The sequence below is a fragment of the Macaca thibetana genome, chromosome 5 (genome assembly GCF_024542745.1).
Source record: "Macaca thibetana thibetana isolate TM-01 chromosome 5, ASM2454274v1, whole genome shotgun sequence".
NCBI lineage: Eukaryota > Metazoa > Chordata > Mammalia > Primates > Cercopithecidae > Macaca > Macaca thibetana.
Window position 1 is genome coordinate 152,905,116 of NC_065582.1, and position 72,089 is coordinate 152,977,204.

The window sequence follows — 72,089 nt, forward strand, 5'->3', positions numbered from 1 at the left end:
TATACCATCTATGACATGCTTGGACTTTCTGACTTGTCTTAGCAATACATTTATTTCAATTTTTATTTTTTTTCTTTTCTCTATTACAGATTGTTATCCCCTTTTTGAAATTACCAATAATTTAACAGTAGGACAAACATTTGTAATACAACATCCTTTTTTAAAATACAGTTATTCTTTATACTTTTTCTTGAAAAAAAAAACATCTTCTATCCATAACTTACTTTACATGTCTCTTTTCTGCTAACTTATTCCTTTATATTTTGAATCTCGCTTTAATAATTTCTGAATTAGATAAAAAATATTCTTATTTCCAACAGAGAATACTTATTTTTGGTACATTTTTATAAACTTTGGAGGCAAGAAATTCTGAACTGCCTATCAGATATTGGCATTTTATAGATGAGAATAATTCTACAGTTTCAAGATTTTAAACCACACAAAAGCACACCGTTTAAAGCCATTTTAATTATTCTGAAGCCTACAAACCTCATTGTTTTACCTAGGTTAAAATTAAAGTAAAATTTTAGAAGACACCACATTCCTTTTCAACTAACAAGTTTAGACTAGTCTTATTTGTTTAATTTATGACCACACCTTTATTCATATGCCAATTTGATAGCATTCTAGACACAATACATATAACATAAATGAAGTAACCTATATAAGACCACTGTATCCAAGTTATTTACAAAATTGAGACCTGTCTGCCAGGCAAAATTTTGTTTTCCCTGATGAGTATGAAAGTCAGGAAGAGGCAGGAAAGGAGATCTCGTACCACCAAACAAATCAGGCCGCTGAAATTCATTCTGGGTGATAAAGTGAGACCCCATCCTTAAAAAATAAATGAATTAAAAATGGTAACAAAAAAATCAGCACAGGCTGAAAGAAAATGAATCAGCATAACAAAATGATTTTTATTTACTTAGAATGTCACAGAGATTATCTCTATGTTTCCTTAGCTTGACTAAACATTAGACAGGCTTCTTCCTGACCCTAGGACCTGACTCCATTTGCTTAGAGCATTTAATTTGGAAAGCTTGTCACTATAAATTCTTTCCTCATCCTTTTTGAGATGTATGTAATGTCTTAATCTTAAAGAGCTAAGAACCATCCTTTTGAAATATAATTATCAAGAGAGAACTCCTATCTCCTGGTCTCTGTAAGAGAGTAGAAGCCTAACTTTGATGGGTTCTGATTAGTAAACATAGATGACCTAATCACCGTGGACAACATTTACAAGCTCTGAATTAACAGGACATGTTGTACACATTCCATTAATGAACCTCCAGTTGACATAATGTCCTCTGTAACATACTTTTTCATCAGTTTACCCTGGCAATTTATAAACCAACTAAGTTTTGTTCTCATGAAGTTGAGTTCAGTCCAAGTTCTGGCCTCTCTCTCCTATTGCAATAATTTCAATTAAAGTCTTCCTTGCTTGTTTAAATTTATCTGGTACAATTTTTGCCTTGAATGTCTGTATATGTAATTAAGGGATACGATTTTCACTAAGATAAATGCCTTTGAGTTTGCAACTGGTTTCATAATAAATTAGAGAAAATGTTTAAACCATCTTAAATGGTGTTTATTGATTTTAGTAAAAACATTTTGGAATGTTGATCCATTTCCAACAACTAAGGGTTTTTTCTCTTTTTGTTTTTTGTTTAGTTTGTTTTCCTTAAGAACAATTGCTCACCCAAACATTACCCCTCCAGAAATGTATGTATTAGAAGACTTCACCATATGGAAGTCATGGTTGCTTGGACTTGGAAGGACACTTAATTGAAATAGACCAAATAGATTCTGTTTTCCAAAATGATTTTTTAAAATAAAAAATATATATATATGTCTATTGGCACTAGAGTAATATTCATAACTTGTAAAACAACTTTTTGAAATATTAGCTGATTATAATATACCACAGAACAAAGAGAAAAAAATAGAAGAAGTCATAGGGAGTTGGCGTAAAATTTATTTGATGCACTGAACTCTTCAGCGATGGTTTCAGTTAGAGGAGTTAATCATTAAAGACCACACTAATAACCCAATCTAGGGACAAGAGTTAGAGGTCAAAATATATTCCAGAAAGAACTGATACTGCCCCACTTAGCTCAGTCATGGTGACCAGATTGGAGTTGAAGTAATGTAGTAATGCAGTTATACTTTCTTTAACTTGACTCAAGTTTGTGACTAAGAAGGGAAAATTTCTTAAGCAAGACAACAACTATGTAATTGGACTTCCAAGTCTAATTACATGAATTACCTAAAGCTTGGCTATAAACAGTGATCTAGGGTTACCATAACTCTTCGACAACACTGAACTCTGATACAATATTTTAAATAGATTCAGAGAGGATATGTAATGAAAGAAAGTTTCCAAACAGCTGGCTGCTGAAGCAAGTCCCAAGCCCTTTTCTTCACTTTTGTCAGGGAAAGAAAGACTGACTCATAAAAATAAAGAATGTACACCCAGTCCTCCCACTTAGGTGCCAAGGAGATTTAAATAGTGGCCAAGTAAGCAGAGAAGAGTTTTTGGGACAAATGGTTAGCCCGGAACAAGATAGATGAAAAAACATTATTATTTTTTTAAAACACACAAATATATTTCCAATAGCAGCATATTCTTCCATGTTATAAATTTGTTATAATTTACTAACCCATTCTGCTACATAGAATGTCATTTATATTGTGCTGGCTTTTGTTTGTTTATTCTATTACTAACATTGCTGTATTGAATGTACTTATACATACATCTTTGCACTATTCTGACTTTTTGGGGGGATATTATTCCAAGAGATAAGTTGGCAAATAAAAAGTACTACTGCTTTGAATTATTGACACATATGGACAAATTGCCTTTTAGAAACTGCTTTCCACCAACAATATAGCAAAATAGCCATTTTAAAAATTCGATATTTATAAACACCATGTTTATTTCAAACACGACACTAGGTTCTAGGTTTGGATGCAGAGATGATGAAGAACAAGATAAAAACAGTGTTCCCTGGGACCTTAACCAGCCATAAGTAAGCACAAGATTTATTGTATACAGAAAAATAATGAAAATAAAATGGAGAGTTCTGTTTAGGATAAAATAAAATTATTAAAGAGCCACCATATTTGATATACATCAGGACTACACACATTCTGCCAATTACTCCTCCTCATAATACCTGTCACCTATCACCAGCAGCCTTGTACAGAGATACAGGTCCTTGCTAAGCAATTCCAAGAGATACATTCTCCACATTCTTCTGTGTGGACTTATGGATAATTACTAGTTCCAATTGTGAGAAAATGTCATTTCCACAGAGAAACTGACTAACACAATGCAATCCATGGTGAACCAACAGGGAACTTGATGAAAATTACACTTTTCTTACTCTGGCAGAAGAAAAGGGCTATCATTTATTTATGTGGACAGGATTTTTCCTTTGAGGGAATGTAAAAATCAAAAATACTATCCAAGATTATTATCTTATCGTGTCAAAAGAGGGCCCTCTATATATAAAATTCAGAATTAATTCATTCAAGTAACAATTTAACTATCAATAACGCAATAAATTTATAGCTAAATATATGAGTAAAAATAAAGATATATATATATATATATATACTTAAAACTATTAAAGTTAACACAGTCACCTTGTATACTTATGCCAGAATAGGTCTCTTACATGATGCCTTGGTATGGATTCTCATTCCCTACTGCACATTTGCTGCAAGTATATGCATTTCAGCCATTAGACATTAGTAGAAACAGGCTTAAAATTAACGAGGAGCATTGGAAAAACTTGCAGACTGAATTGCTTTCATTGTTCCCCTTAGTAATCTAATAAGAATCAATATTTTAAAAAAACAAATTACTAATAGGCATGCTAAAAATGTGTAAGAATGGCAAAAGATAAGTAAAATTAATAGTGTGATATATTTAGAAACTGGGTAATTGCAATATGGAAGTGATCAATCAACTTAGGAATTTTTTGTCATCTGAATTGATATATAATTTTTTAAAACCTGCATTTATTTAAAGTATATATGTTTTGACATATGTATATGCCTGTGAATTCACAACCACAGTCAAATAAATGAAAATACCTATCACACACAAAATACTCTTTCTGCTCCTAAATATTACCTTCTTCCTAATCCTTCCTGATCCCTTTCACCCATCCCAAAGCAAGTATCGATCTGCTTTCTGACGTTATAGATTAGTTTGTATTTCTTAGAGTTTTATATAAATGCAATCCTTTGGCATATTCTCTTGTATTAAGTGGCCTTTTTCACTCAGTAAAATTATTTTCAGATTTATCTATATAGTTTAATTTACCAAAAGCTCATTATTTTTCATTTCTGAGTAGAATTTTATTGCATATATATTTCATAATTTATCCAATCAGCTGTTAAACGTTGTCTGGGTTATTTTGAGTTTTTGGCTATTACATATGTACTAAGTATGAACAATTGTGTATAATTCTTTTTATGGACACAGACTATTATTTCTCTTTGGGAAACAGGTAGATGTAAATTGCCTGGGTCATGTGGTAAGCATATATGTTTATATACTGGTTTCCTGAAATGGTAAAACTGTTTTCCAGACTAGTTGCAGCACTATATATTCCCACCAACAACTCCAATTCCTCTATATCTCAGAGAAAACTTTTTTATGGTCATTCTGTTTGAGTTATACCAATAGATTTATAAAATATCATCTCATTGTAGTTTAATATGCTTATACATAAATAATGGTGTTTTAAAATTATTTTTCTTTTTGCTTAACCTGTATTTTAAGTTTGGGGTAGATGTGCTTTGTTATATAGGTAAAAATGTGTCATAAGGGATTGTTGTACATACTATTTCATCACATGGGTTAAAATTATTTTTTATATACTTACTTGACATCAGTATATACCATCTTTAGTGGTACGTCTGCTTCCATCCTTTGTCCATTTCTATGTTTTTTAACTCCTTATTCATTTTAAGCGATTCTCATATATCTTAGATTCAAGTCCTTTATGGTATAAATGATTTGAAAATATTTTCTTCTAGTCAGTGGCTGGGCTTTTCATTCTCTTAGCAATGTCTTTCATGGACTACTCTTTTTAATTTTATTTTTACAAAGTCTATTTTATCAATTTGTTTTTTAAAGATTGCATCTTGGTGTTTAATATAAGAATTCTTTGCTTAACCCATTGATATGGTTTGGCTGTGTCCCCACCCAAATCTCATCCTGAATTGTATTATAGTTCTCATAATCCCCATGTGATGTGGTAGGGACTAGGTGGAGATAATTGAATCATGGGGGTGGTTTCCCCTAACCTGTTCTCATGATAGTAAGTTAGTTCTTACAAGATCTGATGGTTTTACTGGGGCATTCCCCCTGTGTTGGGCACTCATGTCTCTCTCCTGCTGCCATGTGAAGAAGGATGTGTTTGCTTTCCCTTCCACCATGATTGTAAGTTTCCTGAGGCCTCCCCATCCATGCAAAACTGAGAGTAAATTTTTTTTATAAATTACCCAGTCTCAGGTATATGTTTATTAGCAATATGAGAAATGACTAATATACCCATGATTACAAATGATTTTCTATTTTGTTGTCTTAGAGTTATTTAAAGTTTTAAGGTGTTTATTTAGGTATATGATCAATTTGGGGGTTAATATTTGAATATGGTTCAAGGTATAAGTCAAAATTTGTTTTGTTATTTTTGTTTTTGTTTTATTGAATATGAATTTCCAGTAATTTCACAACACCATTCATTTTTATCCATTCATCACCAAATTGCCTTTTCATCTTTGTTGAAAATCAGTTATCTTATATATGTGTATGGATTTATTTCTGACACTAAATGACCCTGTTTCATTTACCTGTTTGCCTTTATGCCAATATTGTACTGTATTCCTTACTGAAGACTGACTAGTTCTTAAATTCAGATAATTAAATAACTCTATCTTTAAAAATATTTTGATAATTTTAGGTTATTTGCCTATACTATGGTTAGGCTTTGTGGCCCCACCCAAATCTCATCTTGAATTGTAATCCCCATAATTCCCATAATCCTCATGTGTCAAGAGGAAGACCAGGATAAGGTAACTGAATCATGGGGGTAATTTCTACAATGCTGTTCTTCTAATAGTGAGTGAGTTCTCATGAGATCTGATGGTTTTATAAGGGCTCTTCCCCCTTTGCTCAGTTCTTCTCCTTCCTGCCACCTTGAGAAAAAGGTGCCTTGCCTCCCTTTCACCTTTCACCATGATTGTAAGTTTCCTGAGGCTTCCCCAGTCATGCTAAACTATGAGTCAATTAAACCTCTTTGTTTTAGAAGTTACCCAATTTTGGACAGTTCATTACAGCAGAATGCAAAAGGACTAATACAGTGTGTTTATATAAATTTTAGAATGAACTTTTCAATTTCTACCATAATAATGCTGCATTTTTTTACTATTATGGCATTGTATCAATAAGTCAATTTGGAGAGATTTGATACCCATGTCTTCTGTCCCAAGAACATGATAAGCCTCTTCATTAATCAAAATCTCTAATCTATCTCACCAATATGCTTTCAATTTTTTAGTGCACATGTCTTGTAAAACTTTTGTCAGCTTTACTTTCAAATTGTTTCATATTTTTTATATTTTCTAAGTGATATTTAAACTTCAAGGTTTGAATTCACGTTGCCAGTATATAGGAATACAACTGATTTTCAAACTCATGTATTAGTGTAGTAGTTTTTTTTTGTATACTTCACTCATTTTTCTATAGAGGCAATTATGTGATCTGTGTTAAGACAATTGAATTTTTTTCTTGCTAATTTGAATGTCTTTTTTTTTTTTTCTTTTCCTTATCTAATTGAACTGATTAGACCCTCCAATACCATGTTGAATAGATTTGCTAAGAGCAGACATCCTTGTCTTTTTTGTGGTCTTAGGGGAAAACATCAATACTTTCATTACTAAACATGATGTTAGCTGTAGGTTTTTCTTTTTTAATAGATGTCTTCAACCAATTTGTAAGGAGTTCCCCTCCTTTCTTAATTTGTTCAGAATTTTTATCAGGTTTGATATTTGATTTTTTCCAAATAACTTTGTTGTTTCTATTGAGATGATTATGTGATTTTTGTTATTTGGTTTGTTATTGCAGTCAAATACATTGATTACATTTCAAATACTTAACAAACCTTGCATACCTACGATAGATTCCACTTGGACATTATATATTCTTTTAATGCCTTGCTGAATTTAATTTGCTAAAGTTATATTTACAATGTCAAATTGATTACATTAGGAATATTGATATGTGAATTGGTTTGGTATTAAGGTAATGCTGGCATGATAAACTAAATTGGGAATGAATCTGCAAATGTCTGGAAGAGTTTTGTACTATTAGTTTTGTTTCTCCCCTAAATGTTTACATGTTGTCTGTACTTGATATTTCTTATTAGCAAAAAAAGCTATTTTTTTATGTTTAAAAAATTTCTGCTCTTGGCCCCTCTTTCTCTTCAACTACTGCTTTGTCTTGCAGCTTTCGCAGATTTTTTGAATATGGATGTTCATTTGTTTAGTAAAAAGGCTATTTTGCTCTACTGTATTGCTTTTTCTTATTTCTCAAAAGTCAGTTGACAATATATTTACCTCATCCAAATTCTTTTACTAAACTGTCTTTAATGTGGTCCTTATTAAATTGTTATTGCTCCTTTTCAAAGAAAGTCGTGGCTGTAAATGTAAACAAATATTTCCATTTTGCTAAAATTAATGATTATTAATTAGTCTTTTTATCAGTTGACTTTTTAAAATACTTTATTTTCTTTTTAAAGAAGTTTTAGGTTCACAGAAATATTGAGGAGTTGACAGAGATTTTCCATATCTCTCTTGCTTCCACACATGCATAAGCTCCCTCATTATCAACATCCTCCACCAGAGTGGTACATTTGTTACAACTGATGAACTTACATTGACACATCATAATAACCCAAAGCCCATAGTTTACATTAGGGTTCACTTTTTTTTTTTTTTTTCCTGAGATAGGGTCTCACTGTGTCACCTAAGCTGGAGTGCATTGGTGCAATCACAGCACACTGAATGCTTGACTTCTGAGGCATAAGCTATTGCACCTGGCCCCAACATTACAGTTCACTCTTACGTTGTACATTCTATGGTTTTGGACAGATAAATAATGGCATGTGATAATTGTAGTATCATACATAATCGTTCAGCATATAGTCTTTTGATATTGTCTTCTTTTGCTTAGTCATATGCATTTAAAGTTCCCCTGTGTCTTTTCGTGACTTAAAGGCTTATTTCTTTTTAGCACTGAATAATATTCCATTGCCTCAATATCCCACAGTTTTTTCTTTTTTTTTTTTCATTCGCCCACTGAAGGACATTTTAGTTGCTTCCAAGTTTTGGCAATTATAAATAAAGCTGCTACAAAACTCTATATAGAGGTTTTTGTGAAGACAAAGTTTTCAATTCCTTTGGATAAATACCAAAGAGTGCAATTGCTATGTCATATAATGAGTATGTTTAGTTTTGTAAGAAACTACCCAACTGTCTTTCAAAGTAGCTGTAACATTTTGCATTTCAGCAATGATGAATAAGAGCCCTTTTTCCTCCACAACTTCATGAGCATTTGATGTTGTCAGTTTTCCAGATTTGGGCCATTTTAACAGATGCACTGTAGTATTTCATGGTTTTAATTTACATTTTTCTGATGACATATGATGCGGACCATCTTGTCATTGTTTATTCCTCATCTGTATAATCTTCTTTAAATAAAGTGTCTCTTAAGGTCTTCAGCCCATTTGTCAGTCAGATTGTTTGCTTATTGTTGAATTTTAAGGGTGCATTATATATTTTGGATAACTGTCCTCTATCAGATGTGTCTTTTCCAAATATTCCCTCCCAGTCTGTGCGTTGTTTTCTTGTTATCTAGACATTGTCTTATGCAGAACCAAAGTTTTAATTTCATTGAAGTCCAGCTTATCTATTTTTTTCATTAATTATACCTATGATACTATATCTAAAAAGTCATCTTCATCTGCACAGTTATCTAGATTTTCTTCCATGTTATCTCTAGGAGTTTTATTGTTTTCTGTTTTACATTTAGGTTTACTATTCATTTTGAGTTAATTTTTGTGAAAGGTGTAAGGTCTCCATCTAGATTCATTTTTTTTGAATGTGGATGTTCATTTGTTTAGTAAAAAGGCTATTTTTGCTCCACTGTATTGCTTTTTCTTATTTGTCAAAAGTCAGATGACAGTATATTCATGTGGATCTATTTCTGGGTTCTCTATTCTGTTCCATTGATCTATTTTTCTATTAGTTTGTCCTTGCCGCACTGTCTTTATTATTGAAGATTTATCATAAGCCTTGAAGTCAGGTAGTGTCAATCTTACAACTTTGTTCTTCTCTTTCAATATGTGCTGGCTCTTTTGCATTTTTTGGCTGTCCATATAAACTTTAGGGTTCGTTTTTCAATATTCACATAATAACTTGTTGAGATTTTCATTGGAATTTCATTGAATCTACAACCAAGTTGGAAAGAAGTGACATTGTGTCAATACTGAGTCTTTCTACATATGAATATAAAATGTTTCTATATTTATTTAGTTTTTTTTTTAATTTCATGAGAGTTTTTTACTTTCCTTCATGTTGATCTTGTATATATTTTTCTAGATTCATATATAAATATTTAGTTATTGGGAATGCTAGTGTAAATGTTTTTGTGTTTTTTGTTTCAAATTTCACTTGCTCATTGCTAATATATAGAAAAGTGATTGACTTTTCTATAATATATTAAACTTGTATCCTGCAACAATGCTATAATTGCTTATTGGTTCCCAAAGTTTTTCTTAAATTAATTGTTTGAATTTTCTGCATATGTGATCATGTCTGTTGTGAAAAAAAAGACAGTTTTATTTTGTCCTTTGCAATCTGCATACCTATTATTCCCTTTCCTTGTCTTACTGCATAAACTAGTACTTCCAATATGATGTTGAAAATAAGTAGTGAGAGGATACAGCCTTGGCTTTATCTTGTTGGGAAAACTTCAAATTCCACACCATTAAGTATGAGGTTAGCTGTAGGTTTTTGTAAATACTATTGTATCAAGTTGAGAAGTTATACTCTATTCCAACTTTACTGAGAGTTTTTATCATAAATGGGTATTGAGTTTTGTAAAGTACTTATTCAGCATTGATTAATATGATGTGATTTTTATTTTTTAGCATATTGATATGAGGGATTGCATTCATTTATTTTCAAATTTTTTTTTTTTTTTTTATCTGAAAACAAGTCCCACTTGGTTGTGGTGTAGTGGCCAGATTTTAAGCTATTATTGAATTTAGCTCCGCTATTTTGTTTAGCACTTCTGTATCTATAGTCATGAGATATGCTGTCTTATAGTTGTTTTTTTTTTTTTTTTTTTCCTGGCAATGTGTTTTTATAATTTTCATACTAGGGTAATGCTAGCCTTATAAAGTGAATTAGAAAGTATTCTCTCTGCTTCCATCCTCTGAAAGGCATTGTGTAGAATTGGTATAATTTCTTCCTTCAACATTGCTAGAATTTACTGGTGAACTCATCTGGGGCTGCTGCTTTCTGTTTTACAAGTTTAAATGTTGAACAAGCTTTTAAAAATAGAAAACAGGCCTATTGGTGAATTGTGTATACTTTTTTAACTATATGTTTTGGTATCTTTTGTCACCTAGGTTACCAGATATGCTGTCTTACAGTTGTTTTAATATCCTTTTTTTCTGGCCATGTGATCTGAAATGATGTCCCCTCTTTAATTTTTCATATTGTAAATCATGTCCTCTCCCTTTTTTTCTTTATTAGCCTGGCTGAAGGCTTATTAAATTTATTGATCATTTTAGAGAACCATTGCTAGAATTTACTGGTGAACTCATCTCTACTGATTTCATGTTTTCAATTTCATTAGATTATTGATCTAATCAACTTTTTTTTTTTTTTTTTTTTTTTTTTGAGATTGTCTCGCTCTGTCCCCAGTGGATGTTTTGTGTATCTCAGTCACTGCAAGCTCCGCCTCCCGGGTTCACGCCTTCATATCCTCTTGCTCAGTCCATAGATCTGGGACTACAGATGCCCGCCACCTCCCCGGCTTAATTTTTTGTATTTGTTAATCATGTCCTCGGGGTTTTTTTCTTTAGCCAGGATGGGCTTATTAAATCTCCTGACCATCGTAGATCCGCCCAGTTTTGGCCTCCCAAAGTGCTGGGATTACAGGCTTGAGCCACCGCGCCCGGCCTTGCTCTAATTCTTATTATGTATTTCCTTCTGCTTATTTTGGATTTAATTTACTGCTCTTTTTTTGTTTCCTAAGTGTAAACTTAGAATATTCATTTTAGATACTTCTTTTTTTCTGATGTGTATGTCCATGGTAAAAATTTCATGTGTTGAATTGTCACTGAACTACCTTCACTCATCCCAATAATTTTAACAAATTGTGTTTTCATTTTCATTTAGTTTATAACTTTTTTTTTATCTCTCTTGTGATTTCTTCTTTGACCAATGTGTTATTTAGAAGTGTGTTTTTTTAATCTTCATTTACTTTTGGATTTTCAAGTTGTCTTTCCGTTATTGACTTATAGGCTAAATCCACTGTTTTCTGAGGGCACACTGTAAGACTTTTGTTGTTTAAATTTGTTACAGTGTGTTTTATGGCCCAGAATTTGGGCAGTCTTGGTGAATATTGGTTGAATTTTCAGGAAAGCTTGACCCCATTTAAAAACTTTCTTATTCTTAGACTTATTCAGAAGCATTCAAAACTAAAATTGCACAAATAGAGACATTTTAATTAAAAATAAATTCTAATTTAGTTTAATCTTGTCAGAAGACATATTCTGTTTTTTACGTGTTTCTATTTATTGTGACTTGTTTGTGTACTCTACTATCAATTGTTAAAATGTTACATGTTTACCTTAGAGGAATATGTATTTTCTAATTGTTGGATATCAATTTTTATATATGCTCAACTTTATACAACTTTACCAACATTAGGTCTTCTTGGTCTTTCATGTTTCCATTGTATTAATTATAATGTATAATATATGTGAACACAATAAAATTATATATCATATAAGATTAATAATTATTTATCAATTTCTCTTTATATATATCTTTGTGTATTTTGAGACTGTGTACTCAAAGTCATGTGAATGTTGACTTTTTAGTGGCATCATTAATGATTTAAATTTTAATTGTTGCATAATTACCCTCTGTATCATAATAATGATTTTTAACTTTGTAGAACATTAATTTAACTACACCAATTTCCTTGGGGCTACTCTTTACGTCATATATTATTTATTGTTATTTTACTATCAAACTATCTGACTATGCATGTGTTAAAACTTTTTTTTTGTAAATAGCATATATTAATAATTTTTTCTTGTTTCTCAATTAAAAAAAATTACCAGCTGATAGAATAAGTTGAGTATATTTCCATATATGGTGATTAAATTTGAAATCACTTTTTCAAAATACTTTATGCCTTCTTTTGAATGTTGTTTTCCTTCCTTTGAATGATTATTTTTAAAAATTGCATTACTCACGTTGTATTTGGAAGGTTATGCCCCCCTTTTTTTTATTTAAAAGGTATAATTTATTTTATGTAAGAAATAAACAAGAAATTGTACCCTCTTCATGTGCAATGAAATTTCTTAGACCACTTTAGATCAGAGCACCTCTATATAGTTTTCCATAACTATTCATAACTTCATGTTTAATGATAGCTTATGTTTATATCCCTATACCTAAAAATTACCACGATATGGGACAGAGGATTAAAGACATGGAGTTGGTTTTTCATCACTTAATATTTAGTTATATTTACATATGTGTTTTATTTCTTTTGTTTGTTGGTCTTTCTTTAACCTTATAAATTCCTTCTGGAATTACGATTTTTTTTTTCTTGATGTACATTCTCTATTAACTCATTTAGTGAAGATTCTAACTACTGTGCCTGTTACATCATAATTACTTAACTAATGTCCATTTCTTTAATAAATTATTAATTTTACTTCTCATCAGAATGATGCAGTAGTTAAAGCAAATAGACAAGAGAAAGGAAGTCTCTCACTGTACGCATGTGTTAGCATTTGTAAAACGTTCAAGGGTAGCATCTTACTCAAACTTTCTATAAAGAAGAGATATAGTAAGAAACCCAGAATATTTAGCAAATGTCATGCTGCTATATGTTTAAACTGTGAGGAATGTCATGCTGTTATATATTTAAACTATAAAGATATATAACACAAGCTGGGAGGGTGCTCTTAGAGAGCCAGATAATATGATTTTATTTGAGATACCAACCTCTGTGCTTCAGCTTCCTTTTCTCAAAAACCGAGGATGGAACAATAGCACCTACCATATAAGGTTGCAGCAACAATTCAATGAGTGCATACATTAAAGGAGCTTGGAGAATGTGTGCATAGCATAAAGTCATGTTAAGATAATTATTTTAAACTTGGAAGTAGATGAAAAAAAACTGCATGCCCTTTCAATGCTCATTGCAGCATTGTCTAACAGTCTTCAACAAAAAGAGTCTCCTTGCCTCTCTGCAAGTCTTACTTTAGAGTCCACAGAATGCACGTTTGTTTGAATTTATACTTACCATTTATTAAGGTTCAAAATCTGTTAAGTTAGATGTTAGTTAATGGTTTTAGTCCAGTAATGATTTAAGTGACTTATACTTAATCAATAGTATAACTTTCAAAGATCATGGTTTATTACCCTTGAAGATGTTAACCAGTATTGTTTCTAATTTAGCAAACTTATTCAGCATGCCTTTTAAGACTGACTATATAATCCTCTTTTCTTTGAATTGTACTTTTAAGAAGTTTTACTTTGCTACCGGTTTTCCCATTAATAAGTTGAATAAATATTTGATCCATGTTCATGCTATATTTGTATGTCATATTTTTAGCTAAAATATTCTTTGACACATTCAGTAAATATTAGCTATTTTATTACCATTAATCTTTCTATATTGATAAATTTAGCAGATCAGAATATGGTAATGAGAAAATCACAAACTCAATTTTACTTCATTTGATTTGTATTAATAAAAAATATAATTTGTTATTTTCATTGACTTCCTTTTAAATATTTGTGTCATTTATCCTAAAGGAAATGACTGTAGAGTGCAGAACTTTGAGCACTACAAGTTCTTGTTTTAGGAGAAATCCAAAATGTTAAGTTTCCTTGATGTTTAGATTATTGTAAGAAAAAAAGAAATTGTTAACATCAAAATAAACTACAAGTTAAACTTAAAAAAAAAAATAAGTTCATGTATATATATATATATATATGAATATGTTGAAATATTTGTTGAAATTAAGCATTAAGTGATCACACAGAATTTGAAATAAGAGCTGGAAAGCACATGAATTAGTTTTGTATGCCCATATTAATGGTAGTATCAGATAGAGGGATGGATTAGAGATACTTTTCAACTGGAAAATAGCCTGTTATTTCTGCAAGTGATACTAAAATACAGAAGTTTTTTGTTGGTTTAAAAATTAATTGAAAATTCTTCACATTGTTTCATGTAACTGGCAAAATTACCTAGTCTCCATTTTGAACTAAATGTGTTTAGTCTTTGATAACTTAAAGTGTTGCTCACACCATGTCACTCTAGCCTGGATGATAGAGTGAGACCCTCTCTCAAAAACAAAAATATAAATAAGAATAGACTTGATAATAAAAAGCAGGCAAACAAATAGAGTAATATTGATCTTTATGAAGGATGTTAGTTGTCCCATAACCCAACACAATATTGTATTTAAACTGAGTATCTAAGGGTTTTTTGTCTGCCTCTCTGCAAGACTTAAGCATTCAATATTGTTGCTACAGTATCAAGTAATAGAAGGTAAACCTGTAATATCTTTTTGCTACACTATAAGAAAATATGCCTCATGACAGTTATGTTGATAATCAAATTTCCTCTGTGTTTGAGAGTTAAATACTACACATTTGGTTGATTAATGTATAAGAATGCATGATTACTAAACTAATTTATATACTTTTAGCGGAATTTTTCATTTAGGGGATTCCAATATCTTCTCATTACTCATCAGATAAAATTCATATTCCCAACATAGCCTGTGAAGTTCTAGGAGACACAGTTTCTATATATTTTTTCCTGACACATCCATTATCTGTTGCTCTCTAATTTTCAGAAATACCAGCAGGTATTTTAATCCTGTTGGTTCTCAGAGCATGTCAGTCTTATTCCTGTCCCCAAATTTGGCTCTTGTGTTTGCTCTACTTACTACAGGCAACTCCTAAATCTGTGTATAGCTAGAGGTCTCTTATTGTTGACACCTCAGCTCATCTATCACTTTCTGAGAAGGTTTCTTGGATTATACCTTTTAAATTCACACTAGTAAGTATCATATCACCCTAGGCACTTCTTTCATGGTCCTCAGCACAAATTATTTTATTGTTTGCTCAACTGAACTATAAGCTCAGTGTGTTAAAAGACCTAGTCTGTATTCTTATTTTATCCTCAGTATCAAGCATATGTGAATTACCCAACTGGTTAATGAATGTTGAATGAATTTAACAACAACTTATAAAAACTACACTTTTATTATATGCATCAATAATTGCAGAATTGTGAAACTTTTGTATACATTTTAAAAATATATGCCTTAATTCTGTTTTTAGTAATGTGAACATTACTTTTGATAAAGTAAGCTGTATGTACAATATCAAAGGACAACCAAAAGTAATTTTAGCTTAATATTGAAACACGTTTAAGTTGTTTTGACTTGTGTGTTCCTTAAAATAGGTCATACATGTTTAATTTTTAGTAACCATGACTAGTGATGTGTTAAGCTTTTACGATTGATAGATTTGCAATTTTGGTATTTTAATCCACTTACGAAACAGCTTGATCTAAGCTAAGTTCAGATTGATAAGCAAATTCTGGCTTCAAGTTTTTTTAGAATTGTTTTCCTGACTAGCTATGAGTGTATAAGATTCTTGCTTCACTTTAGTGATAAACTTTTACATGTTTAATATCCATCTCTCGCTTAACACTCAACTGCCTGAGGGCAACCCTAATTTCATATCTTTATAATACATTTTAATATTTGCTATATGTGACCCAGGTTCTCTGTTTATCATACCCATTCCCTCATTTACTTTTCAGAGGTGTTTCATAAGATAGGTGCTACTTTTACCGTCCAGTTACTTACAGAAGGGGAAACTAAGACCTACACAACTATAAGCAAAGTATTCAAGTTCTCGTGTACATTAACATGTGCACGTACATTATCATGAGAACTTGAATACTTTGCTTATAGTAATCTATATGTAATTGTTCTAGAAAGTATATTAACAACATATGTTTCTGGGATGTAACACTAATTTAATAATTGTGTATTAAGTTGAATTAGAAATATGACTCGGTGTGTGTGTGTGTGTGTGTGTGTGTGTGTCTGCATATCTCCAATTTCTGTGTTTTGTTTCGAGAATGGACAGTTAATTGAAGTTCTCATGCAGGCCTACACAGCTTCTGTCTTATTCTGCCTTATTCTTTTTTGTGCAGTTATAACAGAATACCTGAGCATGCGTAATTTATAAATAATAAAAATGCAAGCCTGTAATCCCAGCACTTTGGGAGGCCGAGGTGGGTGGATCACAAGGTCAGGAGATCGAGACCATCCTGGCTAACACGGTGAAACCTCTTCTCTACTAAAAAATACAAAAAAAATAGCCGGGAGTGGTGGCGGGCCCCTGTAGTCCCAGCTACTCGGAAGGCTGAGGCAGGAGAATGGCGGGAACCTGGGAGGCAGAGCTTGCAGTGAGCCGAGATCACGCCACTGCACTCCAGCCTGGGGGACAGAGCGAGACTCCGTCTCAAAAAAAAAAAAAAAAAAAAAATGTATGTCTCACAGTTTTGGAGGTTGAAAACTCCAAGATCACGGCACTGGCAGGTTTTGCCTGCTGAAGGCCTGATCTTCACTTCCAAGATGGTGGCTGGAGTGCTGCATTCTCCAGAGTACAGGGATACTGTTTCTCACATGGCAGAAGAGAAAGATCAATGAACCTACTCTTGCAAGCCCATTTTTGTTTTGTTTGCTTGTTTGTTTTTGAGACAATGTCTCACTCTCTCACCCTAGAGGATGGAGTGCGGTGGCACAATCTCTTCTCCCTGCAACCTCCACTTCCCCTGTTCAAGTGCTCCTCCCACCTCAGCCTCCCAAGTACCTGGAACCACAGGTGATGACTACCAAAAAGTGTCTAATTTGTTTGTTTGTTTGTTTGTTTTTGCTAGAAACTGGCTTTTGCCATGTCAGCCAGGCTGGTCTTGAACTCCCAGGCTCAGCCAATCCGTCTGCCTGGGCCTCCCAAAATGCTTGGATTATAGGCATGACCCACTGCATCCAGCCACAAGCCCATTTTATAATGGTATTATTCCATTCATGAGGTCAGAGCCCTTGCAACCTAAACTCTTATCCATAGGCCACAAATTCTAACACTGTTGCATTAGGAATGCACTTTCTGACACATACATTTTAAGGAAGACAAAAACATTCAAACTACAGCAGATTTTATTCTACATGTAATTGTTCAAGAAAGTGAGTTACTGCATATGAGAATAAGAAGTTTCTTAACTAAAAACTCTCTAAATAGTAAAAACAGAGGAATGAAAACAGAACAAGGGTAGCTGAGACTAAACTAGCAAGACACCTTCAAAGAAGCCACAGTAGTTCCGAGAACTAAAACATGGATTCAAGATTTCTGGAAACTTAAAAAAAAAAAAAAAGAGCTTGACAATTTTATAAAGATTGAATAGGAATATAATTAATCCAAGAATTTCCTTTATGGCCTGAATGGTGATATAATAATAATATCAACAAACACTTACGTAGCATTTATTATGAACAGTGCTTTTCAAGATCATTTAATTCTGTCAACAGTTCTGTGTAGAAAATAATATTTTTTTTATAGAAGAGAATAGGGGTGACAAGGGAAGCATGACGGCTGGTTATTAACATTATAACATCTTCCACAGAGTAAAATATTGTGTGAAAACAAGCAAAGATATTTGAGTTACAGATTTAACTCAATACTTTAGTGTTACACAATATCTTAATGAAGGAAACCAAAAAATCTATAATTAAGCAAGATAAATTTTAATGCTTCATAGATAGGATTATTATTCAAAAGATTAATACAACAGAATATTGTCCAAATAGAACCCCCAATGCAAAGTAGTGAAAACAAATACATGCAGAAAACTAACACTTTACCTACATACATTGGTTTAGATTTTTTCCAGAAAGTTTAATTTCATATAAATATTTTACCACTTTATATTAGGGTGGTCCAAAAGTAATTCTGGTTTTTGCTAATAAGTGTGAATTTTCAATCAAATATTTGGGAGGAATATTAGATTCTGCAACTAATGCTTTATAGGGAAAATAGTCACTGGCATAGAAGAACAAAAACTCTATTTTAAAGTTAGCCCATATGTCTGACTCTTCAAAAAATTTTTACTACTGCATTGACAGATGAAATTTCTTTCGTGTTGGGGGGATGTAGGGGAAAGAATCATAAAGTTTTTACAGATTTATTTCCTTCCCAGATTCTATTTGCAAAGCAAGGCTCACAAAAGGTTTTTAATATAGATTTAAGTTTTCCATGATAGTGGGAAAGTTTTCAAGATAGCTCTATAAACATAATCTCCTAAATCTGATGAGTCTCTGCTAGACATGAAAAAGAATACATTGTCTTTCACATCCTTCTGTGCTAAGAATTTAGGCTGCAAAGAAAATTTAGAGGCAAAATCCTTATATGAACTTATTTATTCTATATAATTATTAGACTTCATTTTGTCTTATCATTATTGATCATTTAATAAAATCAGTTGGGGATAAAATTATTCTCTATGTCTCATTGGTTTTCTGTGCTATTTTAGTCTACATGCAATAAAAAGAAAAATATATAAATAACATTTATCACATACTCCATTAAGTCTAACATATGCTAGCACAGCACACTGCAGTCAAATTGTGTATCTCTGTGTAAAATTGGTGCTGCTCCTTCACTAAAAAACATCTAGTAAATGAAACTATAGTCCAACAAGTAGACTTATTTTGGCTTTCTATTGAAAGGAAACAAGTGTACAGATTCACAGTCCTTTTTGTGAAAAAGTCCACACTTTATAATTAATGTGTTATTTTGGTTTGTGTTGGTTTCTTCAGTTATTAAAGTCCTATCATCACAGCACACAAAGCAGACATGCAATTTAAAGCTAAGCAATAAGTGTACTAGTGTAGCAGTTTATAAGAAAAAAAAAAAAAAAACAAAGTGTGTATCAAGCTTTGTAAAGTTGTGGCCATCTAAAGTATCAGGATGAAATTTGGTCTTCATATTTGCATCATGCAAAGGTTAGCCATATTTTGTGTTTCTAAATTTCCTCTCACTGGGAATTAGATATACAAATTTTATGCAATCTTTTCACCTGTCATGATATGCATAAAATGTATTAACATATGGATGGGGGAACAACATGATCGTTAAAGCAACAGTTTGTGGTTTCTGTCTTCATAGGAAATCCAATGGGGATTGGGATGTTAAAGACTGAGCCAGGTCTACACAGAGTACATTTCTTTAGCTTCCCGGTTGATACTACCGGGGTCATCTTGCTAGTGTACTGTGTGGGCTAAGTACCTTATTTCAATTCCTTCGAATAAGGTTTCTCAAAATATCTGTGGTAAGGGACACTTAAAAAATTTCTAATCTCTCATAAATTTATACATTTCTGAATTACAATGAAAATAAATTACTAAAAATAAGTGGAAAATACCCACAAAGACATGAAAGAAACAAGTTCTATTTTGTTAGTATTAGATTCAGTCAACATAAAATTACTTTGTCAATGTACAGTGTACTCTGAATATTTAAAAATTTACTCTCAATTCGGACACCTAGATCAATCTGTTTGGTGTATACTGGTATCTCATTGTGGTTTTTATTTGTAGTTTCCTGATGGCTTATATTGCTAAGCAGTTTTTAGTTTGTTTGTTTGTTTTTTCCTTTTTGAGACGGAGTCTCGCTCTCTCACCCAGGCTGGAGTGCAGTGGCGCAGTCTCTGCATTGCAAGCTCCGCCTCCTGGGTTCACGCCATTCTCCTGCCTCAGCCTGCCGAGTAACTGAGAGTAGAGGCGCCCACCACCACGCCCGGCTAATTTTTTTGTGTTTTTAGTAGAGACGGGGTTTCACCCTGTTAGCCAGGGTGGTGTCGAACTCCTGACCTGGTAATCTGCCCGCCTCGGCCTCCCAAAGTGCCGGGATTACAGGCGTGAGCCACCGCACCCTGCCGCTAAGCATTTTTTTCATGTGCTTCTTGGACATTTGAAAATCTTCTATTGTGAAGTATTTATTCAAGTTGTTTACACATTTAAAAATGTTTCATTGTCTTCTTATTATTGAGTTGTAAGTTATTTACATAATCTGAATATAAGTACAATATAAAATACATATGTTGAAAATCATTTCTCCCAGTCTCTGGCTTGTCTTTTTTTTTCTGTGTCCACGGTGTCTTTTACAAAACAGAAGTTTTAACTTTTGTTGATGTCTAACTTGTCGAGGTGTTATTTTAGGTTTTTATTTGTTGTGTTCCAGCTAAGAGATGTTTACCAAACTCAAGGCCAAAAAAAGTTTTCACTTATAATTTCACCTAGAAATTGTACGGTTTTTGCTTTTGTGTTTAGGTCTATAATTCATTTCAATTTAAATATTGTGAGGCGAAGTTTTAGATTAATTTTCCCCACAAATACATCTAATATTCACAGCATTGCTTGTAAAGTTGATGATCATTTCTCTGTTTTTATTCTAGTGTTTTTTGCTAAAAAAGTCACCTACCATATATATGTGGATCTTTTTTTGAATTCTATACATTTAATTTATCTGTATATATCTTCTTATGCCAAGACCTAACTCTCTTGATTACTGTAGTCTTAGGCTAAGTGTCTAAATCAGGCAATGCCAGTCTTCCCATTTGTTTTTCCAGAATTGTTTTGGCTATTTTATATTGTTTCTGTTGCTATACAAATTTCAGAATCAATTGTCAAATGTGAAAAAAGAAAAACAAAAATAAATAAAGTCTGCCTGGATTTTGACTGGGGTTGTGTTGAATCTATAGATCATCTGGCAAAAAAAAAAAAAAAAAAAAAAAAAAAAAAAAAAACCCCAAAAAAAAAAACAAAACAAAAAAAACCCTAGCAATATTATTGAGATTTTCCATCTGTGTATGTGACATATTTGTACATTTAGTAGTTCTTTATTTTTTTCTAGCAAAAATATATAGCTTTCTGTGTAGGTATTTTACACACACTTTTCTAAATAAATACCTAAATATTTTTTAGTTTTAAATAGCGTTTTGTATTATACTTTAAATTTTACTTTCTAAATTGTTCATTGCTAGTATATAACAAAACAATGGATGGCTATATATAAATCATGTATCACTTGACTTAGCTAAGCTCATGTTCAGTAGTTCTAGTAATCTTTTTCTATACATCGTTTTGGATGTTCTGTACTTAATCTGTGGACACTGAGTATTGCTGCCATAGAATTCTTCAATGAAAGACTTCCTACCTAGGTGTTAGGAATGCTCTTGGCAGTCAGTTGGCCAAGTCAGGCAAGTTCTTTCAGCCATTGCCTCAGCTGAAGGCAATCTATTTGCTCAAAGGTAAACTTCTTCCTGGGGCAGTATAAAAGTTTGGCCACCTTGTCTTAACTGATAAAATGGCATTTTAACTCTGCAGATCCCATGGGGTTACTTAAGGCTTTCTTAATTTTTTAATCTCACGATGGTTTCTTCTCCTACCCAGTGCTGTTTCCTGGAACTCCCCTTCATATATATTGATTTGAGAGCTGTTTCCTCAAAAAAGTTTCTGCATACTAAAATCCATCTAAGGATCTGCTTCCTAGGATACCTAACCTGTAGCCATGATCTTGTATGTGTGTGTTTGTGTGTGTGAATTAACAGAGGAATTTTCTCTTTCTTTCTAAGATATTTGTCTTGCTTATACTTTTTTCCCCTTATTGTGTCTGCTGTGGCATCTTCTCTAATGTTGAATTGAGGCTATGACAGGGATTATAGTTGACTTTTTCATAATCATAGGGGGAAAGTGTTATGTCATTCAATTACATATAATGTTAACTGTAGGTTTTTAATAGATTCCCTTAATCACACTAAAAAAGATTATTATATTGCTTATTTGGTGAGACATTTTGTTATGAGTGAGTTATTCAAGATATGTTGCTAAATTTCTAAATATTCGAGGTTTTCTATGTATCTTTTTCTAACTTATTGAGAGCTGGACTTGGTGAATGTTAGCTATTGAATGCCCGGATGGTATAATGTTCCTTTAAAATGTGTTGATTTTTGTTTTGACAGCCAGTTAAGTTACCCGTGGATCAACTTCAGCCTTTCAAAGTCTGTTTTTGATATTTGTTTTGAAGACATAGATTTTCCTTTTTGGTTAGTTTAGCTTTACTCTGAAGATATAAATTTTCTGCAGATTGTATTGAATTGCCTTGATTTTTCAATATGCTTTCTCCAGTCTGTTTAGTTGGAACTAAAATGCCTACCAATCCTTTGTGACCTTCAGGTATTTCTCTGGTTATAGCTCCTCATAGGTTTTCATTTTCTGGCCTTGTAGAAATTATCCTTCCCAATGCTCAGCCTAGTAGTATTCAACAGAAGACTCAAGGTTACTTCATGCAGGTTTCTGAAATGTGTTCCCAGTTTCACTTCAGTTGGTTGATACTGTGATCTTCAAATTCTACCCACCTCAGCTTCTCTCAACTATAATCTGTTTCCTAAACTCTGTAGGATCACAATGCCATTCATCTTCTTTCTTTGTATTTGGATTTCCTGTAAGTGCTACAGAGTAGAAATACCCCAGCTTCTAGAAGGCCAACAACACTGTAGAACTTTATCCTACTCTGTGGAATCACTTGGAGTTTGGAAGAAACACAACATTGTGTCTGATGAGGAAAATAATGTAATTTCTAAGAAGTGGTCTTAGGGTACAACTGTTAATATGCGACATTGCCATATGCATGTTTCTAATAGCATGAGGGAGGGGTCATAAATATGGCATTAACTTTGATAAGGATTTAGGAAATGGAGAGATTCTTAGGATTTTGTTAAATATTAAAAAATCAATTTTTAAATTAGTTCTTAATTCCACTAGTCTTTTTACTCAAAATAGGAATGTGAAATTTTGTAACAGCCATTCTTATTAAAATGTAAATTATATGCAAATTTGATTTCCAGGAGGAAGAGTGAGAACCAATGAAGATGGTGATGAAAGCTTTCATTTTTCTTATTGTTGTTAGTATTACTCTTACCTAAAAGTCTTGCTGCTTAGTCTTTCCTTACTTTCCTTCTGAACTTTCTCATAAACCTTGTAGGACATTCACACTCATTTTATTTTTAACACCTTTGACAAACTCTAATTCTATGAAGAGAGAGATACAAGAGTTATGACCCTTAGTTCTAGAGTCTAAAATATAGTCTACTTGAAAGAACACACAACATACCTCTAGTGTTAGACTTTTTTTTTTTTTTTTTAGGTTGGCTTTGTTTGATTTCCAGCTGAGTTATTTAAGTGGATCAGAGAGCAGTCGAATTAATTGGTGCTTCTCTGAACCAAATAGCAGTGCCTATGGCTAGTTGCCCTTCCCAGATCATTGTGGCATTGAGCCTTATGATGCTATTATGTGAGCGTTCTCTGGCTGTGGCTGTCCTGGGTCATAACCTGATTTTGATAGCAACAATTACAGATCCTTCAAATGTCAAGATTCAGACCTTATGTGTTTTCTGACAATAATGTACTACTGAAGAAAAACTTCAGGGAACAGTCATGAAAGATTCTTCATTTCTAATAGTATTTATAGGCTTGTTATTTTGAAATACAATTGAAACAATAATTGCCAAATGGAGGAGGTGGCTGTTAGAATGCATTTTGCATGTTTTACATTAAAGTAAACAGAAAAGGCCAGGAGCCTGTAATCCCAGCACTTTGGAAGGCTGAGGTCCGTGTTTTGAGACCAGTCTGACCAACATGGTGAAACCCTGTCTCTACTAAGAATGCAAAGATTAGCCAGGAGTGGTGGTGCATACCTGTAATCCCAGCTACTCAAGAGGCTGAGGCAGGAGAATTGCTTCAACCCAGGAGGCAGAGTTTGCAGTGAGCCGAGATCTCACCACTGCACTCCAGCCTGGGCAACAGAGTGAGACTCCATCTCAAAAAAAAAAAAAAAAAAAAAAGTTAAAATCCTTCAAATGTGAAGATTCAGACCTTATGTATTTTCTGACGATAATGTAGTACTGAAGAAAAACTTCAGGGAACCCTAGTCTGAAGGTAAGACTAGGATAATTTGAATATTCACAAGACACTTTTATGGCTCCTTCATAAACAATTCATCAAAAGTCTTAGTCATGTGCTCTACAAACTTCATTTCAGAAAGTGACTCCATTCCTCATGAGAATTGGCCTTTGGTACAACTGCCAATTTTTCCTTAGATAAAAATGTCATAAGCTATCCAATTTTAAAATTGGGCAAAAGACTTGAATATGTTATTCTCCAAAGAAGATCTGCAAATAGTCACCAAGCATATAAAAAATGTGGTTAATATCACGAATCATAAGATAAATGCAAATCAAAAACACAATGAAATGTCATCTCACACACCTTAGGAGGGCTACTATCAAACTAACAGAAAGTAGCAAGTATTGGCAAGGATGCAGAGAAATTGGAACCCATGAGCACTACTGGTGGGAATGTAAAATGATACAGCCATTAAGGGAAACAGAATAGAGGTTCCTCAAAAAAATTAAAAATAGTATTGACATATGACCCAGCAATCCGACATTTGTGTCTATATCAAAAAAAAAAAAAAGAATTAAAAGCAGAATCTTGAAGACATATTTGAAGACCCATGTTCTTACAGCATTATTCACAATAGCCAAGAGGTAAAAGCAACCAAAATGTTCATTGACCAATGACTGGATAAAGAAAATGTGGTATATACATACAACGGAGAATCACACAAACATCAAAAGAAGCACATGCTGCCATATGAATAAACCTCAAGGACATTATGCTAAGTGAACTAAGCCAGTCACAAAAGGACAATACTATATGCTTTTACTTACATGAAGTATCTAAAGTGGTTAAAAATTTTAGAATTGGAAAGTAGAAAGGCGGTTGCCAAGGCTTGAGAGAAGAGGGAAAGGTGAATGGGTATAGTTTCAGTTTTACAAGATACGTAGTTCTACAGCTCTGTTGCACAAAAATGTGAATATAGTTACTACTAAACTATATACTTAAAAATGGTTTTGATGGTAAACTTAAAGCAATGTGATTTTTATCATAATAAAAAATAACGTAGACCTAAATGATACATAATAATTGAAATTAGAAGAAATTTTGAGTGTTCAAAAGGAACGACACTATCAATAATAATATATACTTTTTTTGCCTTTCTTTTTAAATGCTGATACATGCTGAGATCACATTTTGGACAACAAATACACTAAATTTGTGCTCTAAAGTTGATTAAAGAAGTTATTACTCATGGTACCCAGAGAATTTCATCTTCACCCCCCCACTTTTTTTTTTTAATTTGTATAACAAACTGTCCTGACCAAGTCATTCTCTTTTCAACTTCTTTATCTCTGAATTTGTGATCCTTATTTCTTTCCTTCATGAGTATTTTCCTGCCTCACTTCAGCTACCACTGTCCACACTGGTAGACTTGAGAATAGTAAAAATCACCATCCTAGGGATGACAACTTTTTCTTCTCACCCCAATTCTTTCACACTTCTGTTGTTTTTAATAATCATCTTATATATAGATAGATTCTCAATTTAATTAAAATATATGGAATTCTGCAATGTACTGACGGCTGCACACAGTACTTTTAAATTAGAGATAAATAAAGATTAGTCTTTGCTTTTTAAGCAGTGGTAGAATCCCTTAGGCAAACCGATAATTATACTATCATGGGTAAATATTATGATAGATAGAAGCATATACGGCTAAAAAGGTAATTTAACTTAGGTTTACCTTGAAGAAAGAAAGACCAGGGAAAACACCCAACGGGGGATAACACCTGATACACAGGTCTCATGTAGCATTCATTTTGGTTGAAAAAGAAATCCGTTGAAATCCATACTCTAAATAATGTCTAAACTCTTTTTTTTTTTTTTAATGGAACTGCTACACTGCTAAATAAGCAATCATTAAATACTTTAATCAATTTACCCAGCTTTGAATTTCTTGACTAGTATCATTCTGAGAATATATCTCTTTTTTTGTTCATTTCTTTAAGACTCTGCTCTCAATTTTGTTACTACTCTGGTCACTGATTTTCATGATTAAATGATATTCTAACCATACTGTGTTATAAATATATCCTCAAATAGTTTGCTTTATAACGTCAGTCCTCATACAAAAGTGGGACATTTAAGTACGTAATATCTGAAATAAAAGGCTTAAGAAACACATTTATTCTGTGTGTAAATAAAGAGAATGTACAAATTAATATGCCACTTCTCCACCCCATCCTAATTTCATCTTCAGCAGCTGACTCAGTCTACTTGCTGTAGGAACATTTGATTGTGAGCGTCCTTCTTAGTCAGCTTTATATTTCCTCATTCCTTTTTTTAATCTTCTTTTTTATTTTTAATGATTCTGGGAAAAAAATAACTGACTTTCTGCCTCCAAAACACTTGCTTTGTACATGTTCAAAACTGTCTATCTTCAAATTTTCTTCCAGGTTAACAACTTTCTTTTTGAACTTCATATTGGTCAAGACACCTGTATCTTAAGAAGAAAAACTAAACCAGCCAAATGCTTTACAATTACCCCTAATATACAATCTCACATCTCTTTATTAATATCTTAAAGAAACATTAGATTTCCCCATGTTCTTCTTTCCCCTTGTATTTGCTAGTCAATTAATTTCAGTGTCCTTTCCTATCAGCTACACTAATGAACCTTCTCACACCAAAACCACTAATGATTTCTAATTGCCAGACCTTTGGAATCTTGTTCTATTTAAAACTATATTCTATTCTATTTAAAACTATATTGTTTGACATTGTTTACTGTCCATTTCTGAATTTTGTTTTATTTTTAATGGCAAAAGTATCTCCCCTTTTTCTTTTGACTCTTCCATTCATATGTTTTATTTTGTCTCTTACTCTTAACTTTGACAAAGGAAATCTCTAAAAGAATGGGCTCTGGTAATGATAATTTAAATGTAAACAGTGAGATACTTGCCTTTGTTTGATCAGTCTTGACAAGAAGTAGAATTATGAGTGCTTAAAGGCATTTATTGCAGAATAAAGTTGTTAAATATTTTATTTATATTCTCCAGTTGTGTGGCCTTGAGCAAATAGAACTTTATCTTCCTCATTTGTAAAATTTCATCATTGACATCATAATATTTGTCTCACAGGGCTATTGTGAGAATTACAAAATAAAACATGTAATGTGTTCAGAACAACAGTTGAATCAAGGTAAACATGCAATATATTTTGTTATTATTAATTGTTGTCATACCTGCAAAGTGGAATGGAAGATAAGTGAATGTGTGCATACAATAAGAATAATTTCAAATTTAGAGTAGATTATTATTTTAATTCTTTTTATACAGGGAAATTTGCTCAAATTATTTTCTATTTTAGATAAGCAGATGTTTTAGATAATCATCTAGATGAAGCTTTTTATTTTAGAGAAGATGAAACTGAGGTTAAAAAGAGTAAAAATGTCATGTCTAAGTCCTATAAATAGTTCTGGGATTTTTCTATGTGTAAGATTCTGCCACCGAAGCTGTACGGGTCTGCAACAACCTCAATTCTTGCCTCCTCAGAAGAAAAATTTTGACTGAGGGGAATAAAGCAGAAGGCAAGTTTTAGAGCAGGAATGACAGTTTATTAAAAAGCTTTACAACAGGACCAGAAGTAATGAAAGAACAGCTGGAAGAGGGCCAAGTGGGCAATTTGGGAGATCGAGTGTGCAATTTGACCTTCTGACTTGATCTTTTTTAATTTGTTTGGTGGGGAGTCTCTATCTGTCGCCAGGCTGGAGTTCAGTGGCGGGATCTCGGCTCACTGCAATCCTGCAACCTCTGCCTCCTGGGTTCAAACGATTCTCCTGCCTCAGCCTCCCGAACAGCTGGGACTACAGGCGCCCACCACCAAGTGCTGCTAATTTTTGTATTTTTAGTAGAGACAGGGTTTCACCATGTTGGCCAGGATGGCCTCCATCTCTTGACCTCGTGATCTGCCTGCCTCCTTCTCCCTAAGTGCTGGAATTACAGGTGTAAGCCACCATGCCCGGCCCTGACGTAAGTTTTTATATGTTGGCATGATTGCAGTGTCTTGCATGCCTTATCCCCTGATTCTTCCCTTGGAGTAGGCTGTCTGCATGCGCATGGACTCCTAGTGTGTGGGAGCGGTGCATGCACTGTATATTTACTGGAGTTGCAGGTATGCTCACTTGAGGCATTCTTCCCTTACCAGTTAAATGTCTCTAGGATGTCATATACTGTTAAACTCTGCCATTTTGCCTCTCAATGGGCATGCTTGAGCCCACTAGCCCAACTCCTGAGACCTTATCAGGAAACTGCTGATCAGATTCAGAATCTTTCTGTCCATTGGGAGACTGCTTTTCCCTGGTACCAGGTGCTACCAATTATTATTTTAGAAAGACAGTTAACAACCACCTGACCATCACTTGATGGTTGCCTGGCATTCTTGGTACATGGTTAGGGGAAGCCCTCTCATGCCCTGCTCATGCCTGACTGGCTACCTATTGTAACAATTCCATTGAATAGAAAATGTATGCCAACTTGCTCACAATTAGATAGCAATTTCAAAGTGAATTAGTGAATATACTTAGAGTGTTATTATTTTGGGGCAATGTATCCCTCCTTGCTTCTGCTTTAAAGAACTCTCTAACTTATATTTAACTTGCACTACTGCCGGAATTGTCAGGGACAGGGGGAAGAAGATTGGAGAAGCTTTAATTAAAAAAAAAAAAAAAAAAACGACTGAAAGAAAAAGACACAACATAATGAAACCCTAGCTCTACTAAAAATACAAAAAAAAAAAAAAATAGCTGGGCGTGGTGGTGCCCGCTCGTGATCCCAGCTACTTACGACAAGACTGAGGCAGTAGAATCACTTGAATCCAGGAGGCGGAGGTTGCAGTGAGCCAAGATCACGCCACACTGCACTCAAGACTGGGTGACAGAGCATGACTTAGCCTAAAAAATATGAAGCCAAATATTTTCTAAAAATCTATATTACAGTCTTTTATTTCTAGTTTTCACCTGTTTTTACATCAATTTCATAGTCACAGTTGTTACAGGCATTAAAAATTAAAAGCAAATACCTCACTTGAGAGCTACTTGATAAGCAGCCTTCATTCTTAGAAATTCATGAGGATCCATGCATTTTCATTTCCTTAGAAACAATGACAGCATTGCAACATTTGCGTGCTGTTATGGTGGCTCTCCTAATGCCATTGCTAGCCCAGACAGTGACAGTCATGACAAATTCCCTGGACTGAATGATCACCAAATAGGAGGAAAGAAAGTGACTACAGTCTTTCTGTTTTTGTTGTTTCTACTTTCTAATGAAAATTTTTGCCTTAGCTTTTTCTGTTAGGAGGCTGCCATTCTTAGGGCTAGAACCAGCTGCCTGCCTCTATCACAGCTGACAATGATCATTTCCTCCGCTGAGGTGAAATATTATTGAACCTAGGACCTTATACTCTGCTTATTTCCCATGATATCCCCTAAGAATAGTGAAGTACTATTAGTAAAATTATCTTAAAATAAGTAAACTGCAGAGAGGAGAAAATAAAATGTCTTGATCTTCAGTGTTGGCTTTAATGCATAATCTGAATATATTCCCAACAAAATTGTGTTATGTTTTGCTGTAAGTTTGATTTTTTTTTTCTGTCTAGAGTGGTGGATAGATGATGCAGTTATAACTGAGCTCTATTTTCTCTTTAAAATGCTTAATATTATCCCTATAGGAAAAAGAAGGTAAATGACAGTTATTTGGAAATTTACATTATGAAAAAAGATATGGATGTTGCTAACAACTTGACTCAACTCCTGCATTTTATTATTTTCAAATAAAGATGAAATTACAGTCAAATCCTATTGGAAAAAAATGATATACACTAACTGACCTTGAACTGTGAAAGGGTGCTTACCAGCAGCAACCTGGAAATGTTGTCCAAGAGTCTATATAAACTTAGCTAAAGAACAGTAAAGCATTCTTAGCTAGTTAGAAGAAATAATAATGCAACACAAATTAACTGATTAAATCTACTATAGCATTTTAAGAAATGTTGGCCTCATACTAAATTAAAGAGTAAGAAAGTATAAGTTTAAAACCTTACTATGCCCATATTCTAATATAAAACTATAATTGATTGTATAAACTTTTACTGACTAATGTGGAAGTTGTGACACTAGCTGGCAAATACGACAATTCATTTAGCATTAGTGGTGACACATACATTTAAATCTTGGGCGTAAGACTGAAGAAATCATAGTTTATATAGACAATGTCAGCATTAATAACAATTTATTGGATATGTGATGTATTCAATAGTTTTTGTCACAATATTTCCTGGAACTTGAGGTATTTGAGCTCAGAAATGCAATTTCTAATGAAGTAGAATAATACAATGTATTTTGTTTTTTGTAAAACTATATTGCTAAGTTTTTAGAATTAAAATATTATGTTTGTGACTGATGCTGAATAATTTGTTTCTCTGATCTACATTTATAATATCGAGAATAAAAGCATAATATGTATGATAATTATTTCTTAATAATACAAGTTAAATTAAGCACAGTGATTTTTTTCCAAAGATGTCTCTCTTAATCTTTAATGCTTTTGCCTTCTGTCATAATTGCAAAACAGATTTTCCCCATTATATTCGTCTGCCTCTTGCAAACCCATAATTTTATCTTTAACAAATGCATTCATTATCAACATTAAAATTGACTATTAAGGGAGAGATTTTTAAAGTACCATTAATATTACAGAATCCTTTGGATATTTATTGAATCATTATAACTTTAACAGAAGTATTAAAAAGTTGATTTATTTCCATGGAGAGAGCATGAAAGGAAAAGGAAGGAAGGAAGGAAGGAAGGAAGGAAGGAAGGAAGGAAGGAAGGAAGGAAGGAAGGAAGGAAGGAAGGAAGGAAGGAAGGAAGGAAGGAAGGAAAGAAGGAGGGAAGGAAGGAAGTAAAAAAGGAGGGAAGGAAGGAAGGAAAGAAGGAAAGAAGGGAGGTACGGAGGGAGGGAGGGAGGAAGGGAAGGTTGATGTTGTGCACAGAGTTGCCAGGCAAAAATCTAGACATGAAAGCAGATTTGTATTTTGAGTATCATATAAATGTCTGTTTCTACGAGTTTTAAAGATGACAAAAGCAAATGAGTGAAAAACTACACACTAAGTAATAATACTCAAATGGAAAGAAAATAATACTTTCTATTTAATTTAAATAAAGCAAATAGCTTAAAATTCATATGCACTTTTCCATGGAAATCAGATGTGATAATTTTTTGAAAATGTCGTTTATAGACAGTAAAGAAAACTGACTATCTCAGAGTCTGAACTAAAGTTCAGTCTGAGGAGCCTGAACCTTAACAGTTGGTTCCAGTGTTTAGAACTGTGGAGGTTCTGTGATTTTTATCCCACAGACAAGCCAGCAATTTACCCTGCCAACATTTTATATACATTGTCAGAAGACATAAGACGAGTAGGCAGACACAAAGGGCAGTTTATTGCTCAGGGCAATAACAGTAGCCAGTTATCAACATTTTGTGCTTGTTTCCTGAACTCAGTTCCCACAAGGCTACACAGTGAACTCCCCCACGATATATTGTGCTCACAGTGACGTGAATCATAGGAAAAGATCTCAAACTTGGGGTATCCCAAATTTATAATGGATGATTAGCCTGCCTAAGCTTTGCCACAGGAAGACATTACATTTATTACACTGGACAATTAACCACCCATCCTTAGCTCAAGAGGAAGACTAACTATATCTCTACCTCCCAAAGCTGTTTTCTTTAACAGAATTGTGGAATATATAGTCTAAATAAAGGTAGTGAGTGGAGAAATTTTCCCCAGCAACCAAGAATCCCTGAAAGAAGATGGTATAATGGATTTTCACAATGGGATTGTTCTCCAGCTGATGAGCAATTATGACCATAGCCCTCGACATAAGAGAGCAATGCAGTTGTTAAAATATTCATCAAACAAGAATTGAGATATTATACTGGTGAAATAAATTGTATTGGCAAGTACAGTGTAAGATGGATACAAATATGGTGAGAGAGTAATTGTAAAGCAAATGGAATTGGATTTTCTTTTTAGCTCAGAGGACTTGATGCTCTAGATAAATATAATGGAAGGCTAATAAATTAATTTAAAAATTCACTGTGGAAACCAGATGATCTACTTGGCCACATCTAAAGGGACTTACCTCCCACAGTTAGCAGACTGAGAAAACTGAGCCCCAAGATTTAGTCACAAGCATATTAGAGCTCTTGGGCAGCTCTGCTATGTAAAGGTCAGAATCTTACATAGGAAATAATGAGATCCTATGACATGTGATTGGAACACCTGAATTGACACTCTTAAAAATGTTGAACTCTCTCCAGATTATCCTAATGCTGCAGAAGTAGCCTACCCATATCTACTAAGATCTGGATATTTTCCCTTAGCTGAAGATGATGCAGGACAAAAGGTGGCCCTGCCCCCCAAAACTGTTTCTATCTCCCCTCTATCCTTTACACACATATCTAGGGTTAAGTCAGTGAAGGAAGTGATGAAACTAAGAGAAAAAGGAAGGAAATGTACTATACCACGAAATAAAGGACAATATATTGCTTACCTCTATCAGCAGAAGCCAGGAGTGCAAGACATTTGAGGTTATTTTCTGATGATGCTGAATTAAATGGGCAGTGCAAGGGGGATGAAGATGAGTTTAGGAAAGGGAGAGTTTATCATTGTGAGAACTTTTCTTTTTCTTTTCTGGAACTCAAAATTTAATGGCCTGGCAAGAACCTTGGGAAATGAAAAAAACATAGTATTTACATGGTTCCTAGAATCATGGAAAATTTTATAGGCTAAAATAAGTGAATTGAAGATGCCAGAACTACTGTGGCAGAAAGTTAAAAAAAGGAACAAAAGACTCAGAGAAGTGGGATGCCAGATTGCATATGCTATGTAATGTTGGAAAATAGGCCAAAAAAATATTTTCCCTGGAGGAGTTGGAGGACAATTTTAACAAAGCAATAAAGAATATACTGTGAGAATGACATCAGCATCACTGAGAATCTCTCATGTGTGACTCTCTTCTCTAGGCCAGGGCTGAAGGTAAGAAATTGTATTACAGAACTAGCCTTCCTGATAGCAATGTGTATGAGAAGATCCTCCAAAAATAGAGGTTAGGAGGTGGTATGTTACTGTCAAAAGCCAGGGGAGCACCATTAACATAGTGAGAGCAAGGTTGCATGGAAGGCAGCCTTGCTCTCAAAGGAAGTCTCCACATGATTTAATAGCAAGAGACCTATTGAATGTTAAGCTATAGCAGCCATCTGGGCACTTTGGACTCGACCATACCAAGAGACCGGCAGGCAAGAAGAAATTTTCATTTTGACAGGGATAATTAACGCTGATTATTAGGCAGAAGTAAGGCTGCTGTTAAAGAATATCGTTAGAGAGGAATAAAAACTTTAGCATCTCTTGGGATAGCATGGCCCAATTTTGATATAATTTCACAAGTTCATTTGCCACAGCCTGGAACAGCACAGAGATCAGTAGTACAGACATCTTAGAGATGAAGTTCTTGGTTATCACACGAGGTAGTCCACCCAGATCAGCAGAGCTGCTGAGATTGAAAAGGGATACAGAATGGATAGTAGAAGAAGGAAATATTCTTTATCAGTTGCAGCCTCAAGGCTAGGGATTGACAGAGGTGGGTTGAAATGCCATCACTCCCAAGGTTATGCTCCCTTTCAGAGAAGGCTTGAATCCAATTACTGGCTGATGCATGTTATCAAGGACCAGCCCCAACTATGGATATCTCTTTGAGTGCCATGTCAGCTTCAGAGCTGAGGTCTTTTTGCGATAGCACTGCAGCCCAATTTCTCCATCCAAGCAATCCTTGTTTTTCCCCTTCCCTAAGGTATTATTCCTGAGATTATTTCCCAGTGATTTTTTTCTACATATTAATCTGTGTCTCAGAGTCTGCTTTGCAGTAAATCCAACCTATAACAGCCTTCAAGAACAAAGATACCTATGATTACTCCAAAGATTGTGTTCTCATAAAGTTATTTTCAAAGGCAGAAAAAAAATGGAGTGTTGGAAACAGTGAAGTCATCAGAAGACTATTATAGCAATCCATCTAAGGGGAAAAAAATGTCTTGAAGCAAAGTCTATGTAGATAGAAACTGTAAAGATGGAGATTTAAGGCTAATCTGGAGGGCTCTCCAACAGGTATCACTAATAAATTGGAAATAATGTATAAAAGATTAACAAGATGGGAAGATTGAGAAATATATTATCAATCAAAGGCAAATATTTTCTCAAAATAGTTGAGCTCATAGTTTTGTTTTTTTTTCTTTGCTGATAAAAAATATTTTGTCACAAGAACAACTGTAATAATAATAATAATAAACAGATTTTGAATTCTTCAAGACATACCTGTGTCTTAGGAGTTTACATATAATACCCATGTTATCAAAGAATCTTTCCATGAATTCTCCAGGAAAATACTTTTATGTAATATTGCCTTGTTGGCATATCACTCTTTTTCAGGACACCAATATTATGTGGCATATATACTTGTCAATTTCCTTACTAGCAACCTTCTCATTCATGTTTCTGTTAAGAAATTCAATTAGCAAGAAATACTATAAATGAGCCCAAACCAGGAAATTCAAATTAAAGACTAAATTCCTTGTGATGATTAAACCTCAAACTGTTTATGGCCATCATGTCACTCATTGTGACTGAAAAGACAGAGATCTCAGGATCATAGCTGGAAGTTCTTGACATCTGCTACTCTAATTCCTTCTCACGTGAAAATTCATGTCAATGTTAACAAATTGTGACTGCTCAGGTCGGTGTCCATTTATGATCTACATAAATTTATCTGTAAGTTTTACTTGTTTTGGCAGGCAATTAATCTGTAAAATCATTTTGTGAATCCCCAAAATTGAGTCAAGCATTGTTGATGATTATACTTCCTTATGACAATGAAAGTGTACTGTTAACTAGGCTGTAATGCTGCTAGATCATAAGTCTTGAGATTGTGAAATTAAAGTACTTGATGGCCATAGTTTTCACATAAAACATCATCAAATTAGCAATGCAATATTTATGTGTATCGACTTTAGGACAATACTATTTACTCCAATTAGTGTTCAATTAACCAATCAAAGCTGCATTTTTGGTTTGGACAATGAATGAAAAACAGATGAGATATTATGAGATGATGCTTTAGGAAATACCTCATGCAATTTTATGGCTATGCCAGATTGGCATACCAGCATCTGGGCCTAGGACTATGATTTTATCAACTGAGAAAAAGAGAGGAAAGTAAAATTATAGTTGTTAGCAGAACTATGAAAAACAAATAATCAAAGCTACCATTTAAAAAATATATGAATAGAGTACATATTTCTTAAAATTACCTGACTGGTACTACAACAATAAATAATAAGTTTTAATTCATAATATTATGAGTTTGTGGAACAATAAAATCAGATTAAGAATTTCAGAAAGCAAACATGATTTTCCAAAATACTGATATCTTGGAATCCTTAAAGAAGAAAAATTAGTAAACTTCTAGAAAATACCCTAACTTGTCTATGCATTTAGAACTTTTAACTATATATAGCTATATGTATGTATAATGGATAAAATCATAGTGAATTTGGTGGAAGGAAAACATTCTTTGACCTCAATGGGAGGGTAAAGAATGTTCCAGTATTCCTAGTCTTTTTCTGTCCCTTCACTCATTCCAGCTCCGAGAAGAACGAGTAAACTGGCACCTGAAAATTTCCAGAAGAAATTGTGTACTCTTTCTCTATTATATGTATTATGCAGAGGCAACTCATCATTAATCCAACTCTGCCTGGGAAAAGGTAAACCAACTTTTGTAATTTTGTGGTTTGGTACTAAGATGCTCATGTTTCAATAATGGCAAACCAAATACAGCAGCACATCAAAAAGCTTACCATAATCAAGTATACTTTATCCCTGAGATGCAAGGTTGGCTCAACATATACAAATCAACAAAGGTGATACATCACATAAACAGAACTAGAGACAAAAAACACATGCTCATCTCAATAGATGCAGAAAAGGCTTTCAGTGAAAATCAATAAACCTTCACGTTAAAAATTCTCAATAAAATTGGTATTGAAGGAACATGTCTCAAAATAATAAGAGCCATGTATGATGAACCCACACCAACATCATACTGTATAGGCAAAGACTGGAAGAACTTCCCTTGAAAACCAGCACAAGTCAAGGATGCCCTTTCTCACCACTCCTATTCAATATACTGGCCAGAGCAGTTGGGCAAGAGAAAGAGGCAAGGAGCATCCAAATTGGAAGTGAGAAAGTCAAATTATTTATGCTTGTAGACAACATAATTATACATCTAGAAACCCCCCCCCATCTTAGACCAAAAGCTTCTTAAGCTGATAAACAATTTCAGTGAAGTCCCAGGATACAAAATCAATGTACAAAAATCAGTAGCATTCCTATACACCAACAACAGTCAAGCTGAGAGCCAAATCAGGAACACGATCCCATTCACAACTACCACAAAAACAGAAAATACCTTGGAATACAACTAACCAGGAAGGTGAAAGTTCTCTACAACAAGAATTATAAAATAACACTCAAGTAAATCAGAGATGACATAACCAATTTCATGCTGAAGGATAGAAAGAATCAATATTGTTAAAATGACCATACCGCCCAAAGGGCAATTTAGAGATTCAATGCTATTTCTATCAAAAGATCAATGATGTTTTTCACAGAGTTAGAAAAATATGTTAAAATTTATATGGAACCATAAAGGAACCTGGATAGCCAAGGCATTCCTAAGCAAGAAGGACAAAGCTGGAATCATCACTTTACCTGACTTCAAACTATACTATAAGGATACAGTAACCAAAACAGCATGGTACTTGTACTAAAACTGACACATAAACCAATGGAACAGAATAGAGAGCCCAGAAATAAAGCTACTTACCTACAACCATCTTACTTTTGACAAAGTTAACAAAAACAAGCAACGAAAAAAGGACTCTCTATTTGATAAATGGTTCCAGGTAACTGGCTAAACATATTCATACGCAGGGGATTGAATCTGGACTTCTTCCTTATACCCCATAAAAAATTCTACTCAAGATAGACTAATGACTTAACTCTAAAACCCAAAACCACATAAACCCTGGAAGACAATAACCCAGGCAATATTATTCTGGACGTAGGAATAAGCAAAGATTTCATGATGAAGATGCCAAAAACAATTGCAACTAAATCAAAAGCTGGCAAATGGGATCTGATTAAACTAAAGAGCTTCTACACAGCAAAAGAAACTATCAACAGAGTTAACAGACAACCTACAGAATAGGAGAACAATATTTGCAAACTACACATCTGACAATGGTCTAGTATCCAGAATCGATAAGAAACTTAAATTTACAAGCAACAAAAACACAACACTATCAAAAAATGAGCAAAGGACATGTGCAGACACTTTTCAAAAGAAGACATGCATGTGGCCAATAGCTATATGAAAGCAAGCTCAGCATTACTGATTATTAGATAAATGCAAATCAAAACCACAATGAGATACCATTTCATCCTAGTCAGAATGGCTGTTACTAAAAAGTCAAAAAATAAACATATGCTGGTGAGATTGCCGTGAAAAATGAACACTTAAACACTGTTGGGGGGAGTTCAGCCCCAGTAGTGGAATGGGGAGTAGCCCCAATAGTTCAGCCATTGTGGAAGACTGTGGCAATTCCTTAAAGACCTAAAAACAGAACTACCATTTAACCCAGTAATCCCATTACTGGGTATATACCCAAAGGAATAAAAATTATTCTATCATAAAGAGACATGCACATGTATATTTACTGCAGCACTATTCACAATAGCAGAAACACAGAACCAACCTAAGTGCCCATCAATGGTAGACTAGATAAAGAAAATGTGATACATTTGCATCACGGAATACTATGTAGCCATAATAAGGAATGAGACCCTGTCCTTTGTAGGAACATGAATGGATCTGGAGATCATTATTTGCAAATTAACACAGGAACAGAAAAACAACTACCACATATTCTCACTTAAAAATGGGAGCTAAGTGATGAAGGTCCATGAACACATAGAGGGGAACTATAGACACTGGGGACTACTTGAGGGTGGAGGGTGGGAGGAGGGAGAGGATAAGGAAAAATAACTAATGGATACTAGACTTAATACCTGAGTTATGAAATAATATGTACACAAGGTTAACTATCTAGCAAAAGCCTGCACATGTGCCGTTGAACTTAAATTAACACTATAATAAAAGAAACGATGCCTGCATTTGCCAAATGCCTAGATGATGGTCTCCAACGGTTCTCTCAATAACAAAATACACACAGAATGTGATCTTTACCAGCTTATCTCCTATCAGAGTTCTTAATTCTGAAAGAAGGTGTGCTATAGACAGAATCCTGTAATTGTGACTGGAAACATGTCTGCTAAACTCAGATAGTTAGGTCCAAATCCCAGCTCCCTAACTACTAGACCTATGAATTTAGTTAATTCACTTACATCATTTATATTACTTTCTTCACATGCTAAATGATATTTTAATAGTATCTGACATTTTCAGGCACATAATAAGCATTTGAAAAATATTATTTATATCCATTAGGTGTGTTTTATGATCTCAGTTATATAAGTTCTCCAATACTCAAAAATAAATTAGAATTTATTGTGCTTAATATAACAAGAGAATGGAACAAACTTTTCAAAATGTAAGTAACATATATTGGGATAAAAATACTTTCCAGATGTTTTTCAATTTACTGCAAGGAACCAGGGGAGAAAACCCTGATTCTCAGTAATCTTCAGTTAAGTTTGCATTGTATTTAAAAGGTAAGTAAATATAACTTTCTGAGATTAGGGATAATAAAAGAGTAATGCTTTCTAGTTAAAACCATTGCAATATGACAGAACCCAATTTACTTCACCACTTTGTGGGCTTTCTGAAGAAGAGGAAATGTAAATAGATTTTTTTCTTTAAAATAACAAAAATGCTTTTAATAAATAGAATGTGTGAAAAATTTTGAGATTTTTAAATGGAACATTTTCACAGTAAAATCTAATCTCATCATCAGTTTCACACAGCAGAAGGTAGTTAAAATATATGCTAACTATGCTTAAAAATGGCAGTGTTAGGAAATAATAACAATGTCTTCCAAAATATTTTTTCTTTCAAATTTGGGATGTTTACAGGAGGGCTGATTATATTTGCTAAATTATAAAATGTAAGTGTGTGCAACAGAAAAGATGTAAAAACATTAAAAATTAAATTCATTCCAGAAGAGTGAATCCGTTCTCTAAATACTGTTTTTAATTTATATTTTATGCTTTATGAAAAATTTACATATTTAAACAGAATTGATTTTTTTTCATTCAAGATGAAATATAATTTTTAATTAAATTATTTATATTTCTTGGAAATTTGTGAAGTACTTCCTCCCCATGCTCTTTTGAAAGTACTAGTATACTTTGGAGAAAATATGTAAGGTATTCTTTTTGCCTCTAGCCTCATCAAACACATACTCATCCATTTCTCCTCACCTCAGTGTTAGTTACAGCAAATGTTTCAAGTACTAAGATCTAAAAGTGAATAAATTAATTTAATAGCTTGTCTACTATAAATTTAAGAATGAGTTAAGTTCTCCAATGTAGTTATCTGATAGCAGAAGAACCTTTAACAATGCTATGCTCTCTTCTCATTCATTGAATGATGTAATTGTACCATCCACAATGTTTTATTATTAGAAACTAGTATGTATATACTCACAGGCACAGATTCATACATATATATGATATCTCCAGTATAACTTCTATCACATGGTTGCTCTAGAAATGTCTGTTAATTCAACAAATAATTATACAATTTTGCTTCTGAGTGGAGTATAGATGCTTCAGCAAGTCAGCAGTTCTGCTGAGGTCTATTAGAAAAGCTAAATAAACCAAATAAGTGATCATTTTGAGAGAAGGCAGATTAGGATTCAGCTGGAACTACAAAGAGGTGTGAACCATGGAAAGATGGTAGGAACTCAGCCGCTGATATTGCCCTGGGGATATTTCAGAGAACAGGCAACGACAAGAGTCAGATAAACCAAAATGACACAGCTGGGGACAGAAAACCAACAGTTTTTTTCAAGGATACATTGGTTGAGATAGTCATAGCCATTTTTCCCCCAGGACATCTGCTGAAATTTGAGGCTTCAAAACTTGAGCAGGAAACTAAAATCCTAAGTGAAAAGACATTAAAAGCTGAGCAGTTATTTTCAGTTTTATAAAACAAAAGTAAGAGGGCCCATAAAGAACACTCAGGTCTCTTATTTGAAAACAACTGAGAGCTAGTAGAAACCCAGAGGTAGAGTAGCAGTGTTGGGGCTGCAACCCAGCTGAGAGGGCTGGATTATCAACTACCACTCTATGAAGTCTAGTGGAGAGAAAATGATATTTTCTCTGGAAGAATATGACACTATTTGAGGACTTTATGTTTTTATACAGCCATGCTACATGAAGAAATTAAAAAAGCAAAAATGCCAAGAGATATTATAGTTCCACATGACCAAAAACCATGACAAAATCAGGCCCCAAGAAAAAATAGTTTAAAAAATTATTCAGATAACATAGATGGGTGAAAAAGGCTTTAAATATCTATGATTAATATATTAAATAAAATAGACCAAAAGATGGAGAAAGCAGCTAAGAATAAAGATTTTTATCATAAAGTTGGAATACATAGAAACAAATCGGAAAGGCCTAATAGAACTTAAAAAATAAGTATCCAAAATTAATCTAATGGGTGAATTTCACAGCAAATTAGCCTCCAGTGAAGAAAGAAATAAACAAAGAGATATAAAAATATCAATCTATAGCAATTGTGTAAACCAAACTGCAGAGGGGAGATAGGAGTGAAAATATGTAAAAATGTGTTAAACACATGAGGGAGTCAAGTAAAAGGTCAAACATACATGTAATTGGAGTTTCAGAGAGAAAGAAGGGAGTAAACGGGACCAAACATTATTTGATGGGGTACCCTAATTTGAAGAGTTATCAAAAACTGTTGAAAAACAGTATCACAAACTTGAAGCATTCTGGGAACTCCAAAGAAGATAAACAAAAAGATAACTGCATGTATACATACAGTAGTGAGACCACTGAAGACAAAGCAGAAAAGAAAAATCTAATAAGCAGCTATAAATAATGGAAGTAATAGAAGGAGGATAAGGAGGAAGAGACAAAAAACAGAGGAAGGAAAGAGAGGGAGAAAATAAAAAGGAGGAAGGAAGGATGGAAGAAAGGAAAGAAGGAAGGAAAGGAGGAAGGAAGGGAGGGAGGGAGGAAAGAAGGTAGGAAGGGAAGGAAGAATGCAGGGAGGATGGAGGGAGGGAAGGAGGAAGGGAGAGAAGAATTGAAGAGGGAGGGAGGGAAGGAGGGAGCCACATAAACATAAAAGAAGCGATTTCTTCTCAGTAGGAATAATGGAAATCAAGGGCAATGAAATAATATATTCAAAGAGCTTAAAAATTCGTGAATCTGTAATTATATACCAAATGAGAATATTCTTGAAGAGAATGACTCAGTAAGTACATTTTCACACAAACTGAGAGAATTCATTGTTGAAAATAAATGAAGAATGACAGACACTCTAGGTAAATTAATAATATATGGATTGAGTAAAACAATAATACTAATGTGTTAAAAATATAACTCTCACTTAACAGCTTTAATTGTTTTCCCCTGAAAACGTGTGCTAACATTAGAAGCCTTTTAGTGAGAAACATTGCTGCTCATTATAGTGGACTAACTTTCTTATACATTTGTTCCCAGACAAGGATACTCAAACAATATTCATATACATAAAAATCAATTCAATAAAAACAACTTTCTGAAAGTATCCAAAATTTGCAAGTAAATAAACACATTGTCTGAATACAATCAAACGAAATCAGTTATATTTTACTTGACATGGGAGAAAGAGAAGAATCAATAGTGGGTGGAGGTTGACAGAGAAACGATTGGTGACAGTCATTCCTTCAAAGTGGGAGAGAGTTGGAGGTTCTGCATTTAATCAGGCATTCAACATTAGAATCAGAATACATGATTATATATATTTTTGCTTTCAGAATAAGCAGATAAAACTTTACTCATTATGTTCACATCATACATCAATGTGTGTGTTTTAAATCATTTAAAGCACACATAATTTGCTTTAAATACTCAATTATTCATCTCATTTTATCAATATTCCACTGACATTTTGGGGTCTCATGGTTATCTTGTTTTAAAACTGTACTTGAATCTTAAATACAGTGTAAAAACACTTCTAGGGCAAAATAAAGATTATCATGTAAATTTGTTGAAACATAGCTCATGAATGCAACAGACTGAAGAGTCATTAAAAAGATATTTACTTTTCTTTTGATTTTGCTCTTGGGAAAATAATTCAAATATTTTTCAATGTGATATTCTTTGTCTAGAAACTGTTGTTTTGAGATAATTTGTTAATTTGTTTTACTTGAAATTATATGTATAGTATTATGTCACGTGAAAATGACATTTAAAATTTTATTCAAAGAGCGTTATAACTTCAAAATCTGTTGGTATAAAGTCTTTAACTGAATGATCAATCATGTCAGATGGATATAAATTTATAAATGACAGATATATAAAAACAAAATGCAAAGCAGAGAGTATAAATGTCCTTTAAATGTTACAATATTCCAGCATTATCAGAAGAGGAGTAGAGGAAATAATTGTTACATGATAATCAGTAAAGGGTGCTGATGGTAACATCTAGGATAACTACTAAAACAATAGTGAAAGTATTCATAGCTAACAATGCAGGGAAATGGAAAGATAGAAATATTTTATTGATCCAAAAGAAGCAGAGAAAAGAGAAAAATGTGTTTTAAATAACAGAAAGCAAATAGCAGTGTGAGAGACATACAATTCCATAAATAAATAATTACTTAAATTAAATAGACAAAAGTTTTCCCATCAAAATGTAATTTTATGGTACTATAACAACTTTCTTTCAGATGTCCTCATTTATCTTTTTGCAAACCTGGCACTCCATTATCTAGGGATTTTAGTACAACTATGTAGGCTTTACAGGCAAGAAGCCTCCATTTGTAGAATTCCATTTTTGTCATTCTTTCGTGATAGCCTTCTCGAGACCCCAAATTTAAAGAGTATACAAACCCAGAAATTACATATTTGATTTGAAAAAAAAAAAAAAAAAGGCTTCAGTCTGGGCGTAGTGACTCACGCCTGTAATCCCAGCACTTTGGGAGGTCAAGACGAACGGATCACGAGCTCAGGAGATTGAGACCATCCTGGCTAACACAGTGAAACTTCATCTCTACTAAAAATACAAAAAAATTAGTCGGGCATGGTGACGAGCACCTGTAGTCCCAGCTACTCAGGAGGCTAAGGCAGGAGAATGGTGTGAACCCGGGAGGCGGAGCTTGCATGAGTTGAGATGGCACCATTGCACTCCAGCCTGGGCGACAAAGCGAGACTTGTCTCAAAAAAAAGAAAAGAAAAGAAAAGAAAAAAAGGCTACAGTAAGTAGTAACTTCTTCATACAGATATGAAAAAGAAAATAATATTAATATAAAAATTAATTAATACTTTAATTTTAAAGTTTTGAATGCATCAAGAACAAATAAAGATGACTTTCACTAACCCCAGGTAATGTCTTAGTCAGGATTTTTTTTCAACTGTGGATTCCTGTCCTTAAAAGAGAATGAATGTTTTTTCATAATTCAGGATGTAAAAAAATGGACAGATGTCTGATAATTTAGAGACAACTCCAAAGAGACATTATTTTTAAGATCTAGAAAACTGTTAGCAATTAATCACCAATATCTTAAGTTCTATGTAAGGACTTTTAAATTTTCATTTTATTTAATTTTTTAGAGATAGGGTCTTGCTCTGTTGCCCAGGCTGGAATACAGTGGCATGATCATAGCTTACTGTATTCTCAAACTCCTGGGCTTGAGCGAGCAATCCTCCCTCCTCAGCCTCCCAAGTATAGGACTACAAGTGAGTGTCACTAAACCTAGCTAATTTAAATTTTTTTAAAATTATACTTTAAGTTCTGGGCTACATGTGCAGAACGTGCAGGTTTGTTACATAGGTATACATGTGCCATGGTGGTTTGTTGCACCCATCAAACCATCATCTACATTAGGCATTTCAGCTAATGTTATGACTCCCCTAGGTCCTGACCCCACGAGAGGCACTGGTGTGTGATGTTCCCGTCTCTGTGCCCATGTGTTCTCATTGTTCAACTCCCACTTATGAGTGAGAACATGCAGTGTTTGGCTTTCTATTCCTGTGTCAGTTTGCTGAGAATGATGGTTTCCAGCTTCATCCATGTCTCTGGAAAGGACATGAACTCATCCTTTTTTATGGCTGCACAGCATTCCATGATATATATGTGTCACATTTTCTTTATCCAGTCTATCATTGAAGGGCATTTGGGTTGCTTCCAAGTCTTTGCTATTGTGAATAGTGCTGCAATAAACATACATGTGCATGTGTCTTTATAGTAGCATGATTTATAATCCTTTGGGTATATACCAAGTAATGGGATTGCTGGATTAAATGGCATTTCTGGTTCTAGATCCTTGAGGAATCAACACATTGTATTCCACAATGGTTGAACTAGTTTACACTCCCACCAACAGTGTAAAAGCGTTCCTATTTCTCCACATCCCTTCCAGCATCTGTTTTTTCCTGACTTTTTAAAGATGGCCATTCTAACTGGCATGAGATGGTATCTCATTGTGGTTTTCATTTGCATTTCTCTAATGATCAGTGATGATGAGCTTGCTTTCATATGTTTCTTGGCCACATAAATGTCTTCTTTTGAGAAGTGTCTGTTCATATCCTTTGCCCACTTATTCATTTTTTTTTTTTTTTTTTTTTTTGTAAATTTGTTTAAGTTACTTGTAGATTCTGGATATTAGACCTTTGTCAGATGGACATTGCAAAAATTTTCTCCCATTCTGTAGGTTGTCTGTTCACTCTGAGGATAGTTTATTTTGCTGTGCAGAAGCTCTTTAGTTTAATTAGGTCCCATTTGTTAATTTTGGCTTTTGTTGCCATTACTTTTGGTATTTTGGTCATGAAGTCTTTGCCCATGCCTATGTTCTGAATGGTATTGCCTAGGTTTTCTTCTAGGGTTTTTATGGTTTTATGTCTTACGTTTAAGTCTTTAATCCATCTTGAGTTAATTTTTGTATTAGGTGTAAGGAAGGGGTCCAGTTTCAGTTTTCTGCATATGGCTAGCCAGTTTTCCCCATTCCATTTATTAAATAGGGAATCCTTTCCCCACTGCTTGTTTTTCTCAGGTTTTGTCAAAGATCAGATGGTTGTAGATGTGTGGCATTATTTTTGAGGCCTCTGTTCTGTTCCATTGGTTGGTCTATATATCTGTTTTGGTACCAGTACCATGCTGTTTTTGTTACTGTAGCTTTGCAGTATAGTTTGAAGTTAGGTAGCATGATGCCTCCAGTTTTGTTCTTTTTGCTTAGGATTGTCTTGGCTATATAGGCTCTTTATTCTTAGGTTCCACATGCAATTTAAAGTAGTTTTCTCTAATTCTGTGAAGAAAGTCAGTGGTAGCTTGATGGGGATAGAATTTAATCTATAAATTACTTTGGGAAGTATGACCATTTTCATGATATTGATTCTTTCTATCCATGAGCGTGGAATGTTTTTCCATTTGTTTGTGCCCTCTCTTATTTCCTTGAGCAGTAGTTTGTAGTCCTCCTTGAAGAGGTCCTTCCCATCCTTGTAAGTTGTATTCTTAGATATTTTATTCTCTTTGTAGCAATGGTGAATGGGAGTTCACTGATGATTTTGTTGTCTCTTTGTCTATTATTGGTGTATAGAAATGCTTGTGATTTTTGCACGTTGATTTTGTATCCTGAGACTTTGCTGAAGTTACTTATCAGCTTAAGGAGATTGTGGGCTGAGACGATGGTGTTTTCTAAATATACAATCATGTCATCTGCAAAAAGAGACATTTTGACTTCCTCTCTTCCTATTTGAGTACACTTTATTTCTTTCTCTTGCCTGATTGTCCTGCCCTGAACTTCCAATACTATGTTGAATAGGAGTGGTGAGAGAGGACATTTTTGTCTTGTGCCAGTTTTCAAAAGCAATGCTTCCAACTTTTCAATTCAGTATGATATTGGCAGTGGGTTTGTCATAAGTAGTTCTTATTATTTTGGATACATTCCATCAATACCTCGTTTATCGAGAGTTTTTAGCATGAAGGGGTGTTGAGTTTTATCGAAGGCCTTTTCTGCATCTATTGAGATAATCACGTGGTTTTTGTTGTTGGTTCTGTTTATATGATGGATTACGTTTATTGATTTGCATATATCGAAGCAGTCTTGCCTCCCAGGGATGATGCTGACTTGATCCTGGTGGATAACCTTTTTGATGTGCTCCTGGATTCAGTTGGCCTGTATTTTAATACGGATTTTTGCATCTATGTTCATCAGGGATATTGGCCTGAAATTTTCTTTTTTTGTTGTGTCTCTGCCAGGTTTTGATATCAGGATGATGCTGGCCTCATACAATGAGTTTGAGAGGAGTCCCTCTTTTTCTATTTTTTGGAATAGTTTCAGAAGGAATGGTACCAGCTCCTCTTTGTACCTCTGGTAGAATTCAGCTGTGAATCTCTCTGGTCCTGGGCTTTTATAGGTTGGTAGGCTATTAATCACTGCCTCAATGTTAGAACTTGTTATTGGTTTATTCAGGGATTCCACTTCTTCCTGGTTTAGTCTGGGGAGGGCGTATGTGTCCAGGAATTTATCCATTTCTTCTAGATTTTCTGGTTTATTTGAGTATAGGTGTTTATATTATTCTCTGGTGGTAGTTTGTATTTTTGTGGGGTCATTGTGATATCTCCTTTACCATTTTTTATTGTGTCTATTTGATTCTTCTCTTTTTTCTTCTTTATTAGTCTGGCTAGTGGTCTAGCTACTTTGTTAGTCATTTCAAAAAAAAAAAAAAAAAAAAAAAAGCTCCTGGATTCACTGATTCTTTGAAGAGTTTTTTGTGTCTCTGTTTCCTTCAGTTCTGCTCTGATCTTAGTTATTTCTTATCTTCTACTAGTCTTTGAATTTGTTTGCTTTTGCTTCTCTAGTTCTTTTAATTATGAAGTTAGGGTGTTGATTTTAGAGTCTTCCTGCTTTCTCCTGTAGGCATTTAGTGCTATAAATTTCCCTGTAAATATTGTTTTAGCTGTGTTCCAGATATTCTTGTATGTTGTGTCTTTGTTCTCACTGGTTTCAGAAAACTTATTTATTTTGGCCTTAATTTATTTACCTAGTAGTCATTCAGGAGCAGGTTGTTCATTTTCCAAATACTTGTGTGGTTTTGAGTGAGTTTCATAATCCTGAGTTCTAATTTGATTGCACTGCGGTCTGAGAGAATGTTTATTATGATTTCCATTCTTTTGCATGTGCTGAAGATTGTTTTACTTCAATTATGTGGTCAATTTTAGAATAAGTGCAATGTGGTACTGAAAAAAATGTGTACTCTGTTGATTTGGGGTAGAGATTTCTGTAGATGTCTATTAGGTCCACTTGGTCCGGAGTTGAGTTCAAGGCTTGAATATCCTGGTTAATTTTCTGTATCATTGATCTAATATTGACAGTGCAATGTTAAAATCTCCCACTATTATTGTGCGGGAGTCTAAGTCTCTTTGTAGGTCTCTAAGAACTTTCTTGATGAATGTGTGTGCTGTTGTATTGGATGCATATATACTTAGACTAGTTAGCTCTTCTTGTTGTGTTGATTCCTTTACCATTATGTAATGCCCTTCTTTGTCTTTTTTGATCTTTGTTAGCTTAAAGTCTGTTTTATCAGAGACTAGGATTGCAACTCCTGCTTTTTGCTTTCCATTTGCTTGGTAAATATTCCTCCATTCCTTTATTTTGAGCTTATGTATGTCTTTGCACATGATATGGATATCCTGATTACAGCACACCCATGGGTCTTGACTCTTTATGTAGTTTGCCAATCTGTGTCTTTTAATTTGGGCATTTAGCCCATTTACATTAAAGGTTAATATTGTTATGTGTGAATTTGATCCTGTTGTTATGATGCTAGCTGGTTATTTTGCTCTTTTTTTTTTTTTTTTTTTTTTTGAGAAAGATTTTCACTCTATCATCCAGGCTGGAATGCAGTGGCACAATCTCGGCTCACTGCAACCTCTGCCTCCTGGGTTTAAGCGATTCTCTGCCTCAGCCTCCCGAGTAGCTGGGATTACAGTCATCTGCCACCTCGTCTGGTTAATTTTAGTAGAGATGGGATTTCACCATGTTGGCCAGGCTGGTCTTGAACTCCTGACCTCGTGATCCACCCACCTCAGCCTCCCAAAGTGCTGAGATTACAGGTGTGAGCCACCACACCCAGCCTATTTTGCCCATTAGTTGATGCAGTTTCTTCATAGTGTCAATGGTCTTTACAATTTGTTATGTTTTTGCAGTGCTTGGTACCGGTTTTTCCTTTCCATATTTAATGCTTCCTTCAGGAGCTCTTGTAAGGTAGGCCTGGTGGTGTCAAAGTCTCAGCATTTGCTTGTCTGTAAAGGATTTTATTTTTTTCACTTATGAAACTTAGTTTGGCTGGATATGAAATTCTGGATTGAAAATTCTTTTATTTAAGAATGTTGAATATTGTCTCCCACTCTCTCCTGGCTGTAGGATTTCTGCAGAGAGATCCACTGTTAGTTTGATGGGCTTCCGTTTGTGGGTAACCAAACCTTTCTCTCTGACTGCTCTTAACATTTTTTCCTTCGATTGAAACTTGATGAATCTGATGATGATGTGTCTTGGGGTTGCTCTTCTCGAGGAGTATCTTTGAGGTGTTCTCTGTATTTCCTGAATTTGAATGTTGGCCTGCCTTGCTAGGCTGGGGAAGTTCTCCAGGATAATATCCTGAAGAGTGTTTTCCAACTTGGTTCCATTCTCACCATCACTTTCAGGTACTCCAATCAAACTTAGGTTTGGTCTTTTCACATGGTCCCATATTTCTTGGAGTCTTTGTTATTCTCTTTTTATTCTTTTTTTCTCTAATTTTGTCTTCACGCTTTATTTCATTAAGTTGATCTTTAATCTCTGATATCCTTTCTTCCACTTGATCGATTTGGCTATTTATACTTGTATAAGCTTCACGAAGTTCTCATACTGTGTTTTTCAGCTCCATGAGATCATTTATATTCTTCTCTAAACTGGTTATTCTAGTTTAGCAATTCATCTAACTTTTTTTCAAGGTTCTTAGCTTCCTTGCATTGGGTTAGAACATGCTCCTTTTGCTTGCAGGAGTTTATTACCCACCTTCTGAAGCCTACTTCTGTCAATTCGTCAAACTCATGCTCTGTCCAGTTTTGTTCCCTTGCTGGAGAGGAGTTGTCATCTGTTGGAAGAGAAGAGGCATTCTGGTTTTTGGAATTTTCAATCTTTTTGTGCGGGTTTTTCCTCATCTTCGTGGATTTACCTACCTTGGGTATTTGATGTTGGTAACCTTCGGATGGGGTTTTTGTGTGGATGTCATTTTTGTCGATGTTGATGCTATTCCTTTCTGTTAGTTAGTTTTCCTTCTAACAGTCAGGTTCCTCTGCTGTAGGTCTGCTGGAGTTTGCTGGAGGTTCACTCCAGACCCTGTTTGCCTGTGTATCACCAGTGGAGGCTGCAGAACAGCAAAGACTGCTACCTGTTCCTTCCTCTGGAAGCTTCATCCCAGAGGGGCATCTGCCAGATGCCAGCTGGAGCTCTCCTGTATGAGATATCTATCGACCCCTGCTGAGAACTGTCTCCCCGTCAGGAGGCACGGAGGTCAGGGACCCACTTGAGGAGGCAGTCTGTTCCTTAGCAGAACTGAAACGCTGTGCTGGGAGATCCGCTGCTCTCTTCAAAGCCAGCAGGCAGGAACGTTTAAGTCGGCTGAAGCGCACACACAGCCACCCCACCCAGCAACTTTCCTTTTTAAGTTCTAAGTTTTTAGTGGATTATCAGAGTACAAACTCATTTCAGCTGCAAATATAGTTTTACTTTTCCTTTTCAATTTGGATTTTTTTTTTTTTTTTTCTGATCTTATTGTCCTAATCCTAACTACAACTTCTAGTACAATGTTAAATAGATGTGTCAAGAGCAGATATACTTGTCTTGTTGTTGATCTTAGGAAAAAAAAAAAAATTGGCCTTTTACCATTAATTTTGATATTAGCTTTGGGTTTTCCCAGACGCCCATTATCAGGCTGAGGAAGTTTCCTTCTATTCCTGGTTTCTTAAGTGTTTTTATCATTAAATACCATTGGATTTTGTAAAGTGATTTTGTGGTTGTTGTTGGTGGTGGTGGTTTTCTATATCTATTGAGATGATTGTATGGTTTTTGTTTTTTATTCTAATATTGTAGTATATTACATTAATTGACCTCCAGATGTTGAAACAGTCTTGCATTCCTGAGATAAGTCCTGCCTGGTTATAGTATATTATATGTTTTATGTATTGCTGGATTTCATTCATTAGCATTTTGCTGAGGATTTTTTCCATCTATTTTTGTTAAAGATATTGTTCTGTGTTTTTGTTTTCTTTTTCTTTTTTTTTTTTTTTTTTTCTGATGCTTTTGTCTGGTTTTAGTATTAGAGTAATACTAGCTTCATATAATAAATTGGGAAGTGTATTCTCTTTTATTTATTTTATTTTTTTTTTTTGCAAGAGTTTGTAAAAAATTGTATTAATTCAACTTTAAAAGTGTGGTAGAGGCATTCTTGGCTAGAGGATTTTGTTGCTGTGGTTATTGTTTCATGGGGTGGTAGTTTTGATTACTAACTTAATCTCTTTACTTGATAAGGTTTTATATTTCTCCTTGACTCATTTTTGCTAATTTGAATCTTTCTTAGAATTTGTCCAGTTTATACAACATATCTAAATTTTAGTATATAATTTTTCATAGGTACTTTTATAATTTTTTTTTTATTTCTTTAAGTTTAGTGTCCTTTAAAAAATTTTGTTAATACTGGAATAGTTTCTCTTTCTTATTGGTCGGTCTGTCTAAATTGTGGCCACTGTTGATATGTTCAAAGAAACAATTTTTGGCTTTGTTGAGGTTCTCAATTGTTTTTCTATTTTGTATGTCACTAATTTGTATATCCCTAAGACTTTCTTGTGGTTGCTCTAGTTTAAATTTGCTTTTCTCTTTTCAGTGCCTTATGGTGGTAGGTTAGAGAATGTTATTTTTGAGTATGAGAACTACTTTTATTGCATCACATAAGAATTGTTATGTGTTCTTAAAGTATTTTATCTTTTTTTAAAGTATTTTCTAATTTATTTTATTATTTCTTCTTGGACCCATTGGTTATTTTAGAGCATGTTATTTAATTTCCACATATTTCCCAAATCTTCCTATTGCTGATTTATCATTTTACTCAATTATCATCTGAGAATATACTTTGTATCATTACAATGTTTAAATTCATTGATGTCTATTTTATGCCCTGGGATATGGTATTCCTGGATAATGTTGCATGTGCACTTGAGAATCTACTGTTGTTCCAGTGTTTCTTAAATATCTAATCAGTCTAGTTATTTTATAGTATTGTTCAAGTGTTCTATTTCTTTGTTGATCTTCTGCCTAGTCATTTTATCCATTTGTGAAAGTGAGTATTAAAGGCTGCAAGAAGTATTTTAAATTGTCTATTTAATCTTCATTTTTGGAAGTTTCTATGTCAATGGATTTTGATGTATTTTCATCATGCACATATATGCTTACAATTGTTACTTATTTTTGAGATATTGGCCCTTTTATTTTTATGAAATATCTCTCTTTACCTCTGTAACCCCTTTAGTTTTAAAGTCTATTGTTTTCTGATATTAGTATAACAATTCTAGCTGTCTTGTGGTTACTGCCTGCAGAATATAACTTTTCCATCCTTATTTTTTTCTATGAATTTTCATCTTTGGATCTAAAGTGTGTCTCCTACAGACAACATGTAGATGGATCTTGCTTATTTATTTATTTTTTTCCTCCAGTCTGACAATCTCTTTTATTTGAATATTTAAATTCATTTTCACGTAAGATTACTAGTATAGTTAGATTTATATCCATCGTTTTACTTCAGTTTTCTGTATACCTTATGTCTTTTCATTCCTCCATTCCTCCTTTACTGCTTTCTTTTGAATTAGCTTTTTTATATAACTTTTAATTTTAATAATTAAATTTTAATACTTTTTTATCTATTTTTTTTTCAATTTTTCACTTAATTGTTACTTTAGAGTTCACTGTGTATATCTCATCAGAATCGATTTTAGATTCATAACAATTCTGGTGATATATGTGTATATATAAATTTCACTTTTGTTCACTATTGTATAATTTGTCTCTCCTTTTTGTGCTATTATTGTTGTACACATTACATCTCTATATGCTGTATACCCAATAATTTATTGTTAGAACTGTTACTTGATGCTATGGTTTGTTGTTTTGTCCTCTCCAAAGTTCATGTTGAAACTTAATTTCAATGTGACAATGTTAAGAGCTGGAACCTTGAGGACGTGATTAAGCTATTAGGGCTCTGTCCTCATGGATGGTATGAGAGTCTTATAAAAGGGCTGGAGGCAATTAGAGCCCTTTGCTTTTTCATCCTTTTCACCATGTGAAGACACAGCATTCATCCCCTCTGGAGGATGCAGCATTCAAGGTACCTCAGCAGACACCAAACCTGCCAGCAAATTGATATTAAACTTCCAGACTCCAGAACTATGAGAAATAAATTTCTTTACAGATTTCTGTCTCTGGTGTGTGTGTGTGTGTGTGTGTGTGTGTGTGTGTGTGTGTGTGTAGATCATCACGAACAGACTAAAACACTTGAAATAATTTTTTGTCTTAAAAAAAGAGATTAATAAAACGTACTGTGTATTTACAGCTTTTCTTATATTAACAGTCTTAATTATTATTTCAGGTCTTTTCATTTGCTCAGCATTTGAAACTTCTTCCTGACACCAGAAGGGCTCTTCTTAGCCGTCTCTTTCCTGGGTTATTCCTGGCAAACTAGCTGACCTTTGTTTCAAAGCATATGTCTCTAATAAAGTGTCAGTCTCTGTTATTTGCTTTCTCATTATTTACCATCCCTTCATTGTTTTTCAAAGTACACTTATGGTTGAATTTCCCCAGACTCTTCTTTTGGGAAAACCTTTATCACTCTCTGCTGTATGTTCTGCCCCTTCCTTTGGGCAAAACTTCTAAGCTTTGACTCTGGTGATTGCAGCAGAGAGAGCAGCATTCTCCTCTCAGAGTGACAGCCCTACGTTGAGACTGGGTCACTGAGATGAGGAGGAACCCATTGGTAATCTCAGCTTGCTACTCCTGGAATGAGAACTTTGCCTTACAGACAAACCACAAAGAAGGTAATCAGGGCTCAGTGTTCTCACTGTGTTGCACCCAAAACAGTGCCCTCATTCCGTGAATTAGAGCCGGTAGGAAGAAGTGACATCCTACTTCTTGACCACATTCAACAAAAGCTTAACCTCAAGAACAGATAGTGGCAGCAGGTGGGGGTTGAAGTGAAAAATTCTTTACTACTAGAAAGATACTAGAGTCCCCCAGTGGGGTCTGGTAAATGTCCTGTGTTCTTGGCTACATTGCCTTGAGTAGAGTTTATATCAAGATAGGCTGTAAGAAAGAGAGGTAAGAATGAGTTGTGGATCAAATGCAAAAAACTCTTACTGTTCTTAGTGAGTTTCAGTAGATTTTCTTGAATAAATACTTCATCATTTTCTATGTACCATTATGACTTTTCAAGTGACATAGATGATGATTGTTTTATAATTTTCAACAATTTTACTGGAAAAAAGGTCCATGGAGCTCTTCACATTGCCATTCTAGAGGTGGAACTTCTGCATTTATTTCTTACACAAGGAAATTCAGAGTTTTTTAAGTTAATTTCTCTTCTTTCTTCTAAAATAAGCTTTGGAATCTTACTCTCTATAGCAAATTGGGTCTCAGTTTATTTCTTTTTCCGAGAGAAGTCCGCTAGATACTCAAATAATTTTTGTTTTATATTGTTATGTTTGAAAGGTTGTTTTGTTGCTAAAAGACAATAGGAAGATCAACATGAAACTCTCACATTCATTGTGTTAATATTGTCTTTTCATTCAGAAAGAGTTACAATGTATTTGTGTGCTCATGAAGCTTTAAAAAGAAGTGGATTAAATAATAAATCTCCCTAGACAGATAAAAAAGCACATGATATTTTGGTATCTTCAACTTTTATTATTTGATTTTCATGTTCTAGCAAATAACTTTCAACAATTTGTCAACTTATTTGCACAGTCATTTATATTTTATATTATTAATTCCATTATTTATGCATGTGTTGAATAGACTTTGCTTTAATATATAGAGTTTGACACACTCGAATTTGTAACAAAGTGAAAAATTACTTTGATACATATTTCTTTTTTTCTGACAAAATTCCGAAGTGCTTTTCCATCTCTTCTAAAACAACATATAGAAAACATTTTTTTCTCATTATTAAATATATGACTCAGAATACAGCACAACTAATTGGCTATAAAGCAAACCTTTAAAAGAGAATAGTTTGATGAAAAATATAAGCATTTTTAGTTATACATAGGATCCCACAGAGCCAAGTTAACATTTTTTCCAGATTTATGTCCCAATTTAAAACTTTAATTCCTACTGTCTAAGCACTGTGGCTAAAAGTATGAGATAATTAATTACTCCCGACATCCAATTTTTGTGATCATAGTAGGAGATATTCCTTTGAAAAAGTAACTTGAAATGCTTCTGGTAAATGTTATGTTTGTGTGTGGGTGTAGAGTTTCATTTTCAAAACAAGCTCTCACATATCAAAGTTAAGTGTTTTAATTATCTTGCAAGACTGTGTCCTTGGATTCTATGCTGTATGCCAATATTTATACATGTTGAATATACTTAACTTTCATTTAACTCACGTAACCATAATGCTTAACTTTAACCAGAGATTCCTTACTAATTCTGATGAATGTCGGTAGAAAATATGCTGAAAATAAAATATAATGTTAGAATAAGTTTTAATAAAAGGATAAAAGGAAAGAAGCTAACAGAAGAGCCGGCACCACAGAAAGCAAAGTGACATTCTGGATCCAAGCATCGTTTCCATAAGCAAAGAAGCAGCAAATTGAATTCATGAGACAGGTAGTAGAAGCAAAAGAGTGAAGAGGAAGTAGACATTTTTTTGTTTTTGTTTTCTCATGAATACTGTCCTCATGAGAAGAGTGTACTAGTAGTAGAAATAAGCTCTATGAATGAGATCAGAAAGACATAGGTAGACTACCTGGACCCTCTGTATAGGATAGGTAGTTATTATATTGCGTGTAAGATTTATATAAATTCAAGTCTACAATAGTATCAAGACCTATTATGCAAACATCTATTAGACAATAAGAAAGACAAAAGGCTTTCAAACTACAAGTGTCAATAGTTAAATGTGAAGCATCAAATAGGCATTTGATATTATGACAAAAAAAATGAGAGGTTTATCATAATATAATTTAATATTTTGTTCTTCAGTTTAATAATTATGTAAAGCTACATACTAGTTTTTCAAAACATAACCAAACCTCTTTTAATATATTTCTATGAAATTTCTTGCTATACTTGGGATACAGTTTACAGTGTAAACTCATCTTGTAGGATTTTTTTTTTCTAATCATGAAACAACATAGTGATAAATTTAAATAGTTTTGCCAGTTGAATCGTATGTATGTGATTAAAAGGCATTATAGTTTTGATTCCTAAATCAGGGCATGAGAGTACAAGTCATAAATCAAGTATTCTTATGTCCATTGTATAATTGTAGAAGAATAATGCCCAAACCTTTTTCGAGTGAGGGCATGCCATGAGCATCAAAAGAGGGGAAAAAAAAGTATGAAAATCCCTAAGAGTTTTACTCTGGAGAGCCATATAGATTGTGTGTTCTTTAGCTAACATTTTAAAACAAATATCTGAAATCACTTGTTTAACACCTTTCAATAATATACTATTGCCCTTAAGAGAAATTTGCTTATCTATTAAAGGTCTTTTCATATGGCCCTGACTTCTCTCTCCAGTCACGTGCCGGTACTGGTGTCTATCTAGTCATCTCTCGATTTCGCTACGATGTTTTGCATTCTTTCTTCTCACAGCTTTTACCTCTATTGCTACTTCTTCAAGGAATACTTCTCTAATATTTACTAGCTACTGTCTATTATTTTCAATCAGTTTAATGGTTTATTTTCAAGGAGACAAGAGCAAATTTTGCTGCTCTATATTCCCAGAGTATTGTGGTTTTCTCTTTATTAAAAAACTCATCGGGCTAAAAATTGTCCGTGATTCCTATTTAGTTACCTGCTAAATTCTAAATTCCATGAGGACTGGAAACGCAACCCTTTTATTTACCTGTGTATCTCAAACTTTGTATTCTTTCTGTGAGATAGCCATGCATTTATTAAAATGAATGAAATTTGTATGTCTATAGACTGCATTACCAACACCTCTTGCACTATGAAATTTTCTTTAATTTCAAAAACGCCAAAAATTATTTCTTTCTCATTTATATAGTTTGAAACTCTTTTCTGGCCATAATGTTTCACCTATAAAAAGACCTATTAAAATTTATTTAATAATAAGGGGAGGGATAAAAGAACTACATATTTTCTGTTGAAAGCACAGTTATGTCTGATACTTTAATTATGCTCTCTAATTTAACCTTTCATAAATGCCCAGAATTTGAGAATATCATCCATGATTTAAATACCCATTGCCAAAATTTACGGCTATCCAATGGAAGACTCAGGTTTGTGCTATGCCACATTTTCTCTTCTTTCCTTTTGGTGATGGTCTTCCAAATTGTGGAGAAAGAAAAAAAACATTTGTGATTGCTTCTGCTAGTTATTTCCGCAAAACAAACAACTCAAATGCAGTTGCGTGATTCAACAACCCTCTTGTCATTCTCATATATTCTGGGGTCGGGAGTTGAAAATGCAAAGGGGGGGTGACATTTCTGTGGTCTACAGTATTTGGGGCCTCTGAGAAGTCCTGGATGTCTAGGAAAGAATTAAACACTGAACAACGAAATCTTCCAAAAGCTTCTTCATTTACGTATTTGGCTTCTGCATTGGTATGACTTAAAGGCTGGGCTCAAAATAATCTCTTAACCGTAGTGTCCGCATATTGCCTCTTCATGTACCTTCATGTAACTTGAACTTCCTCACAGCATGGAATCATACAGGTAACTTGTCTGAGTGTTTCAGTTAATGGGTCAATGTATTGCCTTTAATCATCTTGCCACAGAAGTCACATAGAATTACTTTAATGCTCAGTTGGTTTAAGCAATCACAGCCTGTCTGACTTCAGGGGGAAGAAACATGATGTCTACCCTTTGATGTGAGGACACTCAAAGTATTTTGTGGCTGCATTTTAAAAATGCCACAGTTATCTTCTTTTTAAAGAGATGCCATATCCTTATTATCAGCAATAGAATCAGGATTTGAAAATAGTTTTTATGCTACATATGCATATTTATCATCATTCTTGTTATTTTAATCTTTTTCAGAAAGGATGAAGGAGTAAGGATTATATTTCTTTCCTTCTCAAATTTTATGCTCTGTAAGTATTTTTATTTTTAGTCCATAGTAGATTATGGTACAAAGGGAACTCAAAACTAGATTATAGAAACAGAAAATATATAAGTTTTCATATCCAAGCTGTGGATAAGGTATTCAAATATAAAAAGGATTTTTAATTTGTTTTTAAAATTAAGTCTTCTAATTTTGTAAAAAGAACTAAGATAATTGTCCACTAATTACCCATTAAATCTCCTCCTTAGTTCTACTTCCACAAAAGATATTACCAGCTATGATTAATTTGGATTTCAGAGGAAGAAAATATAGTTTGAGTAAAATGGATTGTGGAGCAATCTGAATGCTAACTACTATAAAATAGCTTATTACTTGAAAATGAGGATATTGTAGGAATTTTCACTAGTCAATTGGTAGCAAAAACAAAATTTAAGTTATTGTAAATATGTCATATTTAAAACTGTCTTGTAAAGATGTTATGGACGGAGATATTATATGCTACTAGCTTCTGGATTCAGAAAAATATCAAACTGCAACAGGTTTAAGTTGGGTAATTGTAGTGTCTCTAATAATTTTAACACAAGGTAAAAACATTTTCTGTTTAAGTTTTAATATTGTTAGGTTTTATTTATATTTTGAAAATTTAAGGACTCCTGAATATTCTTAAGTAAATCTTAATTTTATGCAATTGCAGTTATGCTCAGCAGTATAGTTACACCTCATTAAAGTCATTATAAAGGAAATGTAATCCCATACTGATGATCTTCACATTTCTTTGGCTTAAGATCAGTTTATTTCATTGAGATTACAGTTCAGGAGAAAGGTTATTGACTACAAGTATCTATAGTATTGTCTAAGCAACAGTTAGGATTTTAGTTTGCATGTTTATTATTTTTTAGTGTATGTCAATTTAATGAAATTTATTTAAAATTGTACCCATATATACATATATAGAGATATATAGATAAAGATATATATGGTTTTTTTTACAACAGTGTTTTTCCTTGGAGCTGACTCAACCAAATTGCAGAAGAGACACTTCTCATTAGTTATTGGGAAGTACAACAAGCTAGGATAGGATTATTGTTTTCCTGAACGTTTGTGACTAGCAATGATCTCTTACAGACGTGGGGGTCTGGACACTTGGACCTTAAATTGGAAATGGTTAAAAAATTGTTATCCAAAGAATGACAATGGTTTGTTTGCCAAGTCTTTTTGTTTTGTTGTGTTTTGTGTTTTGAGACGGAATCTTGCTCTGTCACCCAGACTTGAGTGCAGTGGCGCGATCTCGGCTCACTGTTACCTGTGCCTCCCGGGTTCAAGCAATTCTCCCGCCTCAGCCTCCCGAGTAGCTGGGATTACAGGCACCCGCCATCATGCCCAGCTAATTTTGTATTTTTAGTAGAGATAGTGTTTCACTACGTTGGTCAGGCTAGTCTTGAATTCCTGACCTCAATCAATCCATCTGCCTCAGCCTCCCAAAGGTGCTGGGATTACAGGTGTGTGCCACTGCGCCCAGCTGCCAAGTCTTTTTGTGTTAGAATTGCTGTTGAATATATCCGGTGTTTTCATTCAAGAAGATACTTAAACGCCATTTTAGGATAAAAATCTTTCTCAGAACTGTCACTGTACACATCTTCCTGTTTCACTGATCCCTCTTCTCTCCTTTAGGTTTAACCTTTTATGATAGCTCTTTATACATCTTCTCCTTATAGGGTCATTGAAGATGTGTTCTGTCCTATTGATGTCTCTCTTTTTCTTTTTTTTTTTTTTTTTTTTTTTTTTTTTTTTTGAGACGGAGTCTCGCTCTGTCGCCCAGGCTGGAGTGCAGTGGCCGGATCTCAGCTCACTGCAAGCTCCGCCTCCCGGGTTCCCGCCATTCTCCTGCCTCAGCCTCCCGAGTAGCTGGGATTACAAGCGCCCGCCACCTCGCCCGGCTAGTTTTATGTATTTTTTTTTAGTAGAGATGGGGTTTCATTGTGTTCGCCAGGATGGTCTCAATCTCCTGACCTCGTGATCCGCCCAAAGTATTGGGATTACAGACTTGAGCCACCGCACCCGGCTTGATGTCTCTTATCACTAAGTACTTCTTATCCCTAAACAGCTGGTTTGATTTTATGACCACCAAGACAACTCTAAGTAAGATTCAAGCATGTGCTACTTTTCCTTACTCTACTACACCCACAAACTTCAAACAACAGTTTCCTCTTCTGTCCACATCTTCCAATAAGGATAAAGAATTAGAACTTTTAAAATCACTCTTCACTGAAAAACTGGAATACTATATTGGACCATGATTATGGGATAGATCACCTAAACAGAATGGATAACTCTAACTCTACACTGGGTGTAAGTACTCACTAGGCACTCTCCTAGTAGTTTCTCTGCTTGATAGAGAAAAGTATTAGAAGAAAAATGAACAGCTTCATTCTCATGATTTCTAATATGTCATAAATACGAGGTCCTTCATTTCTGTTAAGTAGAAAACCAATGATGATACTGCTTCCGAAAGACCATCTGTCCATGTTCATCTATATCAACAAACTTCCAGGCAATTTGCATTGGCACAAGCTGTTATTTCTGTCTTTGCCAATGTTTAACAATGTCAGGTGATTCTACTTCTTCCCAGGCAGCATATTCTATAAAATTTTCAATGACACGTTTGATACTCTGGAAAGATAATGTTTTTATTCTTCACAGGGTAGAACATGCATTACAAATTCTGTAATCAGTAAAATACGTGCAATGAAATGGCTTCAATTTTATATATGAATAACTTTTATGATGGTTATCTAATAATCTAAAATATTTATATTTCAATTAGTGTTTTACTTAATACTTTGTATTCCTTCCTTTTAATCAATCAAACGGAGGTATTACCTGTCCAAAGGAAGCTTAGCTATGTATTACGCATTGGAGACTACATTAAGGAATTCACTAGGCAATGAGTTCCAGGTGTTAAAAGGGGCATTAATTTAAAAAAGAATATTAAAAATGAGAATTTTAAAATCCTCAGTCTTAGGTATTTCAGGATTGGTACTGGTAAACTAAAAGACATGTGAATAAAAAGTTTAAATAAGAAAATACTGTGTTGACTGAACAAAATTTATTTTTTCCCAAATGACTAAGCTTTCAAATCAGGGACTAATCATGAAGAACCACATGAGTCATTTTTAAATTAAAAACCATATTGAAATACATTTTTCTGGTTGAAGAGAGTTTTATTCTAAAAAGAAAAAATGTCTATGAAGCAAAAAAAAAAAAAAAAAAAAAAAAAAAAAAAAAAAACCATATGCTCTCTTATGTTTTCTCAAGCAGAATTTATGTTGATGACTCATATAATTGGTGCTATAATTAAGTACAGATATATTTTGATACTTCAAATAATCTATAACATTCCCTAAATGAAAATTATTTTAGATTAAGCATGATTTTAATGATCAAGACAGCTTTTTTGTTTATAAGCAAGTTAGATTATATTGCTTGTGAAAGTTAGTGTTTTATATTTTTATTCCTTGGATTATGCAAAAAATCATGCTAGACAATGAAAGGATTGTTTTCTCCTTCTTTTTGCCTTATTACCATGTTTTTTTTCTGTGCTTAATTCTGCCTTTGCTATATAGTTTGAAAATATAAAGAATTACAAGAATTGCTCAGATGTCTTTTTCAAACCACCAGGTTGCCAATATATTCACCTCGTTTCTCTTTTCTGATTCTCACACATTCCTTTATGATCCCACTGAGCTATATGTTTATTGTAAAATCTAACAGACCACCCAACTATGGTTTCCAACATCATACCATCATGCTTCTTGTACACAATGTATTGGAAAATTGGGTTTTTATATATCAGAGTAGAGATATATTTCATACATATTTGAGGCATAGTGTTATATTTTTAAATGAATATTTTATTTAATTGAACCCACATTATTTTTACTATGATGTAATTACTTATTGACCACCAAGTCTGCAGACATACATAGGTAAATGATTTTGAATATCTTTTGAAATCTGGGGTGCTCAATTTAATCCACGCAGATTACCTTAATTAGTATACATCTGTTGGTCATTGGCATACTTTTAAAAATAATATATAAAATTATACAAATAACTATAAGTTCTCTACAACATATTTTCCTTGCTAGGGACTTATAGATATTTGTATAATTTTACAGCAGGCAGAGGAGGTTGCCAGTAGGTAGACAAAACAAAAAATAGAAACACTTCTTCTTAAGCATACATTTTTTTACATGTCATAACATTAATCTACTATCATTTTTTTAAAATTTTTCCTTTTGTATTCTGAAAAATGTTAAAATTGATTATTACAACTGTCTCTCTGTTCTCTCCTAACAATGTATTTTTTCTCTATGGTCAGCATTTTAAAAAACATTCTTGATCTCTAACATCTTTCCAGAAAATTCTGCTGACAAATTAAGTGGCAGCTAGAACAAGAGGAGACTTAAGGAATTATTGTTGATAATGAAACGATGAAGTGCATATTTGGCATAGGCATGTTGCATGTTGACAATATATCATTGCATAAATATTTGAAGTATTTTTCCTTTATGAAGTAATTGTCATCAAGATTGAAGCTATTGAATATATTTGCTGTTATAACATTTTGTATAAAATATATTTATATTGCTCTGAGATGAGCAGATATTTGCAATGAAACTGTCCTTGGCTAGAGATTATGTTCATATTATTTTAATTTTGTCTAATAACTGTCATTGGCAAAAATGTATCTAATACCTTATCTCTTTCCTCATCTCTTTCCCCAAATCACACACAACTGAAAGATGCTAGATATTAACAGTTCTGGTAAAGTAGTCTTCTAAAATTCTTTTTCATTTATGTCTAGAGAAAAAAAAAATGTACAAAAATTCAGGACAGATTTTTCTTCAAGGTATCAATAGTAGACCATACACTTTTTCCAATAAATTTCTAAAGCTATATTTTAGAAATCTAAAAAGAAGTATTTGCATTAAAACCATTATTCCCTTAAATGTTTACAGGATTCTGTTTGACTTTGGTATGAATAAAGTCCATTCTGTTTTTTGCAGTGTTATTAGATAAGAGGAGTTTTAGCAGGGATCCTGGAACAACTGCTGCCTATCACCGTGTGAAATCAATGACATAGAGTCCTGTAGAAACTAACTACCTTGCCATATCTCCTCAATATATGTATATACAAATAAAATCTTTGGCACTGGCTTGAAATCTGCAGCAAGAGGTACACCAGGAAGCATCAAAGACTATTAAGTATATATAACAATAGTTGAGTGCATGCCTCAGTTAGCAATGTTAACAGTTAGTGTCCCTCAACCATTAGGTTTTGCTACCCACAATTATCAGACCAAATTAAAGTAATATGAACACAACATCTCCACCCAGGGACAGTATCATTGCAAATATCTGCTCATTTCAAAGCAATATAAATATGTTTCATACAAAATGGCACATAGTAAATGTATTTGACAGTTTAAATCTTGATGCCAATTACTTCATAAAGGAGCAAATATTGTCAGATATTTATGTAATGGTGTATCACCAAATGCAGCTTGTGTTCCTTTAATATAGTAAATGCTTTCTTCTGAGAGAAAAGGGGCCTTGATTCTTCTATTTATTCATTCTTGCTGGAAAATTTTGCTAATATAGGAAGAAGAATGAATCCAATAATTTTCTTTCTCTCTCTCTCTTTCTTTCTTTTTTTTTTTTTTTTTTTTGACTGAGTTTTACTTTTTTTGCTCAGTCTGGAGCACAGTGGCACAATCTCGGCTGACTGTAGCCTCCACTTCCTGGGTTCAAGCGATTCTCCTGCCTCAGCCTCCCGAGTAGCTGGGATTATAGGTATGCACCACCACTCTCGGCTAATTTTGTATTTTTAGTAGAGATGGTGTTTCTCCATGTTGGTCAGGCTGGTCTCAAGCTCCCGAACTCAGGTAATCCATCCGCTTTGGCCTCCCAAAGTGCTAGGATTACAGGCGTGAGCCACCGCGCCCAACCGAACCTAATAATTTTTTAGAACCTCTTTCGTGCAAGCCAGACATTGTTTTAGCATTTTAGAGACACCATATCATGTATATGTTTGGAAAAGTTATCCCTGTGAAAGCTAATGCTTCTAAACTGTGAAAGATACCTTATTTGCTCCTTTAAATTCTTGTGCCCCTTTTTTCCATTGCCTTTTTTAACGTACATTATGTCTTCTGGGTCCTCTGAGTTCTAAATGGCCTCAGCTAACGGTGAGCCCTTAGCAGGAGCTGTGAAGGATGAAGAGTTACACCAATATACTAATTCATCTTGCTTCTTCCCTGTAAGTAGCTACATCTCTAACCACTGATTCAAACAAAGCACCGACTGTACAGGATGTTTGACTTCTGATTTTGAGTGATGCACCTTCTCCTTCAGATGTGCTTGTGGTAAGGAAATGGCAGCTAGGAAGTGACAGTTACTTCACTATTCTTTGTGGTATCTCTACCCCAACCCTAATCCATCCATTTGTAAATTAACCCTTCAAGAATTATACTAGTCTCAGTGTTCTATGTGTACTGCTTATGAACTGACATTTGTGTAAACTATTGAGAATCCTAGAAGCTTAACTCAAACATTGTTTGGACATCTTATGGAAATAGAGGGTGTGTCTCCACATTTCTATGAATATTAATAGTGTTGACTTTTACTCTCTGTTGATTTTCAGCTTCTGTAAAGGTAATTTTTATTTTTTATACTTATTTTTATTTATAATATGACTATGAATTGCTCCCAGGTAATATGGACTAATAGGGCTTTCTTAGTTTACACACACTCATGCACACACATACATAGACAGATATGTATGCACACACATGAGACATTTGCAATTGTAGCACCTACTGTGGAGTAAAAAGGAAAGGGCGTAGGCAAAATACCATGGCTTGCCTATGCCCTTTCCTACAACTACAATTTGGATATTAGATGTTTATATTTTGTTCTTTCTCCATAGAATTGCTTTGACTGCTCAGGCTTTTAGGGGCTCTAAATGAATTTTAGAATTCTTTTTTCTAATTCTGTGAAAAATGGCATTCATAGTTTTGTAGGGATAGCATTGAATCTGTAGATTGCTTTGGACAGTATGGCCATTTTAATAACATCAATTCTTCCAATTCATGAGCATGGAATAATTTTGCATTTGTGTCATCTATGAGTTCTTTTACCGGCGTTTTGTAGTTTTCTTCTTAGAGATCTTTTGCCTCCTTGGTTAGATGTATTTCCAGGTATTTTAATTTTCATATCTATTTTAAATGAGATTGTGTTGTTGTTTTGACTCTTGAATGTTATTGGAGTACACAATTGTGACTGATTTTTGTACATTGGTTTTGTATCCTGAAGCTTTCCTGAAATAATTTATCAGTTCCAGGAGACTTTTGTAGGAGTCTTCAGGTGTAGAATAATATCATGTGAAGACAGAGAGTTTGACTTCTTTTTCTATCTGGATGCTTTCTTTTTCTCTCTCTCTCTCTCTCTTGCTGATTGCTTTGGCTAGCACTTTCAGAACTATGTTGAATAGGAGTGGTGAGAGTGGCCATCCATATTTTGTTCCAGCACTCAAGGGGAATGCTTCCAGTTTTTACCTGTTCAGTATGATGTCAGCCGTGGGTTTGCCAAAGATGGCTGTTACTATTAGGGAGCATGTTCCTTTAGTATCTAGTGTCTTGATAAATGTTTATCATGAATAGATGTTGGATTTTATTGAAATATTTTTCTGCATCTCTTGAGATGGTCATATGTTTGTTTGTTTGTTTGTTTGTTTTCAATTCTGTTTATGTGATAAATCACACTTATTAAATCCCACATATTGAACCAACCTTGCATCCCAGGAATGAAACCTACTAGATCATGGTGAATTAACTGATGTGCTATTGAATTTGGTTTCCTAGTAATTTGTTGAAGATTTTTGCATCTCTATTAATCAGAGATATTGGTCTGTCATTTTATTTGTTATTGTTGTGTCTTTGCCAGGCATTGATATTAGGGTGATGCTGGCTTTGTTAAATGACTTGTGGGGGAGTCCCTTCTTCTTGATTTTTTGAAATAGTTTCAGTAGAATTTGTAACAACTCTTCTACATACATCTGGTAGAATTTGGCTGTGAATCCACCTGGTCCAGAGTTTTTGTGATTAGTAGTTTCTTTTTTTGTTGTTTTGTTTTGTTTTTAATCACAGATTCAATTTCAGAACTCAATATTGGTCTGTTCAGTGTTTCAATATCTTTCCAATTCAATCTCGTAAGATTACATGTTCTCAGGAATTTATTTCTTCTAGATTTTCTGGTTTGTGTGCATAGAAGTGCTTATAATAGTTTCTGAGGATCTTTTGTATTTCTGTGTGATTGGTTGTAATGTCACCTCTGTCATTTCCATTTGTGCATAATTAGACCTTCCCTCTGTTCTGTTAATCTAGCTAGTGGTCTAACCATCCTGTTTATATTTTCAAAAAATAAACTTTTGGTTGTGTTGATTCTTTTTATGGGTTTTTGGGTCTCAATTTCATTCAGCTCCACAATGATTTTAGTTACTACTTCTCTTCTGCCAACTTTGGAGTTAGCTTGCTATTATTTTTCTAGTTCCTACAGATGTGATGTTAGGCCATTAGTTTGAGATCTTTCTAATTTTTTGAGGTAGGTGTTTAGCTACAAACTTTACTCTTAACACTGCTTTCACCATATCCCAGAAATTTTAGTATGTTGTTTCTCTCTTCACTTATTTCAAATAATATTTTTCATTTCTGTCTGTATTTTGTTGTTTGCCTGAAAGTTAATCAGGAGCAAGTTGTTTAATATCCTTGCAATTCTGTGATTTTAAGATATCTTCTTGGCATTGATTTATATTTTTTCCTCTGTGTTCTGAGAATGTGGTTGATATGACTTCTATTTTTTTTTTATTTATTGAGAGTTGCTTTATGGCTGAACATGTGGTCCATCTTGAAATATCTTCTATATGCAGATAAGAAAAATGTGTATTTTGTCACTGATGAATGGAAAATTCTGTAGATGTCTATTAAGTCTAGCTGACCAAATGTCAAGTTTAAGTCCAGAATGTCTTTGTTAGTTTTCTGCCTTGATGATTTATCTAATACTGTTGGTGAGTTGTTGCAGTTTCCCACAATTATTGTGTGGGCTGCCTAGGGCCCACACAATAATTTTTGTGGATCTAGAATTACATGTTTCATGAATCCAGGTGCTCTAATATTGAGTGCACATATAATTAAGATAGCTTACTTTTCTTCTTGAATTGAATCCTTTATCATTATATAATGTCTTTGTTTGTTCTTTTTTACTGTTATTGATTTGAATTCTGTTTTCTCTGATGTAAGAATAGTGACTCCTGCACTTTTGTGTTTTCCATTTGTGTGGTAGATCTTTCTCCAACCGTTTACTTAATGCTTATGGATGCCATTACATGTGAGATGGGTCTCTTGAAGACATTAAATAGATGGGTCTTGGGGTATTTTTTAATGTTGATCATATTTTAGAAAGGTATTGAGAAAACTTTTCTTCTTGATAAATGCCATACTTTAATAACTAGCAACTTCAGATTCACATCACAGAATTTGCCTTAGAGGCTGAGCAATAATAGCCTTTTTTTGACTAGGCTTGTAGCTTCTCTTAAAATTTAACACCTGGCCGGGTGCAATGGCTCACGCCTGTCATCCCAGCACTTTGGTAGGCTGAGGAGGGCAGATCACGAGGTCAGGAGATCAAGACCATCCTGACTAACATGGTGAAACCCCGTCTCTACTAAAAAATACAAAAAATTAGCTGGGCGTGGTGGCAGGCACCTGTAGTCCCGGCTACTCAGGAGGCTGAGGCAGGAGAATGGCGTGAACCTGGGAGGTGGAGCTTGCAGTGAGCAGAGATTGTGCCACTGCACTCCAGCCTGGGCGACAGAGCGAGACTCCTGTCAAAAAAAAAAAAAAAATCAACTCCTAAAAATTTACACTTCTAGTCATTTTATTTCTATTTGTATCATAAATTAATAACAAAAGGGGTAGATATTTTATTGAGCCATGGTTCTTGAATCAAAACCACAATCTGGAGGTTTCCGTCTCTTAATAAAAGAAGTTAGAACTCAGTGCATGTTGCCAGACGTCATTTAAATGATCTTCATTTTTCTCTGTCCAAGAGCAATGTGAAGTATTAGGCCAGAGAGAGAGATACAAATAATCTTTTCCCATGCACCCCATGCTGGTCACAGAAGCTGACTCTTTAAAGTTTGAGTAACTGTCACTTTGTCAGGCATGGTTATAAACTTGCCAGAAAGAACTAGTAAGGAACATTAATATAAGATTTCCCCAGATGCCAATTTTGTTTTCTGTTATATCTCCCTCCTCTTTGAATTTCCTTGTACAGTATTTCATTTAAAATGGAGAATTCAGCTTTCCTAATCCTAAAAAATACTCTTTTATCTGTCTTGGTTTGATACAAATTCTCTTGGCAAGCATATTCATTTTTTTTTCTTTTCTTTTACAAATAGTCTGGCATTTTATTACAAGACACATACAAATATCTTTATAGGTGGACGCATGATCTGATATCTAAGCTTTATCAGGTGACTCATTAATATTTAATGTACATCATTCAATAGGTATTATCCACTTCCTACTTGGAAACTAAACACTTTCCTGCTACACATCTCATCTCAATTAATGCTAAAGTTTATTACTTGCAGCACTGCTTTAACAAGTACAACTGACTCAGGAACATATGGTAAAAATACTACTTAACTCTCTTAATAACTAGCTTATAGACCAGGCGCGGTGGCTCAAGCCTGTAATCCCAGCACTTTGGGAGGCCGAGGCAGGTGGATAACAAGGTCAGGAGATCAAGACCATCCCGGCTAACAGGGTGAAACTCTGTCTCTACTAAAAATACAAAAACATAGCCGGTCATGGTGGTGGGCACCTGTAGTCCCAGCTACTTGGGAGGCTGAGTCAGGAGAATGGCGTGAACCAGGGAGGAGGGGCTTGCAGTGAGCCGAGATCTTGAGCTGAGATCTCACCACTGCACTCCAGCCTGGGACAGAGAGTCAGATTCTGTCTCCAAAAAAAAAAAAAAAAAAAAAAAAAAACTAGCTTATAACCACTGTGAGCTAGTAAATATTTAAGAATCATCTCTCAAAAAAGTTTTATATGCAACTTTTTTATGTTTTACTAATATAAAGATGCATAGCATACAACACACAAGTAATAAAATATTAGTTCCCTTTTCAGGGGGAGTTTTTGTTAATTTTCACCAAACTCTTAAAACTATAGATAACTGACTGCAATTAGCAAATGAATGGAGTTTCAATATGAATATTGGTTACTATTTTTATTTACATTAGTGGTAAGATGAAAGTAAAATTAATTAAAACCTTTACTTGTTCACCAGTGATACAAACAATCACTTTTCTGAGAATCATAATTTTTGAATACAAAGATAATATGTCCTTGTATGTTGGGGCGGTTCACAATGTAATGGTTACAGATACAATGTAAAACATAATTTGCATTATTAACCTACTTTTATTCATTCTTTATTTTTGTTTTTATTAAATACTTTATTCTACACAATCAACAAAATATTAAATCAAGCCCTGATATGCGGTGTTAATTTTCATGCTGTAAATATTCTCTTAATGAATGAATTACAAGCTATACCCTGAGGCCACTAATAGGAAGTTGGAGAGATGCACATTAGCTTGCCATTATGTAGTGTTGCCATGACACAAATGTCATCTAGGTAAATATTTTTGGTAGCATAAATCACAGCAAAATATAGTGAAATACTTAGGAAGTGATGAATTTAAATAATCTATTTTCCTTATTTTTAATGTAATTTAATTATAAACCAACATGTTTAATTTTAATAATTTCTGCATCAAAAAATTTCTAAAAATTTAATAGTTGGATCTCACAAGTTGATATGAGATAGCTCTCAAACACAATTGTGTATAACTGAAAAGTCTAGAATTGTAGCTAGTTTTAGAGTCAGGAAATAAAATGTGGTCAGAATTTTATTTCTCTCATCTAGGGAATAGCTAAGATTTAATTTTATGTCTAGATTGGGTCACATGCTCATATCTGTACAAATTAATTACAACCATCCAGTTGGAATACACTAGTCAGAACTGGGTCATGGACTACTTCTAGAATTTGCAGATTTATCAGGTTCACCTAAACCTCATTGATTCAAACTTAAAAACATTATTCCATCAAAGAAAATTGGCCAAAAGAACTGCTAAACATTTACTGCATACTGTTTCCAAAAATATGTACCTACAGTATAAAATACTAACTGGTAATGATAATATGTTCATTGAAAATTTACTGTATTTCAAACACTGTGCTAAATACTTTTATATATTATCTCATTAGACAAAATAATACAACTTTATCATTCATATTATTATTTCTCTTCATTTTGAATATGAGTAAGCCTCTAGTAATATGTTTTTATCTAAGATCACATATGGAAAGTATCAGGATGGGGCAAAAGCAATTGTGGTTTTGCCACTAAAAGCAATGGCAGATTACTTTTACTTTGTAATGGTACATTGTAATATGTGTTAATATCTGTATTCCAATCTTGACTCCAAAACTTACATTTTACATAAAGAATGCAACACACTTAGTGAACTCCATATTCTCAACATTAAAAGTCCATTCACCTTTGTTTATGGCCCTTTTGATCATAGTGTCATAGAATATTTTAGCTGCAGAACAAAGCTACCCATTGCCTAGGACATGAAAATAAGTGAGAGGTACTATCAATCTAGGGTAAAAAGAGTAGAACATGTTTCTAATGTATGAAGAATGTCTTCTTTAGGAGATCAATAAATAGTAAATTGATTAGACAAAAACGTGATTGACTAAGTCTGAAAAATGAAAAAAGAAAGATAAGACTAGAGTGGCAAGTAATGGGCTGAAGCTGGGGACACATGAAAAATTAGTACAAAAAACTTACTGAGGAAAAAGTTGCAAATGCCTTTATTTTTGTTTATTTTAAGTCTATATGGCTGGATTAAGCTTTTCTTCCCAAATTCATATATTCCAGGTAGATACAGTAAACTTCATTAGATTTGCTTCCAATAGTTTGTAATCATTGTATAATTAGGGATTTTTCTGCTATTCCAAATATCATATGGAATCCCCGTCATCTCTTAGAGTTTTTTAAAAAATGAATTTGCCAACATTTTATAGGTAATACAAGTGCAGAATAGTAAAATTATCAGATAAAGGCAAGCCAAGTAATCAATTAATAGATTAATCTGAGAATAAAATTGTCACCTGAAATTCTGCTATGTAGGGGTCATTGCTGTTAAACATGAGGGCCCTCTACTATTGTGGGGCCAATTTAGTTCTGTACACTTTCAGATACTCTCAACTATGACACTATAACATGTATCCCTTGTCCCGAACACCAAGTCTTTTCCTTATTCTTCTACTCTCTCAAATTCTTAAAATTAGACCCAATATTGTCTGAAGGAAGAACTTGGGGCTGGGAATTAGGATGTTATGAATGAAAATGATGTAATCTAAAGGTCACTGGATATCTTTAGATATATATTAATGTAGATGAAATATGGCTAGCAACATAGTTAAAAGCATAAGATATTATGAACAGAAAAGAAGAAGAAGATGAAATTATCTAAACTAGGAAGTATAAAAAAAAATCAAGGACATCGGAAGTGAGCCTGGGGGAGCAAAGGTGACTCTATTTTTTAAATAATAATTTTCTTTACTTATTTTAATAATGTATTTTTTAGAAATTATAAGGCTAGGTATTAAAACTTGTGATATCAGTGTGCTCAAATTATGTCTGCCCGTTGGAGAGTCCCACTTTCATCTTTTCAATTTATACTTTAGAATAATTACTTGTCCCTGTTTAAATGTATATTCATCCCAATATAAAACACATAAATAAAATGATAAAGTAGACTCAATACTTAAAGAAAAAAAAAACTTAAATTCTAACATTCTATA

The 72,089-nt window shown here is 33.8% G+C and overlaps 1 long non-coding RNA gene across 1 annotated transcript; it reads right to left on the reverse strand.

The window, feature by feature from the left end:
• Positions 1-7,781: 7,781 nt before the first annotated feature.
• LOC126954923 (uncharacterized) lies at positions 7,782-23,719 on the reverse strand. Its single transcript, XR_007725760.1, has 3 exons — positions 23,593-23,719; positions 16,924-17,040; positions 7,782-9,524 (listed from the first exon to the last, which is right to left on the reverse strand). It is a non-coding gene; the product is annotated as an uncharacterized LOC126954923 (long non-coding RNA).
• Between the last annotated feature and the right edge of the window lie 48,370 nt (positions 23,720-72,089).